The 55,536-nt window shown below is 50.5% G+C and overlaps 2 protein-coding genes across 6 annotated transcripts; one reads left to right on the top strand and one right to left on the bottom strand.

The window, feature by feature from the left end:
- Positions 1–13,511: 13,511 nt before the first annotated feature.
- LOC135974920 (killer cell lectin-like receptor subfamily F member 1) lies at positions 13,512–30,168 on the top strand. The gene is made up of 6 exons (XM_065564211.1): positions 13,512–15,767; positions 17,830–17,928; positions 20,070–20,240; positions 24,081–24,235; positions 24,886–24,998; positions 26,244–30,168. The coding sequence occupies exons 1-6, from the start codon at positions 15,683–15,685 to the stop codon at positions 26,365–26,367; spliced, it is 747 nt and encodes a 248-aa protein (XP_065420283.1). The 5' UTR covers positions 13,512–15,682; the 3' UTR covers positions 26,368–30,168.
- LOC103306901 (C-type lectin domain family 2 member D-like) lies at positions 27,148–52,644 on the bottom strand. 5 transcript variants are annotated; one of them, XM_065564208.1, is made up of 6 exons: positions 52,504–52,644; positions 49,381–49,572; positions 41,304–41,402; positions 39,173–39,345; positions 37,403–37,509; positions 27,148–33,853 (listed from the first exon to the last, which is right to left on the bottom strand). In XM_065564208.1, exons 2-6 carry the CDS (start codon positions 49,457–49,459, stop codon positions 33,703–33,705), a joined length of 609 nt encoding a protein of 202 aa, XP_065420280.1. In that variant the 5' UTR covers positions 49,460–49,572; positions 52,504–52,644; the 3' UTR covers positions 27,148–33,702. The 5 variants fall into 5 exon arrangements, 4 of the variants coding, with proteins under 4 accessions (XP_065420280.1, XP_065420282.1, XP_065420281.1 ...); XR_010591983.1 differs by lacking the exons at positions 49,381–49,572; positions 52,504–52,644 and adding exons at positions 35,733–35,950; positions 44,320–44,759 and having other exon boundaries at positions 33,718–33,853; XM_065564210.1 differs by lacking the exon at positions 41,304–41,402.
- Positions 52,645–55,536: the final 2,892 nt, after the last annotated feature.

Here is a 55,536-nt window from a genome sequence, read left to right as displayed (position 1 = left end):
ATGTAGGAAAATGGGATTGTAAATAGAGCTGGTCGAAAATTTTCTTTTTTATTAAAAATTTCAAAAATATAAAAACTATCTGTTTTCACACTAGACATATTTTGTTTTATACATTTTTCCTGGGTTTTGAAAACCACAGAGCCTCTTGTGTGAGACACAACAGGAGAGTATCAAGAATTGACCAGCACATTCATTGTATCAAGGAGTCAGATTAAAAACACCTTGTGCCAACTTATTACAACCTGCGCCAATCAAAATCTACACAGTGGATTTTGACCAGCTTTAATTGTAAATGGTCTGACGGTCAAGAGAACCCAGTAGCAGTGATACTTTTAGCTTGTTTTTCTGTTTTTAAATTGACTAGATTTAACGGTGATGGTCTCTTTAAGGACCCTAATCAGGAAACCACTGAAGCACATCCTTAATTTTAAAAGCGAACATATGTGTTTACCTGAACTGGGGCCTGTCCATTTCCTGCTCAGGGGCCTTTTCTTCCTGACGTTACTAATGCTGTGGTATCTGAGTATAGGACAGCAGTTCTCAAACTGTAACCCATGATGAACCAGAGAGCACTTGTTGGTAGTAAAAGCTGGCCACATAGCTATTTGCGTAGCTGAAGTCCAAGTATCTTAGTTCAATTTATCTGGCCGTCCTCACGGTGGCAAGTCGATCGCCGCGGCTCCCCCGTCGACTCTGCTTACTCCTCCTGCCGAGGTGGAGTACGGGCGTCGATTCGGGGATCGATTTATCGCGTCTAGATGAGACGTGATAAATCGATCCCCGATAGATTGATTACTACCCGCCAATCTGGCGGGTAGTGTAGACGTGGCCAATGTAAACTAACTGTCTCGCGGCCCACCAGCAGATTACCCTGATGGGCCGCGTATGGCCCGTGGGCTGCAGGTTGCCCACCACTGGTCCACGCTGTGGTGCACAGCTACATGTGTCAGGGAACGGTTCTGGCCGGGAGAGGCAGTGAGGTGAGGCTCGGTAACAGGGAATTGCCAGAGACTTTCCCCACTGCTGGAGTCTTTCCCTGCAACGGGTAAAGGCTCCACTGCAGGGAGCTGCTGGAGCCTTTCACCGCTGACTTCCCATTGCCAGAGTCTTTCCTCACTTCTGAAGCTTCCCCTTTGGCGGGGAAAGACTCTGGCAGTGGGACACTACACTGTAAAACAGAAGTGTAGCTGGGAGAGACACTGCTTGGGTGAGTAGAGAGCTGTGTAGGGTGCATACCTGAGTACGTACCCACAGTGTTCAGTGTATCTTAACCCTATTCACGTAAGCAGGGCCTCACCATCTACACTGCCATTTACACCCAAGTTGGGGGGGACATATGGTGTATGTGCTCTGCACACTGCCAAAAAGAGTGTGCAATGTAGATGGATCTTCACAGGCGGACTGTGCAATGGAAAAAATTGAGAATCCCGGTCAATAAATAGAAAATAGCTAAGCTGAATTCCTAAGGCATAAGAAATTTCACCACCTGCGTATTTACAAAACAGACGGGATCCAGACACTTACCCAGGATAGTCAGAATGATCACGGCTACTGTCAGAATGATGCAAACAGCTCCCAAAATCCCTAGCGTGAGTTTACAGCGCTGGGAACTCAAAGGAGAATCTGTAAAACATGCAAAGTTTGGTGAGACGCCTTCAACCTTACCTTTGCCTTTTAAAATCTGTTCTCATGTTATGTCATTAGGCATTGTTAGATAATATCCATAATGCAATACAAACTGAACTTTCTTATCCATCCCTACATGTGGTAATTTACAGTAAAGTTGCATGGGGGGAGGGATAGCTCAGTGGTTAGAGCATTGGCCTGCTAAACCCAGGATCGTGAGCTCAATCCATGAGGGGGCCATTTAGGGATCTGGGGCAAAAATCTATCTGGGGATTGGTCCTGCTTTGAGTAGGGGATTGGACTAGATGACCTCCTGAGGTCCTTCTGACTCTATGATTAAATCTATGATAGCCAGTCTTGGCTTGATTTTTTTTTTTTTTAAGCCTCAATGAAATCTACTAAAGTCAAGTGAAGAAAATGCTGCAGCAATTTTTCAAGTTATGGGTGAAGATTTTCAAAAGTGGCAAGTGATTCTGGGTGCTTAAATGTAGAGACCTTAAAGGGGCCAGGTTTTCAGCAAGCACTGAGCTCCCGCCCGCTGAACCCTCTGCAGTTTATCAAGATCCTTCTTGAATTATAGATACCAGAACAGTATTCTAGCAGCAGTCACATCAATGCCACATACAGAGGTAAAAAACCCCACTCTACTCCTACTCAATATTCTCCTGTTTATGGCTCCAAGAATCACATTAGCGTTCGGTTGCAGCCCCACACTGGGAGCTCACGTTCAGCTGGTCGGGAATTTGTCAACAAAACTGTTTTTGTTGGAAAATGCCGATTCATCAAAACTTCTCATGGAAGCGTATCAGTTCCAGCAAAGTTTGCTCAGGTTCAGGGGTGGTTATGGCATTTCCCCTGGGATGTAGGGGAGCCAGGCTCACGTCCCTGCTATATCCAAGGATCTTATTTTTGTTCTGCTGCAGAATTAAAACAAATGTCGAGACTGCTACATTTTTCACAAAATGGAATTCCTGTTTCCAGCCAGCCCTAAAAATAAGATTTTAAAAAGGGACAGGTGATTCTGGGTGCTCAAATGTAGAGACCTTTGAAAACAGAGCCTATGGGAATTGAAGGTCCAAATCCCATTGATTTTGATTCCATCTGGGTGTCCACATCTCTTAGGCAGCGTTGAAAATCTCAACCGTAAAGTGCAAATATCCATTTCTGAACAGGAACAGGGAAGGTCTGGTCACGGGGTCAAAGAAAAGCCTGTCTGACACACATCAGAATAATGGCGCTCTGCACTTGTGCTCTTCACTCATTCTCTCCCTGCGACATGCTCATGAAGCAAAACTTTCTAACGTCCATACCTTGGATCCTCCCAGGTGACGGGCAGGTGGTGGTTTTCTCCTGGCGTCGGAAGTTTAATACCGTGTAACCTTCTTCATCCTCCATCTTCCAGGCTTGCCCAGAAAACGATGAGAAGAGAAGAAACAAACGACCCTCCACAGACTCACCCTGTCTGACTGCGGGCTCAAGGCTGCAGAGGAAGCGCTGGCCCCACCTCGAGCTGTCAAACCACAGAGGTGACTCAGATGCAAGAGGCCGGCCAACCTGCTAGCGAGCTGCAGGCCCTGGCACTGTGAAAGGGCAAGAGGATTAGAGCCTGGGTCAGAACATAACGCTATGTGGGGGAGCATGTAAAGGGAGCAATCACAGGGCAAAACTGAACCTCCTGCCCTGAAATAAGTCGCAGGGAAGTTGCAAGCTGCAGGCAGGATCGAGAACAGCCAAGGCACTGGGGGGTTATTCTTGAGTCCGTCCCCACGCCCTGCTGCGCCTCTCAGCGATAAGAAACACATCTCTAAACATGCAATAAACAACGTCACGGGCCCAGTCCCCTGGTGGTGGAAATTGGTATAGCTCTTCTGAAGTCAACGAAGCTTCACTGATTCACCCCAGCTGGATCTGTCCCCATTGAGTCCAACGCAGCTACGGACAGTTGACACCAGCTGGGGGATCTTACACAGAAAGCAACAGAAGAGGGCGGGGAGAGGAAAGAAAAAAGGTAAGGAAGGAAAAGGGCACAGGGGGAAAAGGGGATGACAAAGTCTTGTATCCCAGGTGGTATTCAGGATTTAGCCAGAGCTGGTGGAGGTTGTCATGTCCCCTGGCTCCCTCTCTCTGCGGGCGAGGGGAAGGAGCGGGGATGGGGTGTGATCGGGGGAGGGGCGGATCTGGATGGGAAGAGGCGAGTGTTGGGATTTGGGGGAAGGGGTGGAGTGGGGGCAGGGCCTGGGGCGGAAACAGGCAGGGTGGGGTCTTCAGGGAAGGGGTGGAGTGGGGGCAGGGTCTGGGGAGGGGGTCAAGCATCCCCTAGGTAGAGGGGAAGTCTGTGTCTATGCCTTGAATTATATCAGGAGGCCTTTTTGTTTGGACTAATTTAGGCTTTCTTTTCCCCTTGTGTACCTTTACCCATCATTTGTTGTTACAGGTTATTGTGACATTTTATAAACTTTTTACAGCTGTGGATAAATTAGGCTAAATGTGTGGTCCCAGTTATTACAACTTCTACTTTTAGTGCCCTAGCTTGATTGATGCTAGCTCAGGTATGTCTACTTGAACTGGATTTACACGTCCAGCTGTAGTGTAGACATACCCTGAGAGAAAGATTTCCACACCCCTTCAGAACGTTCCTGCACTGCTACTAAAAACACCATGAAGTGGGTTGAAATTAGTCCTTAGGGCAGTGGTTGTCCCCCACATTTTCCAGGGTTGCACCCTCCCCTTACCCCTGTCTGTGCCCCACCCCTCCCCCCGAGCGGGGCTGCAGCTCCTGGGGTGGGGGAGACACAGACGGGGATAAGGGGTCTGAGGCTGGGGCCACATCTGGGGGCAGGTCTGGGGCTGGGAACAGAGCCGTGGCTAAGGGCCGAGGCTAGGGGCGGGGCTGGAGCCAAGGGCATGGCCGGGCTGCGGTTCAAGGGCTGAGGCTGGGCGCAGGGCCAGGCATGTGGCTGGGGGCAGGGCCGGAGCAGAGGCGGGAGTGGAGCAGGGGTGGGTGCTGCTCCCTCTCTGCCCCCTGTTGGTGCTGGCCTAGGCCCTGCCACCACCCCCCGGAACGTTCCTCCCCACCTCCCTAGGGGGCCTTGCCCCACAGTTTGGGGACCTCTGCCCTAGGGTCTCACCTTGAGACAGGTGTTTTGGGTTCTTCCTCATCCATCAGAAATTCATCACCATGAATCGTTCTTCATCCTGCACCATCCAAAGCTCACCCAGAGTCTTTTCTTTTCTTTTCTTTTCTTTTCTTTTCTTTTCTAAAAGATTTAAGAACAGGAAAAGCGAACAGCTCCGACTGGTCACATGCCTGGTTCGGTTTAGGGCTGGAGCCCACAGAGCTCCTCAAAGGTTCTGACTGAAACCACACAGGAAGCTCAAAGGATGGCCACACACGTAGGGTGACAGAAAGAGCGAGAGCTACTGCTGTTAAACTGGACCTCTCAGCTCTGTAAAATGGAGTAGAGTTGGTTTTGTGAGGTGGAAGACAAAAATGAATTGAAAGATTGACTGCAGGACAAAAATGACCCTAAAACCAGGGCTTAATTTGTGCCAGGGCTGAGCCCTGGCATCTCTGGGCCTGGCAGTTCATAGCCCTGGCACCTCTGGGCCTGGCAGTTCAGAGCCCCAGCACCTCTGGGCCTGGCAGTCCATAGCCCCGGCGCCTCTGGGCTTGGCAGTTCGGAGCCCGGCACCTCTGGGCCTGGCAGTTCAGAGCCCCGGCACCTCTGGGCCAAGCAGTTCATAGCCCGGCACCTCTAGGCTCGGCAGTCCATAGCCCCGGCGCCTCTGGGCTTGGCAGTTCGGAGCCCAGCACCTCTGGGCCTGGCAGTTCATAGCCCCGGCACCTCTGGGCTTGGCAGTTCGGAGCCCGGCACCTCTGGGCTTGGCAGTCCATAGCCCCGGCGCCTCTGGGCTTGGCAGTTCGGAGCCCGGCACCTCTGGGCCTGGCAGTTCAGAGCCCCGGCACCTCTGGGCCTGGCAGTTCAGAGCCCGGCACCTCTAGGCTCGGCAGTTCAGAGCCCCGGCACCTCTGGGCTTGGCAGTCCATAGCCCCGGCGCCTCTGGGCTTGGCAGTTCGGAGCCCGGCACCTCTGGGCCTGGCAGGTCAGAGCCCCGGCACCTCTGGGCCAAGCAGTTCATAGCCCTGGCATCTCTGGGCCAAGCAGTTCATAGCCCCGGCATCTCTGGGCCAAGCAGTTCATAGCCCTGGCATCTCTGGGCTTGCTGCATCAGTTATGGATGTAAAAAAATTGCTTGAGCCCCGGCACCTCTTTCATTACAAATTAAGCCCTGCCTAGATCTTTATTAAGTGGGTGGAATTTTCAAGAAGCACCTAAGTGACCTAGGAATAGAGCTGGGGGAATAACTGAGTTTTGGGTTCTGGGACAGTTCCAAATAATAATAATAATGAAAAGAATTGTTTTGATTCTGAACTATTTTAAGGGGGTTTTACATTATTTTTATAACACTGAGACATTTTTAAACAAAAAGTCATTTCAAATCGAAATATCAAAATGAGCACCCCCAGTCCTGGAGCACAAGGTGGTCCGCGAGGCCCCAGCCCTGGGCAGGTGGTGCGATTCCAGACCCAGCCCCCCTAGCCCCACAGCGCCGGGCAGGTGGCGCAGTCCCGGAGCACCAGGAGGGCGGTACGCCCCAGCACAGAGTGCCAGGAGGGTGATGCAGCCCCCATCGCCAGGGGATGCGAGCACCAGCACCAGCCGCCCAGAGTCCTGACTGCAGGCCAGTCTGCCCCAGCTCTGCCCCCAGCCCTGGTCTGGCCACGGGGGAAGAGCGGGAACTAGAAGCAGGGAAAATGGGGCCAGGGGGTGGAGCATGGGCAGGGCCTCGTGTGCTGGTTGGGGAAGCTCAGCCTCCCCCGGCCTGTGATGCCCGCCGCCCCTGCTAATGTGTAACGCACTAACTGATCTGTGTAGGCCCGGCTGGTGCATTAAAGGTTCCCTAGTGTGCTTTAATGTAGTCAACACAACCTTAAAACACACCACAGAAACTAGCGTGCACCTGCAGGGCCTACGTGGACTAGTTAGCGATTTAGTGAGCTTCAGAAGTCACACCCCCGTAAGCGCGTATCATCTCACTGTGTAAACAAGCCCTGAGAGCAACTTCCCTTAATCTTCCAGCCCTGTTGCCTGTCTTTAATCAAAGCAAACGCTGCCAGTTGAGAGTCTGGACTCCTGCTTTGGGCGAGATGAACGCGGCGACTTTATTAACGAATCGTAACCAATCTCCTGAGATTGTTTTAGTGTCTGACTCAGGATTTTTGGACGTTTGAGGTTGGCAGTACTGAGTCAGACCTCCTGGAGAATAACACCTCACTCTTCTCTAGTGCGTTGCAGCAGCAGAGCTCAAAGCACTTTACAAACGCAGGCAGTATCCTTATTTTACAGATGAAGAAACTGAGGCACAGAGAGGTGTGACGTGCCCAAGGTCACCCAGCAGGCCAGTGGCAGAGCAGGGAATGGAACCCAGGTCTCCTGAGTCCCAGTCCTGTGCTTGACCCACTAGGCTCCACTGCCAGAGATTTGTTATTATTATTTAGCATCATCGTAGGGATATGTCCCAGGACATGTTGCACTAAACTCTGTACAAATGAAGAGTGAAAAGACAGTCCCTGCCCCCAAAAGCTGACAATCCAAGTCTAAGCCATCCGGCTTGGATGGAATAGACACAACAAATCCTGCAGCTTTCTTTGCAGGAGGTTAGACTGGTTCAGTGGGTCTCAACTAGGGTGTAGCGGGGTGGTCACCCACTCCTACCTGGAAGGGTTAACAACAGCCCTTGGAGAGGACTGGGGCTGGGAGCCTTAGGCTGGGCTGATTGGGGAGGCAGCCTCAGCTGTGGCCATACCGCAACCGGACCCAGCTGGCCCTATAAAGGCCAGGGAAGCCACAAACAGACATACAGTTTCTTTCTGGTTTCAGAAAGAGAGAGAGAGAGGGGCCTGGGCCTGGACCGGGGCCGGGGCCTGGGCCTGGCTGCTGGGAAGCTCAGGGTACCTAGAGTAAGGCAGGGCTGGGGAAAGGCCAGAGGGGCTGGAGAGCTCCAGGCTGGCAACTCCCCAGGCTGCAGGGCCTTGTCCAAGGCCCCACAGAAGTACTGGGTTGTGGAGAAAGGCAGCAGATCCAAACGCCCCTTGCCTGTGATGAGTGGCTTATACTGCAGTCTGCCCCAGGGCGCGGGGGCTAGTTGGTGACTGGCAGTAGCCTACCACTGAGGTGGGGTGGGGATAGGGGGTGGGGGTTCCCTGGGGAGGGGAGACCTTGAGACTGAGGGGTGTATGGCAGAGAGCAACACCCCAGATAACGGGGCACCGGAGTCCAGGAAGGGACATGGGGGGCCAAGCAGCAGGGAGTCACCGGCCTGCAGAGGGCGCTCCAAGGCTGGCAGAGCTAATTCCTGGAAGAGACCAGCAGGAGGTGCTGCAGGGGTGAGTTCTGCATTGCTACATAGGGGTACACGTACCCCTGGGGGTACGCAGAGGTCTTCCAGGGGGCACATCAACTCCTCTAGATATTTGCCTACTTTTACAACAGGCTACCTAAAAAGCACTAGCAACGTCAGTACAAACGAAAATTTCACACCATGACTTGTTTATACTGCTCTATAGGCTACACATTGAAATGTCTGTACAATATTTATATTCCAATCGATTTATTTTATCATTCTACATGGTAAAAATGAGAACGGCAGCAATTTTTCAGTCACAGTGGCTGTGACACTTTTTTGTATTGTTTTGGCTGGGTTTGTAAGCAAGTTGTTTTTGAGTGAGGTGAAACTTGGGGGCACACAAGACAAATCAGTCTCCGGACAGGGGGTACAGTAGTCGGGAAAGGTTGAGAGCCGCTGGACTAGATAATCCTTGGGGTCCCTTCTGATTCGAAGACAAGCGATAAGAGGGGGGATACAGACAGATTGGGGGAGGGGGGAGGTTTACAAGAAAATGAGACAATATTAGTTAGTATGACAGGCAGCGGTAGCAGTAGTGATACACCCACTGCTTCCTGCATCTAGCCTATATTCAAATGCTGATACAATTTACAGGCTGCCTGTAGTGCTAATATTAACACTGCCCACGTACCACAGGGCTTCGAGATCAAAGGGAATTTCCTACTCCAACCTGCCGCTCAATCCCTTAATGATGATGCTTCAAAAATGTAAAGCCATGCGGGTAGGAACAGAGATCAGGCCATGCCGATAGGCTGGGGGCTCTATCCTGGAACTCTGAAAAAGTCCTGGGGAGCTGAATGCGAGCTCCCGCTGTGATGCCTGGATGCGTAAACAGGGGAATCGTGAGTAGGAGTAGAAGAGGGTTTTACCTCTGGATTCGGCACTGGTGCTGTTGCTGCTGGAATCCTGTGTCCAGTGCTGGCGGCCACAATTCCCGAAGGGCGTTGATACCTTGCAGAGGGGTCAGAGAAGGTTCAGAAGAATGATGAAAGGATTAGAAAACCTGCCTGAGAGTGACAGAGACAAGCTGGGTGAGCTAATATTTTTTTATTGGAACAACTTCTGGTGTGGGAGAGACAAGCTTTTGAGGCACCCCTTCTTCAGGGCTAGGAGAGATTCTCCCAGCAAAACGCACGGTGCAGCAGATTAAGAACGTAAGAGTGGCCATACTAGGTCAAACTAAAGGTCCATCTAGCTCAGTATCCTGTCTTCTGACAGTGGTCAATGCCAGGTTGCTTCAGAGGGAATGAACAGAACAGGCAATCATCAAGTGATCCATTCCCAGTTTCTGGCAAAAAGAGGCTAGCAACACTTCAGAGCATGGTTTTGCATCCCTGCCTATCCAGGCTAATAGCCATTGATGGACCCATCCTCCATGAACTTATCTAGTTCCTTTTTGAACCCTGTTATAGTCTGGGCCTTCACAAGTGGCGTAGCCAGCTTCTCAGTGCAGGGGGAGCAACCATAAAAAAGGCACCCCCCCCCTTGGATCCTCCTCTGGCCACGCCCCCCTTGGCGCCTCCTCCGGCCACTCCGCGCCCCCCCCTCTTGGCTCCTCCAGCCATACTGCGGCCATGCTGCGCCCCCCCTCGGAGGGGCTCGTGGGGGGGGGGCAGGCGCTGCTCGCTTCTCCCTGGAGCTGGGGGGAGCGGAGCAGTGGGGCAGGCAGCAGCTGGCGGGCATATCCCCTCTCCCTGGCAGCTTCCTAGTTCCCTCACCCGGGCAGCCCAGCATTTCTTTTCAAAAGCGGAGCCTGCCGGGCCACTGCTGGGCTCCTGCAGGCAAGGGTGGGGGGCAGCACTGCTGGACTCCGGAGGAGCCATTTGGGGGGGTGGCGTGCGTGGCCAGAGGAGCGAAGCGGCCGGTCTCCTCAGCCATCGCGCCCCACGCTCAGCGCAGCCGCCTCCTGCGGCGGCTCAGGGCTCGACGGCCGAGCGCTCCGCAGCTGGCGGGCAGATCCTCTCTCCACGGCAGGTTCCTGCTTCCGGGCCGAGGTGGCCGCGGCGGCGATGTTAGGGCCGTGCTGAGCGTGGGGCGCGATGGCCGAGGAGCCGGCCCCTTCGCTCCTCTGGCGGCGCCCGCCCCCCCCCAATGGCTCCTCCGGAGTCCGACTGTGCTGCCCCCCACCCTTGCCTGCAGGAGCCCAGCGGTGGCCCGGCAGGCACCGCTTTTGAAAAATGTACTGAGGGGAAGCGGCTGCTTCCCCTGAACCCCCCTAGCTACGCTACTGGCCTTCACAACATCTTCTGGCAAAGACTAACACAGGTCAAATGTGTGTTGTGTGAAGAAATATTTCCTTTTGTTTGTTTTAAGCCTGCTGCCTATTAATTTCATTTGGTGACCCCTAGTTCTTGTGTTATGAGAAGGAGCATATAAAACTTCCTTATTTACTTTCTCCACCAGTCATGATTTTATAGACTTTTATCATATCCTCTCTTAGTCGTCTCCATGCGCCTGATAATTTTTGCTGCCCTTTTCTGAACCTTTTCCAATTCCAGTATATCTTTTTGAGATGGGGTGACCAGATCTGCACAGTATTCAAGATATGGGCATACCATGGATTTATATAGAGGCAATGTGATATTTTCTGTCTTATTCTCTATTTCTTTCCTAAGGATTCCAAACATTCTGTTAGCTTTTTTGATGGTCGCTGCACATTGAGTGGCTGTTTTCAGAGACCTATCCACAATGACTCCAAGATCTTTCTTGAGTGGTAACAGCTCATTTAGAACCCATAATTTTGTATGTATAGTTGGGATTATGTTTCCCAATAGGCATTACTTTGCATTTACCAACATTGAATTTCATCTGCCATTTTGTTGCTTGTAAGGAGCATAACTAGTTAGCACACATTGAAAGGGACCATTCAAGGTGGAATGGCCCATTAACACCTCTGCGGTCACAGGACAAAAAAGCAGTTGGGGGGTTAGCGGGTTACCGATTGTTGTAATAAATCATAAATCCGCTGTCTCTGTTCAGTCCAGGATTTTTAGCGTCTAGGCTATGTCTACACTACAGCCGGATCGACGCTTTGGTGATCGATGCACCAGGGGTCGAGTTAGCAGGTCTAGTGAAGACCCGCCAAATCAACCGCAGATCGCTCTACAGTTGACCCCAGTACTCCACCCCGAATGAGAAGAATAAGGTAAATCAACGAGAGAACGTCTCCCGTCTACCCAGTGTGGTGTAGACACCACAGTAAGTCAACCTAAGCTACGTCGACTCCAGCTACATTATTCACATAGCTGGAGTAGCATAATTTAGGTCAACTTACTGCGGTAGTGTAGACCTAGCCTAGCAGAGCAATGAATTTAAGATCCCAGGCTCATTTTTTTGAAGGTGTTATGCAGGATTCCTTTGAGGAGGAGCACTGAGAGGTCAGATATGGAGTGATTCCTCTGTGAAAAGTGTTCATTCACAGGTGACAGGGTGTTTTGTTTTTTATCATTTTTCCTGTGTGAGTTCATTGAAGAACGTAGTGATTGTCTGTCTGGTTTCATCCACATAGTTGCAACTGGGTCATATTAAGGAGGTCAATCTATTTAGCTTAACAAATAGAAGGTTGTGAGTATCTACCTGGGGGAAAATATTTGATGATGGGCTTTTCAATCTAGCAGGCAAAAAGATCTAACAAGATCCCATGGTTGGAAGTTGAAGCTAGACAAATTCAGACTGGAAATAAGGTGCAAGATATTTAACAGTGAGTGTAATTAATCATTGGAACAATTTACCAAGGACTGTGGTGGATTCTCCATCACTACCAATTTTTAAATCAAGATTGGATGTTTTTCTAAGGGCTTGTCTACACTACAGGTTATGTCAGTATAATTTATGTTGCTCAGGGCTGTGAATAAGCCACCCCCCCGCCCTGAACAATGTAAATTACACCAGCCCTAAGCACCCGTGTATGACAGTGCTTCTCCCACGGCATAGCTACTGCCTCTCGCGGAGGTGGTTTTATTATGCCGACGGGAGAGCATACATACAGCTGCACTGCTGTAGCGCTTCTCGTGTAGACTAGTCCTAAAAGACCTGTTCTAGTTCAGATCAGAATGATTTTGGGGAAGTTCCATGGTGTTTGCTATACCTGAGGTATAGATGATCACAGTGGTCCCTTCTGGTTTTGCAATCGATGAATTATGGGGAACTACAGGCCCCTCAAGGCACTGCAGTGACATTTGGGACTCTCTTAAATATTTCGGGGTTTGATTTTTTTTTTTCACCAACCTGACGTTTCCACAGAGGAAAAAGAAAACCATTTTCCAGCACCAGTCTTCACCCCTAGGGGCGGCTGTCAAGTGCGGACACTGAGTAACAACATTCTGAGGCGGGTCCACATATCAAGAGGGTGCAAGACAGGGGGCTGCCATCACAAGCTAGATCTGAGAGACAACATCTTTCATCACCTATGGCAAGCGGAAGAATGGTGCGCAGAGCCCACACAGGAGTTAAAAAAGCAAACCCATAAGGTCATTTGTGGGTTAGCCGGGGTTGATCGCTGTTGTGCAACATGTGTGGTAAGGTAATTTCCAGTCAGGTTGCAGCTCTCACTGACCAATACCTGCATAGAAACAGGCCTTGAAGCGGAGAGTCTGTTCTAAAAATACTGCCTGATTTTAGCACTAGGTAAATGACTAGTATGGAGGCACGTTGCCAGGCCAAAGGTGCAAGAACAGACTCAGTCCCTCCTCACTGTACTATCTGAGCCCCTCAGATAGACTGATGATAATCCCTAGCTCCTAGCTAGCACTTTTCATCCATAGAGCACCAAGCGCTTCACAAAGGAACGCCAGTGTTGTTATCCATATTTTACAGATGGGGAAACTGAGTCACAGAGCGGCGCCCAACGTCACCCAGCTGGCAGAACTGAGGCCTCCTGATTCCCTCTCCAGTAGCCACCAGGCCACACTTTCTCTCAACAGGAGGACCAGTCTACAGAAGGGAAACTGAGGCACGAAGGTTGTGGGTTTTTTTCTGATGCTGCCAGAGTCAACCCATGGAACTCCTTGCCAGAGGATGTTGAGAAGGCCAAGTCTATAACAAGTTCAAAAAAGAACTAGATAAGTTCATGGAGGATAGGCCCATCAAAGGGCAGGGATGCTGTCCCTAGCCTCTGTTTGCCAGAAGCTGGAAATGGGCGACAGGGGATGGATCACTTGATTACCTGTTCTGTTCATTCCCTCTGGGGCACCTGGCATTGGCCACTGTCGGAAGACAGGATACTGGGCCAGATGGACCTTTGGTTTGATCCAGATGGTCGTTCTTATGTTCTTAAAGGGAAACAGCCCACTTTAAGTGTCTCACCCAAGGGCACAAAGAGAGCCTGTGGCAGAGATGGGTACCTTGATCCCTTGTGTCCTGGATCAGCGCCTTTCCTCCCATGGAAAGCAGAATGAGTTTTGGCTGATAAGCGAGAGAATCAGGGCTGTCGATGCCACAGTTCCTGTTGGCCAGTGACTGGCAGTGCTGCCTCTGAAAGAATCTGCATTTTATTCTTAAAATGTTCATGTGAGTGAATTCACTCAGGGCCTGAGTAGAGCCAAGTCTAGGGAGCTGGCAGATGCCACGCTAGCTTCTCCCATACCAATGTAGCTTTGCCACGCCCAGCAATCCCAATGCACAGGGTCCCCGATGCCTCAGCCTTGGGTCATCTCACCCACATTTCTGCCAGTGCGCCTCAGTCCGGTCCTGCCACTGGGAGAGCTGGTGACGCCATTCATGTTCTGCGCGTAGTTTTCTTTCCCAGGGAGTTACCTACCCCTGTGGAACGAACGCGGTCTGCACGGATTGAGGAGCTTGTGCTGCGCCCCAGAGTTCTTCTTCTTCCGGGACACTCCCATTTCTGGGGCACCCACTTCCCAAGCACGCTTGTCACAAACTGGGGCTCCCCTGCAGGCTGGAAACAGAACAGCAGATCACCAATGAGTCTGGAGTCTTCTTTGCTCTCTCTCCTTCCTGCCTTTCCATCCTTCTTGTCTTTTCTTGCTCATTTCGTCCACACTCCCCTCTCCTCGAGAGCTGTGGAGGGGTCTCCAGCAGCACCCGGGTGCGGGCAGGTCCAGGAGCTGAGCAGAGAAGGGGTTTGCCGAGGCCCGTAGCTGTGAACATGAGCCGCTCCCACAGCAGGGTAAATTTGGGACACTGAGTTAGCAGGGAGGTGAGTGGCCCCAAATATACCATCTCCCATGCTGCCCCTTATGCCTGGGGCATGGTTGCCAAACCCTGTCACTAGGTCGCCACCCATGCCTCATTCTAAGCCTTCCTAACAGCTCACTGGGCTGTCATCTGCATAAGCAACGACCTTCACACATACACTGAACAACCGTGAGAACCTGTTAGTGTTACCCTCATCCTTCCTCTTGCCTGGGCCTGTGGGCGACCCTCACTTGGTGTCTCAGAGCTGAGCGTACGAGGCCAGTGCTGGGAGGCAGGGGCCTGGCTCGTTTCTGGGGAGCGCCAAGTGCCAGGGCTCGGGGGGGAAATGAAATAACTATTGTTCTTCCCACAGGACGGGCCCAGTCGTTGGCCTCTTCACTTCCAAGCCACACTTTGGCCCAGCGGCAGCAGAGCGGTGGCTGGGTTGGGTGTAACAGAAACTTAACTTGAACTTCCACCCCCGCTGTTTTTGGGTGGCCATCGAGTCGCCTGTCACAATGCTGACATGAGCGGGGACGGCTGCAGGGCCCTCGGGGGCGTATAAAGGCGAGAAGGACCCCTCAAAACTCAGCCCCCGCTGCTTGTGGGAACCCGGTGACTTAACACCTGCTTCTACACGGCTGTGACTCACACTCAAGTTCACTTCGCTGCAGCAGAGCAACCGCTCCCGTGAAAGGGGGATTCACGCCCAGCGTCCATCGACCGCACCAGTTGTGTAGACGTGGGAGCATCAACGCATGGGCCTGGCCATGCCAAACTCCTTGGGAAAGAAAGTATCAGAGGGGTAGCCGTGTTAGTCTGAATCTGTAAAAAGCAACAGAGGGTCCTGTGGCACCTTTGAGACTAACAGAAGTATTGGGAGCATAAGCTTTCGTGGGTAAGAACCTCACTTCTTCAGATGCAAGTAATGGAAATCTCCAGAGGCAGGTATAAATCAGTATGGAGATAACGAGATTAGTTCAATCAGGGAGGGTGAGGTGCTCTGCTAGCAGTTGAGGTGTGAACACCAAGGGAGGAGAAACTGCTTCTGTAGTTGGATAAGAAAGAAAGGGCCACGTGTCTGGATTCAAGATGGCCGACTCCAGCAGGAAACCGCCACTGAACCGTTGAACGCTTTATTGTCCCGGCCATTTTGAAGGCAGAATTTCTCATGTCAGGGGCTCGCTGCCCAACAGGACAGCTTTCTGTCAGCGCCCCAGAGGTGCTTGGACTGCCCCTGCCTCTGGTGTCAATTGCTCTTGGGTAAGGATGTGAGACCTGCTAATGAAGGAAAACCCCAGCGCTGAGATAGGAAGGAAATTCCCCAGCCCCTGACAGGTGCTACTTCCTGATTTTGGAGGCACCGCTCGCTTTGGATTGCACGTACATCTCAGCGGCTGCCCTTCCACACAGCGTCCCTTGCTGGGTGCTGCCTTCTTTTGCTGTCTGGACCATGACTGAGGAAATTATCTACGCTGATATAAACGTTCTGGAAGACGGGTCCCCCACCAGCCAACCCTCTCCCCTTAAGCACCACGGTAAGTGTATTTGATTTTATTCTCCCCCTAATTTTGGGATTCCGCTTTCCACCCATGTATTTGTTAAAGTTTAGCTGGCAGAGTTCAGCGAACAATTCTCTAGCTACCAGGCGCTGCTCAGCGCCCTAGGAAAAGCTTGTCCCGGTATCTGCCAGTCTTTGCTTAACACAGAACACTTGGTTTCTCTTTACAGCCCCATGAGTGTATAAATATTACTGGAATCTTTGCAGCTGGGAACAACCTTTACACTCACATGCCAGGGCAGTAAAATGTAATAGCAGCTTTTATCCATCTTCTGGGGGATTTCAGTAAGTTTATAGTGATACCACCGCTGGGGATCTGGCCCACTGACTCCCATGGAGCTCTGGCTGATTCACATTAGCTGGGAGTGAGAAAAGAAGGAAGGGGTAAGTTCGGGGTGGCAATAGAGCACGAACACCCTGGGAGAATCAGTGAGCAGCATTTGATTATTGGATTTGGAGGGAGGAGCCCAGTTCCTGATGTTGGTGAACCCAGTGTAAACCCGGTGACCCCACTGCAGTTTTTGGACTCAGGCCCAGGTTCTGCTCTCACTTCTCGTTCTGGATTCTGGGAGTGCCGGAGATGAGAATCAGAAGTCAGAACAAGGTGATGCAGGGCGAGCGCAGCAGAGACAGGCTTTGGGGCTGCAAATGAAACTAGCTAGGGAGGCCGACGGGGGGCGGGGATGGATGGAAGTTGTGTAGAAGGGTGGAAGGGACAGAAGGACAAAGTGAGGTTATCCCAGTGGCTGCCATTAGATGTGCTCACAGCTGAACCGGCTGACGAGAAATGTTTCTCTTCCCTTTTACTAGCAAGTGAAATGTCACTGGATTTAGAAACTGTTTAGGTCTCCCAGCTCAAAGGCTCAAAGAAAATCCGGAGCGCGTTAATTATAGGGCAAACAATGGGCCAAATTCATCACTGTTGGTGCAGGGAATTCTAAAGTGTATCTCTCCCTGCCAGCTAAGCCCATTGTGTGTGTGTGTGTGTGTGTGTGTGTGTGTGTGTGTGTGTGTGTGTGTGTGTGTGTGTGTACATACACATACTCAACCCTTCGCATTGGTGGGGGAGGATGTTTTGTGCAGCTGCCACCTGTTCCCACAGCAGAATTTCCATCAGGGTTCACACCACCAGAAACTGTCAAAACCTCACAACGAATTTACCCCGATGACTGTGTAGGAGGCGCAGCCCGAGGGGTACCTATCATACTTGCCAGCACAGATCTCACCTCTGAACCAAGTGATGTTCAACATCACCAGCGTTCGCAAGTCACGCCAGCACATAGCAAAGAGAAGGACACGCCAGGGGTCTGAACAGATGTTGAAGGGTTCTGCTTCGTGGCCCAGCGCTGAAAGCGGGGGCTAAGCCAACAAGCAGGACGCTGAGCACAAGACAGGAACAGTATGTTTAGATACAATTCAAATGACCCATTATATGTCCATTTGGTCTATAGCACCCAATCACTCCTGGGGCTGGCGGCTTTTCTCATGGGCTGATTGGACAGGACTGCAGCGGGGACAGAAAGATTAAAATCACTGCTCAAATCTGATCTACTTTTTCAATAGTTTCACATTGCTCCGGAAATAACAGCCGAACACTCTGGCCAGCCAATCAATGGGGAGCTCCTAAGGCTAGTGTATCCCTGTCTGACAGCTTTACAACTGGCCCCAGTAGCACACTGCCTTTTAATGTCAGGAGTATGTCTACACTGCAAAGAAACACCACTGGCACTGAGTGTCAGAGCCCAGACCAAGTGATTCAGGCTGCAGGTCTAAAAATTGCAGTGTAGACGTCCAGATTTGGACTGGACCCCAGGCTCTGAAATCCTGTGAGGGTCTCAGAGCCTGAGTTCCAGCCAGAGCATCTACACTGTTGTTTTTGATCCCGCAGCCCAAGCCCCATGACCCCGAATCAATCGATTCAGACTCTGCGATTGGGCACTGCGTGTTTGTTTGCAGTGTAGATAAGCACATATGCCTCTTTGTTTAACACGTCCTGAAGTAGCTACAGAAAGTGCTTCACTAAATATTGCATCTCACAGATCTCCGGGGATTTGCACGCCGGCACGGGTCCATTCTGTGGATTGCTTTGGCTGGCAACGTGATCCTGGCTACAGCGGTAATTGCACTGGGCATTCAGGGTGAGTAGCTCAAGACCTGCTATTCGTTGGAACGGGTCCCTAGTGACTGCAGCTGGTTGGGAAATTTTCAACGGGACGGTTTTCCATTGGAAAATGCAGTTTCATCAGAAAGAAAGTTTCGGGGGAATGTGTCACTGTCTATAAAATTGTCACCAGAAAAACATCCAAACAAATCTTCAAATTTTCTCATTGAGTTTCGATAACGTTAAAATGTTTTGTTTTGATGAGGTAAACGTGTTTCGTTTTGACTTATTTTGTTTCAGTAAGGTCAAAATGTTTCATTTTGACAAGGTACAAAGTTTTGTTTTGACTTTCCCATTTTGATTCATTTTGTTTCTGCATTTATAGTCTATAAAAAGCAAAATGTTAATGATATATTTATAATTCTGAATGTTACACATTTAACATCACATTGAATATGATATGAAAATGTTTTGACTTGTCGTAACGAAATGCCTTTTTACCTTATCACAGTGAAACCTTTTGACATTATCGAAACAACTGGTTCAATGTTTCTGAACAGAATTTTTTTTTCTAGAGTTTTCATTTTGCGGGAAAGGTCAAAATTTCGACTTTTCATTCCAATTCAGAATGAAAATAAATGTCTAAATGTTGGAAATGGAGAATCCGTTCGCTAACTAACTCTTCAGTGACGTAGCCCCAATTCTCCTGTCCCGGCATAGTTCCCTTGAAATTTTGCTCCACTTGGCAGCAGATGACTGGATGCATCATCATGGCCAGGGCAAAGTGTTGTCCAGTCTGAGTTGGTTCCTGAAACTCAGGTCATCCAGTTGGGCGGAAACGTCATCTTTGTCAAATATCATTGCCCCTTTGGTCCGAATGGTTCGCTGCTGTTCATGGCCTTACAGGGCTGTTGCCATTCGGAGAAATCAGTATGAGTCAGGTCTGTTCTTAGTGTCATCTTGTTTATTTACAAAAAACATGCACAAAGTCCTGTTTCTCTGATCACAGGAGAAACAAACAGCAGGAAGTCTCCTTGCTCAGAAATCCCCAAGCCTGCCTCTCCACTGAGTGCTGTGCCCAAGAAGTTCTGTCCCTGTGCTTCCTCTCAGAGGTCATGCTCACAACTGCTTCTCCTGGCTTCTTCCCTCCGACACATACAGGCTACAACCAATAACCTAGCCCCTGTGTTTCCAACCAGGAAACCTCTCCACTCACCTGGCTTAGCTCTGATCTGCCACGTGGCCTGTTGCAGTGGGTGGTAACCTCCGCTGTCTGCAGCTGTCTCTGCCATATAAGGGGTCTTAATTGCTCCTTTTGTTGAGGTTAAAGGAGGTTGCTTGGCTCCCACTGGCTTTCATTAGGCAGTGATTGTCCTTGGGTCAAACACCCCCTGGATGAGAACTTTCAACATCACAATATGAAGGAAAACATGGAATGGATTAGAATATTCATCATGGACAAAGCTCTTCCTTCCTTCCTGCCACACTCCATCACCTCTGTCCCTACCAGGGTCAACCGATGCTCCTTGGTGATTTTTCACATCATCACATTCTCACTGTTCAGATCCCTAAATAGTGATGATCATTCCAATTCCTTACCCCTTTGCTGGCCGCTGGCAGATTTCAGGGTCTGGCAGGTCAGTTGCCTGTGTGGAGAAGAGATTGGTAATGCAGATCCCAGGGTATTTTCTAGTGCAATTTGTTTATTTACTAGATGATAGATAGGGTGGATGGGGATAGATAGATAAGGGAGGGAGGGTGTGCGTGGGGATAGATAGATGGGTAGGGAGGGTGTGCATGGGGATACTGTAGATAGATATCTTGGTTCCTGGTCATAAACTGCTCCCTGGCAACACCCCCTTGCAGAAGCCCCAGTGGCAGTCACCAAGAAGCAGGTATCCTCTGTCTCTTGCACTCTCACCCTGTTCCTTGTTCCTGCTTCGGCCCTGGGGAAACCCCCATAGTCCAAGCCGCTCCCCTAGGACTGTATGGTCTGGACAGGTGCCCTGGCCATTAGCCCTCCTTAGGGGCAGCTGCTGTGCAGCACAAAGGACCTTGGGAAAGCCCTGGGACCCCAGGGGACCCTGTGGGCTTGTACATCAGTGACCCCTAAAGTGCACAACCCGAGCTCCTGAAGCCATAACAGTAACAACCACTCACTTGTCTGCTGCTTGGAAGTTTTCCAGGGCCGCTCCCTTCAGACGGACACTGGCGCAGTCTCATCGGTCCCTGAGAGCAGTGGTGTCGCCCAGAGACACTCCCCCGGCAGAGAATGCAACAGGAGTCTGGAGGACTTGGTGTCTCGCCTGAAGCAGGGTCTGTGTCACTCAGCCCAGAGCCCCTCAGCAGGTAACCGCATCTCGCTGTGGCTCTGAGCCCCTCGGCATGTTCCATGCACCGCACAGGCGGAGGGGGGCCTGTTTGAAGGAGGCAGGCCATGGGCAGATCAGCCTGCTAGCCTCTTTCCTCCTCCCATTCCAGTCCTCGGGGGGGCCCTGGAAATTTTCTCTCACTCAGTGAGGCCAGAGGGGGGGCATTGTGGATGGGGGAGGCAAGAAGGGGATCTTCTGCCATATTTCCTCCAAGGATAACAAATACATTAAGGACCGTTATAAAGACAACGGGGATCAGTTGTTCTCCATGGCCACTGAAGGCAGGACGAGAAGTAACGGGCTTCATCTGCAGCAATGGAGATTCAAGTTAGATATTGGGAAGAACTTTCTAATTCTGAGGGTAACTGAGCTCTGGAACAGGCTTCCAAGGAAGATTGTGGAATCCCCGTCATTGGAGGTTTTTAAGATCAGTTTGGACAAACACCTGTCAGGCACGGTTTAGGTTTACTTGGTCCTGCCTCAGCGAAGGGGGCTGGGCTTTATGACCTCTCAAGGTCCCGTCCAGTCCGACATTTCTATGAGTCTGTGAGAAGTGGTGCTGCTGGGAGAGAGTCTCCTTCCTCCAACCTCAGGCTAGGAGAAGATGAGCCTGGGGCATCTTTCCCCATTCCCACCAATGGGAGGGAGGCCAGAGGTGGATCATGGAGGTGGAGCAGAAACATGGATATTAGCATCTGGCACCAGATCCCAGTAGAGGCCAGGCCATCAGAGAAAGCCCTGGCCAGGAGTAGGAGACACGGCCATATCCGACCTGCCCCATCCAAGTGGGCTCAGAGGAAGGAAATTTCTTTCCAAGCCTCCCCAGTCCTAGCAGCGGCTGGAGGTAGGGCAGACATTGGGTGCCTGAATTCCTAGTCTGGTGGCATCAGGGGAAGGGAGGAAGTGCTGGCTACAGACAGACAAGCAAATACGTTTGTGATCTTATTTGGACAATATTTGCCGGCCAACTAGCACCAATGGCAGACACGTCTCCGTGGGGATTGTGGGGCACAGTGACCTCCAGTGGTCAGTCAGGGCAATTGTCAGGGTGACGGAATAGCTGAGCAAATAATTGATTTTTCGTTTCAGGGGCTGAACCAAAAAAAAGGATTAAGGGAGGCAGGGGGGAGAAAAAATACAGTTCAGTTCAAACCAAAACTGGATATTTTATTTTATTTTTGGAAAATTTTCAATGTATTGAAAAAAATGAAAAACCTTCATTGTGGTTTCATTCTGACAACCTAAAACTTCTTTTTTTTTTTTTTTTTTTTTTTTACATTTTTCAGGGGTATTTTTCCCTTTTAAAATTTATTTTTAGAAAAGCCAGACTGGAAGTTGAAATACTGTTTCAAAATGAGAATTCGAAATGACACATTTTGATATGGCTGAAATGAACCATTTTGTCTTTTTCCAGAAAAAAACCCAAAGTTGGGGCCAAAACGATTTGTGGAATTCAACCCAAAATTGTGAATAGCTTGAGTGCAAAATAATGCATTATTTGGCAAATTTACTATGTGCTGAATTCCCCCCGGGCTCTAGTGAGCAGGACAGGTTGGTCTAAGATACTAGTTCAATGAACTCCCCAAAGACCGTATTTAGTGATAGTTCAGATTTCATCAGGGTACCCCGTAGCCATCCCCCCAAAGGCACAGTCATGTTGCTACGGCACTGTCAGTAACACACTCCAGTGCTCTCTAAGGCCTTCACTCCCACCTCCAACGGGTACCAGAAAGCACTAGGCATCCAACTTCACCCACCTCTCACACAGAGACCTGAGCAGTGACCTCAGACGCTCTCTGGTAACACCGGCAGCACGTCTGCCTGTCACACGGCCTGTGCGTTTGGGAAGCAAGTGGCTCTGTTCTGTCAGGCTGAGGGCGTCATGCCGGTTTTGCTCCAGCCTGCGGGAGGAGCGGAGATTGGGGCAGCGCGGAGGTAGCCGTGTATGGCTGAGGCTGGGTGTGCAGCGCTAGTTCTGGCTGATGTCTGTGGCTGACAATGCCCGTGTGGTTCTGGGTGACGCTCGAGGGTGCAGCGATAGTGACAGTGGGTGACGCTGAGTGAGGACCCTGGGGCTAGATCCACAGAGGGACTTAGATGATTAACTGCCACTTGAGGAGCCTAAGTCCCACGTTTCGATACTGCTGGGATCCTCAGCACCCCCTCCCAGCGGCCACTTAACCCTGTAGGCGTCTAACATCAAGGACAGCTGGGGCTGCACCGAGCAGGATTCTGGCTGGTAGCGCGTCTCTATTATACCCACTATCTACAGCCCTCTGCCCAGACGTGGGAAATCCAGGCTTGAATTCTGCCTGATCTGGACCTGGGGATTGCACCCAGCTCTCACAAGGGAGTGCCCCCAACCCTGGGCTATTGAGTCCTGTAGGGGAAATCTCTCCTGTTGAAACTGTGCCACTTTGTGTCATAATTAAACAATGAAAGAGTTTGACACTGAGATCAAAGTGTCTCCTCCTTGCCATGCAGTGAAAAGAGTTTGACACAAAGTGCCAGACTGTTTCATTACAGCACAAACCGGAGACGCGTTGATCTAGAAAAGAAAAGTCGACCAGACGTTTCAAGCATAGATTCATAGATTCCAAGGCCAGAAGGGACCATGGTCGTCATCTAGTCCAGCGGTTCTCAAACTGGGGGTCCGAACCCTGAAGTGGTCGTGACACCATTGTAATGGGGTCACCAGGGCTGGCGTTAGACTTGCTGGGGCCGAAGGCCAAACCCCACCGCCCGGGGCCAAAGCCTGAGGATTTCAGCCCTCGGTGATGGGTCTCAGGCTTTGTGCCCCAACCCTCAGGGCAGTGAGGCTGGGGAGGGCTCAGGCTTCACTCCACCCTCCTGGGGTTGTGTAGTAATTTTTGTTGTCAGAAGGGGGTCGCAGTGCAATGAAGTTTGAGAACCACTGAGCTAGTCTGGCCTCCTGTAGGACACAGGCCAGAGAACTGCCCAAAATAATTCCTAGAGCAGATCTTTCCGAAAAACATCCCATCTTGATTTAAAAATTGTCAGTGATGGAGAATCCACCACAACCCTTAATAAATGGTTCCAATGGTTAATCACCCTCACTGGTAAAAATGTACACCTTATTTCTAATCTGAATTTGTCTAGCTTCAACTTCCAGCCATTGGATCACCTTATACTTCTCCGCTTGACCAAAGAGCCCATTATGAAATATTTGTTTCCCACATAGATAATTACAGACTGTGATTAAGTCACCCCGAACCTTCTCTTTGTTCAGCTAAATGGCTCTAGCGCTTTGAGTCTCTCACTGTGCAACAGGTTTTCTAATCCTTCAATCATTCTCGTGGCTCTTCTCTGAACCCTCTGCAGTTTATCAACATTGGTTTGGATCAGCACCAAGTAGCAACTGCCCTTAATGAATTATAAAATTAAATCACAGGATCTTTCAACGTATTATGACACATCACGAAACAATGTAAAAAATAACACCAATCCTATACAAATAAGAATCCATAAAATAAAATTCAAAGTGAAATTTTGAAATGTTCGGAACAGAACATTTTCCACAATAAAAAACCTTATTATTCTGGAACTTCTTTTTCTGTGAGAATGTGTCAAAATTGACAGTTTCATGAAAACATTTGTTGAAACAGCTTTTCTAGTGGAAAACAGTTTTGAGGAAAATGTTCTGACCAGGTCTCATTGTTAAACATTGAGAGAGGCTCCGGATGGGATCACCGATAGTGCCTGACTCAGTGGGATTTGTACCCTCTCTGAGCTGTTGTAAGCACGTTCCCTGGGGCTAACAATTATTACTGCTGTGTCTCGCCACATCTCTCTCCAGACGGCTCCGGCTGCAAACTCTGCCCCATGGACTGGCTGTCACACACGGGAAAGTGTTACTGGTTTTCCAAAGACAGCAAAAACTGGACGGAGAGCTGTGATGACTGCTCCGTGAAGAGCTCTCGAAAGCTAGTGATCCAAGACCAGGAGGAGATGGTAAAGTAAAACAGAGGGGGCAAGACTTCTGCTGGAGGGGGTCACTGCTTACATGGTCCCAGATGTGAAGAGGTGAAGGACATTTCTTCCTGAGGATGCTAATGCGGCATAACAGCTGGCGTAGCTCCCACATGCTTTGTTCCCCATCAACAGGGGGATGGGAGAGCCCGGAGAGCCCCGACCCCGTCTGTCCCCACTGCCTCTGCTTATTCCTCCTCCTGCCTCATGCTGATGGATGCCCCTTCCCCATCAGCATCCAAGCACGGGAACAGCATGGCGGGAGGCAGAGGTATATTAACCGCTCTGGGTGTGATTTTCAGAAGCTCAAAAGGGAGTTAGGAGCATAAGTCCCTGTCAATGGGGTGACAAGTGACTGTCACTGTTGCTTATGCTCCTAATTCCCCTAGACACTTGGCATTCCCACCCTGTGTCATCTAGCCCTGAGCCCCGTTTACATGAGCGCTCCCACTGGTGCTGCTACACAGATGGTAGAAATGCTGGGACTTTATAAGAACAAAAGAAATTCTAGTGTAGACAAGTCCTAAATACTCAAGTGCCTGTTTTGAGAACAGTCTGTCAAGTTTGCTGGCTGAAGCAAAGAATCCTAGAGCTCTAGCAGGTTGTACTCACCCTTTGTCTTCACCCCACAGGAGTTCATACAGAACGTCACACAGGGTAAATATCATGTCTGGCTCGGGCTCAGTGTTACATCTGCAGAGAAGAACTGGACCTGGGTGGACAGCTCCGTGTTAGACCAAACTCTGTGAGTGTTGCCTGGTGGTTGCTGTGTGGTTTTTGTTTTGTTTTGTTTTGTTTTGTTTTTTAAGCATATGTCATGGCCCCCTCTGGTTTAGCTATTCATAGGCCTTGATCACATGTAGCCGTGTATCTAAACAACCCAAACTGCAAGATTGCTTCATCTCCAGGGCCTGCTCTGTGAATGCAGAGACTCTAGCAACTACAACGGTGAATTTTTGTCAGTGACGAGTAAATTCATTGGAAAAAATAATGTATTTTTCGGGGCAGTGAAACTATCTGTGAAGTCATCCCAAATTAGCAAATAGTTTACTGCCAATTTTTCCCCACCAAAAAAGTTAAAATGGTTTGCTTGACTGTTTGAAATGCAGTGTTGCAACTTTTTCATTTTTAAATGATGCTTTGTTTCAAACTTTAGCTATGTGTATTAAAAAAAGATGTAAAAATTCCCAAAACAAAACAAAATATATATATATATTTGCATTTCATTTAATGTAGGGATGTTTTTTGACTCATAATGATTTTTTTTCCTGTTCAGTTTTTCATTCCAGAAAGAAAAACCTAGGGGGAAAAATCAGTTTTGGTTTGAACCAAACAATTTTTTTTGTCAGTTTAGCGCCAAAACTGGAAAAAAAATCAAGTATTTGCTTAGCTCCAGTAGCAGCTTCATAAACCTCTATCTATGGTGTAGCCACTAGATGGGGACAAAGAGCTACCCTGTGCTAGCATGTGCTACACAGAGCTCAGGAAAGAATTCAAACTGCCCATTGGATTAGAACGAAGACCCAACTACTCTAGGTTGGGTCTTAATGGCTAACAGGGGTCAGGCTGGAGACTCTTGCCTACATGCTCGGGGTTTTACTGATCACCATATTTGGGGTCGGGAAGGAATCTTCCTCCAGGGTAGATTGGCTGAGCCTCTGGAGGTTTTTCGCCTTCCTCCGCAGCATGGGGCAGGGATCACTAGCAGGAGGGTCTCTGCCAATTGAAGTCACTAAAACACAGGATTTGGGGACTTCAACGGCAGAGTCAAGGGAAGGGGTAGGGACGGTTTTGTGGCCTGCAGCATGCAGGGGGTCAGACCAGATCATAATGGTCCCTTCTGACCTTAAAGTCTGAGTCTAGGTTCCTTTCATTTAATCTAAGCACATTAAGGACAAATTTGTCCCTGATGTAATCAACTCCATTGATTTCAGCAGAGTTACTGAGGGTCTGAATTTGGCTCATTGACTTCCTTTCCCCTGTTTTACAGGTTCCCAGTAACGGGTCCTGCTGACGTGAACAGCTGCGGGGTGATAAAAGGGACTCGGATTCACTCTGAAACCTGCAGTGCTGAATTCAAATGGATTTGCCAGAAGGAAGCCGTGCCGCTATAAACAGTGGCATTAGAGACACTCATTCCTGTAACAGACCAGTACACTGCCTTGGGTTTCAGGCTTCGGGCCAGACTTCCAGGAGCGGATGTGCCTGTGGAGACGTGCGTGCATCCTCAAACTAGCTATTTGTGTCTTCAACTTGGGTAAATGCATGTGCAAATCAGGCCCAAGGGCAAAGGCACATCTCATGGATGTAAACACTGCATCACTGACTCGGGTCCAGCAAGAACACACCTCTTCCTCCCCCTGAATCCCCTTCCACCATCATTGATTCCCTGGCTCCTTCACGCCCTTCTCTTCACACACCCCCCCACCTTCTGCTTTCTGCCTCTCACGCCCAATACTTCAGTTCCCTTGTTCTCCACCTAGCTGAGTGGGAAGGACACTTTCACATCCTTGTTCTCCTGGATCTGGTCTCTCTGCCATCTCCTCTGCTCTCCCGGGTCTTCTCCTGCTTTTGTGACTATTCCTTCTTCAGCATCTCCTTGACAACCTTAGAACTCTTTTAACCCAATGTTCTTCAGATCAGGTGTTTCATGAAAGCTGACAACGGCTCTTGAACAGTTTCCGTTTTAATGAGTTGGCATTTTCTGACCAAACAAATCAGAACATTGCTAACCACGCCGACGCGGTTCTCGTATTCTTGTGACTTTTGCATCATTTGTGATTTCTAACCACTGCTCTTCATTTCCAACCACTGCTCTTCATTTCCCATTTTTAATCAATTGTCATTTTGTGCAGTTTATCATCTTTCATTTTCACAATAAGGATATTTTAATGTTTTTGGCAGCTTAGTCACATGGTGCATTTTTATTTAATTATTTCATATTTTAAAAAAAATTAGTTTACAAAAGGAAAGCGACAAACAACAAATGTTCAAGGGAAAATTCGCTAAAAATAGTGAAAGTTTAAAAAGAGATTATTCTAAATGAAAAATATTGCTGTTGAGAAAAGGGGGATTTTTCTGGTCAAAAATGCCCAAACAAACCAACTTATGTTTTCAAAAATATTGACCAAATAAAACTTTAAAAATTGATATTACTGATCTAAGAGAGCAAAAACACATTTTAACTGCCAAGCCCTTTACACATCACAAAGCAGCAAATTTGCAAATCAACTTATTTTACTGCATTTTATACATTGTAGTACCCGGCATCGCCACAAGATGTCACTGCTCTCACAAACACAACAGGACTTGCCTGTCTCTATACAAATGGGAAAATGTAATGCCATAAACTAGCATTACATGGGAAAATAAAGTCCAATTGCAACACAGCTCTGTGTTATCTACAGCTCAAAGCATGTTAACCGTTTGGGAATTAGAAAGCTCATATGTGGGTGCGTATGCAGGAGGATGGGACTGTGGTTGTGTCTCCGTGTGTCTGTGCAACTCAGCACAATGGGACCCTGATCTCAGCTGGGGCAGGGACTGTCTCACTGTGTGTCTGTGCAGCGCCCGGCACAATGGGACCCAGACCTTTACTGGGGTCTCTGGGTTTATAGTAATATACATAATAATACCTGGCAGCTGGCTGGGCTCTGGATTTTCCAGGCAGACATTGACAACGACAACAACAATACATTTAGATGGCGGAGGTCCATAGTGCTGAATGTCCATGACCACAGTGTATGGCTTTGTTCCAGGAGTCTGAGAGAGTCACAGGATGATTATTGATCTGGTGCAGCCAGATAGGACAGACTGTACCCCTATGTTCATCCTTTTTACAAGCTAACGATAATTTTTGTACAAAGTATGCCTTGTGAGGTATCATTTGAGAACTCGTAATCTGCTGAACATTATTGTCTGGGTAAAACATTTGCAGTATCATTGTTTGTATATGTATAAGATTCTACTGTATAGCATTGCTGTGACATATTCCAGAGTTAGAAAATCCAGCCCAAACCTGTTCTTCAGAGAGAAAGACACACTGGTGCCCCAGGCAGATATCAGCATAATCAAATGAACTATCATGGACTATCACCTAGTTAAGCGGCCACTCTTTGGCAGGAAGAAGGGTGTGAGCAAGAACTTTACATATTGGCAACGGAAACAGCTGGACGTCCTGTGTAAACAGACTGGCTGTTGCCTGAACCCCAGCTGCAGATAATCCTCAAAGGGAGAATTGTTTTAAAATAGAGAACGCACCCAACACAAATTACTTCTCTCCCCCCATCACAGCTACAATGTTTGAAAGACAAAGGAAGCATCATTGAACAGTGTGGGTGGTCCTGGCTGAAGCAATCCAGCCAGACTGCTGGAAGCTTATGGTGAGAGAAATGTTTTGCTTTGAAGTTCATTTAGCTTGTTGAGTTAAGTATTAGCAGGTAGTTTATCTTTTTACTTTCTTTGTAACCAATTCTGACTTTTATGCCTCAGTACTTGTAATCACTTAAAATATAGTTTTCTATAATAAACTTGTTTTATCTAAATCCAGGGATCATGCATGACATCATCACCTTTTGAACATGTGCACCAGCTCCTGAGAGTGGCTTCTCATTCTGGCACGCAGAATGGGCAGAGTTCATTTTTGTTGACGGAATTCATGAGAAGATCACTGACTCCTCGAGCTCACCACCTACTGAACTCTTCCTTTTGGGCTGAAAACTGTCATGTCTGAGCTCCTGCCTAAAGGTGAATTTTTTTTGGTGAAGTCTAAGCAAAGGCAAAAAATGGTTCAGCCCAATTATGATAATGACAGAGGTGCAGAGGCAGTCCAAGTGGAGTCAGTGTGACAGTGAAATCTGCTTTATTCACAACTGCCCAGTCCATTTTGAACAAGAGGATTAAATTGTATTTAATTTCAAAGGAGCAACTAATGGAAATACCCATGAATATACAGTGAGGCAAAGACACATGTAGGACTACAGATAAAGGATATGAACACTAACTAACATTTGCATACTAGTAAGCTTGTTACCTACTTCTTATACCTTGTAATCAAACGAGTACATAGTGCAATAAATACGTGTAAACAGGTAACAGACTCTGTCTAGAAATAGTGTACATTTCTAACTGAGGATAATTAACCATTGGAACAATTTACAAAGGGTCGTGGTGGATTCTCCATCACGGGCATTTTTTAAAATCAAGATTGGATGTTTTTCTAGAAGATCTGCTCTGGTTCGAACAGGGATTAATCCAGGGCAGTCCTACGGCTTGTGTTTTACAGGTCAGCTGAGATTCTCACAGAGATCCCTTCTGGTCTTGGAATCTACAAGTCTATGACAGTCCGAGACCCACTACTGCCAATTCCAGATGTACAAAAGTCATGAAAGAAATGAAATGTTTTTTAAAAATGTTGGGTTCTTTCTCGTTGCCTTCTGGTTTGTGAGTCTTTCAGGAGAACTTGAGTCACAATTTTAAGCTTTACGCCATGAAACTAGAGCCTAGAAACTTGCTTAAAAAAATAACAGCAGAAAGCTGAGGATCTCAGATCAGCTCATTCAAAGAACTGGGGTTTGCCGAAAAGCAACAAATACAGTGCCAAAAAATTGCAGGAGTTGCCAACCCTGGAGACTCAGCTGAGCTGGTGTATAGGCAGAGCTTGGAGATGCCTCGTTCTACACAAGTGGGCCCTGAGGATGTGATTTTCAAAAGCGTCTGTGTGGCTTTGGAGTGGAACTAGGCAGGAAACTCCTTTCCCATCCATGAGAATTTGGGAGATTTCAAAATTTTATCCCATCCCAAATCAAGATGAAGAGTCAAACTCTAGAAAATTGTCAAGAGTCAATAAACCAAACCAAAAATTCATTCTGCATCCAATGAAACCGTTGGCTTCAATAATTTCAAAATGTTTTGATTGTGACTTTTCACTTTTAACATTCCTGAAAACGTTGTTCCGGCTCAAAAGCCCCAAAATGTTCTGGTTTGAATATGTCAAAACATTTTGTTTAAAAAATATTTTTCCTCCAATAAATTTGGAGTCAAGAGATTCAGTGAAACCAACCCTGTTTTCCTAACCGTCTAATTTTTGACAACTTGGCATTTTTCAGTGAAAAACAGCTTGTCAAAAAATACCCAACTACCTCTATTTTCCAGCACAACTCAAGTAACTGTGGTGCTTTTAAAAATTCCACCGTTAAGACGTTTAATGCAGTTGTGTCGTATGGCTCTAGACAGCCAGGTTCTCTAGAGTTCAGATTTTAAGTCAGGACTAAGGTTCATAGATTGCAAGGCCAGAAGGGACCATTGTGATCAGCTTGTCTGACCTCCTGGATACATAGGCCGGAGAACGTCCCCCATCACAAGCCCTAGAGCAAATCTTTTAAAAAAACATCCAATCTTGATTTAAAAATTGTCAGTGATGGAGAATCCACCATGAGCCTTGGTACATTGCTCCATGTGCAAACTGTTGTGTGTCTGGTTTATGTTCTCTTCTAGGTCATGAGTAACAGGTCGTTCCCTGGGCCAGTCTGAGGATTCCCCGCTGCCTTGTCAATTGTCTAGGGGCATCTTAAAATGTAAGAGTCTCTTGTGACCCTTAGCAAGGCATAGTCACTGCTTCATTCTGAATGGTCTAGTGGAACGGGCATTAGACGGGGAGTAGGAAGACTTGGGTGCAATTCGCAGTTTTAGATTTCCTCTGTGATCTTAGGCAAGTCAATTAATTCACCTTGTGCTTTGTTACTGAGATTAACATGTCATAGAATTGTGGGCCTCGAAGGGACCTCAAAAGGTCATCGAGTCCCAGCCCCTGGCTCCCCACCTGCTCTGATGAGAAGATCCCTTAATGACTGGGCGGCGTTCAGCTACTAAAGCATCAGGGCCAGATGAGAACAGAGACTGAACTGGGCTTCTGGTAACTCAACTGTCTTAAAAGAAACAGGTTCTTGCCCATGGGATTCGCACCAGACTAGTCGATGTGGTGCTAGTGTGGGAATTTTGGAGGCTACCAAACCATGTGCCTTCTGGGGACTTGGAGAATTTGGGGGTGGCAGTTTCATACAGGCCTTTGGGGAGTTTCGTACTCCAGTGCCGACAGCAGTACTTGGAAAACCCTAAGCCCCATTGTCTTAGGATCACTCATCTACTTCTGCCTCAGTCAGGGCTGCTTCAAGTCCAGCTATTCCTCCATCCTTTGTGTCTGGAATTCGCTCCTTCCCGCCCCCAAGCTGTGAAATAGGCTGAAACTTGGGCTATGCTGCAAAGCCCCATCAGTGTGAGCTGGCATTGGGGGTGGAGGGGAACAGCTGCTTTAAGGGAGGTGAGGAGTGGCGGGGACCAGAGCCGCCCCGAGGATTCAGGGAGCCTGGGGCAAAGCGGGGGAGCGGACCTAAAAAAAGGCGCCACCCACTGCGGCGCTTGTACTCACCGGGCAGCGCTCCGCGTCTGCGGCAGCACTGAAGGGCCCCCCCGCAGCCAAAATGCTGCCGCAGACCTGGAGCAATTGAAGGGCCCCCTCCGCCACCGAAGTCCTGGACTGCCGCCGGGTGAGGCGCCTCTAGCCAGGAAAGAGATGCTCGCGGGTCCCCTGCGGGGCCCAGGGCAAATTGCCCCACTTGTCCCCACCCTCTGGGCGGCCCTGGCGGGGACTGATTCAATCTGTGACAGGATTTCCTGACGAGTTGCTGGATGTGGGGTGTGGGGCTGTTTTGGTTTTGTGACTGCATTCGTGTTATGTTTTTAATTACCGAGCCTGCGTTTAAATGGATTTTTAAATCAAGATCGTTCCCTTAGTCCTTTAGCTGCTCTGCTTTGTCTAATCCTCCTCACATCAGTTTCAAACTGGTGTAAAAGTAGCATCACAGCTGGGAGACATTCCTGACACTGCGACCTATGGCGTTTTCATGGTTGGGTCATTTGTCCAAGGGATTTAAGCTCTGATCAGGAGAGAACTGGCCGAGTTCAGTCAAGCCGGTTTCCCAGTTCTCTGGGCTGTATTAATAGTGTCAGAGCCCCTTGTCCGCACCCCCTTTTGGAGAAGGAGAGCAGGAGAGAAGGTTGTTTTAGTAGCAGCTAGCAGCCGACTTATCAGCTATTGAGAACTGTCATCCTAATAATAAATAAGTTAAATGAGATCAAACGAAGCAATTCCATGTGGATAATCTACCATACAGCCTAGGAGCACGCTCTTAAATGCTCCTCCCCAAGCACTGGGCAGCTCGAGCAGGGAAATTGCTCCACTGAAAAGGAGCCCCAGGGCTGGAAGGTCGGTTCAGGACATCTTGGAGATCTGCTGCTATCCAGCCGCACTGCTCGGCAAAAATCCACATGGCCCAGCCGGGTCCTGCCCCAGGAAGAAAAACTAAGGCTCAATTCATTTCTAAAAGCAGCAGGACTCGTCTTTGGCTCAGGAAGAGCCATCGGTTATTAAAGGACGAGGTCGCTGGGTAGAGGCAATTTACATAGTAACTGCCAGACTAATTCAGAGCTGTAGTGCGTTTGGGGCCCGCCCCAGCAGCTTCAGAAGACAGGTCAAGAGACATCTTAGTGGACAGTGTCGGAATAACTAACCAAATGGAGAAATTTCCTCCTGATCTTCATTACTTAGATGGTGGTTCATGCCCTGAAGGAAGGAAGGTTTGGATCCCTTCCCAAACTCCTGTCCATTTCCTCTCTTGTGTAAACAACAGTATCCAACGTCCCAGTCCTTTTAAAAATAAATCCTGCCAAGCTCTTGGCTTCAATCACACCCTGTAGCAGTGAGTTCCGCAGGCTAACTGTGCGTTGTGGGAAAACATGGTCCTTCGATCAGTTTCAAATTTGTTGATTTTTCAATTCTGTTATGCGGCCCCATTGGTCTTGTAGCAAGAGATGGATTGAATAGCAGCACCCTAATCTCCCTTGTTCACGTCCCCTTATTCTCTGACGAAAGTCCCACCTGGCCTCCCATCATTCTTCTTACCGGTGTCTGAACCTCCTCTAGTTCTGCAGTGTCCTTTTGGAGATGGGTGACCCGTACTGCACACAGTGTTCCCCATCAGGGTGTCCCTTTGATTCATATAATGACGTCAGAGCATTTTCTGTATTGTCACCTCGTGCGTTCCTTATATACCCCAACATCTCGTTTGCTTTGTCATCAGCTGCTGCACGCTCAGCCGAGGTCAGCGCTGGGTGATCTACAATGACATCCCTGGGTGAGATGCTGGCCTCACTGAATTGAACGGAAAAATGTGCATAGATTTTAATGGGGTCAGCACGTCACCCCGGCTCCTTCTCCTGAGCTGATGTGGTGATGTTAGTAGCTAGGAAGATGGCTGAGCAACCCTCAGTTGTTCCTCCACTGGACCCTCTGTGTATATGTCACACTGTTTCATTTGCCGGTGGGTGGCCTGTTCCTCTCACGTGGCCAGATCCTGCTGAAGTTCCTCCTGTTGTTTTTCAGTTTAATTAACCTAATAATTCCTTATCCTCTGCGTCGTGTTTTTCTGGCTTGTATACGCATCAGGTTTGTTGCAGACCCAGTGTCTCTCGGTGATGCACCTTGAAGCGCTGACGCCGTTGTCATTCAGGTACGCGCAGTTACCTCCTCCTCTTATCGGGAACCTGCAACAAACGATAAAGCCATCGTCAGCCAGCAGCTGGGCCTGTCCTGTTACTGCCAGTGGGAGAATGCGCCTGACGCAGGGGCTCCCAAACTCTTTGCCAGCAGGACCCCATGTTAATGAATTATTTCCTCCCAGGACCCCAGGCAGCAAGGAGGGCGCCATTGTGTAGAGCAAAATGGCGTCCTCCACCCAGCGCATAGGCACTGACTCGGTGGGTGCTCTGGGGCTGGAGCACACATGGGGGGGAAAAAAAAATAGTGGGTGCTCAGCCCCCACCAGCCACCTGCAGATCAGCACCTCGCTCTCCCCTGCAGCACCTCCTGCCCGCCGGTGCCCCGTGGATCAGCTCCAGCGCCTCCCACCCACCACGGATCAGCTGTTCATCAGCATGCAGGATGCACTGGAGGGAGGGGGAAGAGCAGTGGCAGGAAGAGGCATGGGAGGGGCTGGAATGGGGCAGCGCAGGAAGAGGTGGGCTGGGGGGAGGAGCAAGGAGTGTGCGGGGGCAGGGCCTGGGGCAGAGCAGTGGTCGAGCACCCCCGGGATCTAAGTAAGTCGGCATCTATGGCAGAGCGTTGTCTCCTGTGCACCATTTTGAGTCATGCCACACAGAGGACGCCATTTTGCTCTACAAAATGGCATCCGCCCCACAACGTGACCTCATGCCTAGGTCATGCAAAGTCATGCCGTGTGGAGGATGCTACTTTGTAGAGCAAAATGGAGTCCTCTGCGCACGGTGCCCTCACAGGAACCGTACAGGTGAGGCGGTGCCGGGTGGAGCAAAGTGGCACCCTCTGCACACTAGGGGTCACTGCAACCCCGTCTGCTGATGGCGCGACCCCCAGTTTGGGAACTGCTGATCTAACACCTCCAGTCTGGATCACTGTATCTCTCCCTCATGTGTGAGGGGGGCCAAATGAGCTCACCTCTACTATTGCAGGTGTGTGGGGGGAAGGATTTTCTAGCTAGAGCCAGGGGACGTGTTTCAGATGAAGAGTTTAGTCACCGAAAAATGCAATTTTAGGTCGCCTGAAACATTTGGGCCTAAATTAATTTTTTCTTTAGGCTAGACTGACAAGGGGACTTGTGTGCCCTTCACAAAACTGGAGAAAGAGGAGTGGTAAACCCGATAGCCACCGGGTCATTAGCCTGCTTATCTGGGATGAGGAAAGCGCAGGTTCAAGTCCCTACTCCGAATCAGACAGGGCGAGGACTTGATTTGGGATACAGGAGACCCAGGTTGAGTGCCCTAACCAGGAGCTAGGGAGTACGGGGGTCAGGGGACGGAGGACGGACACCACCATTGGGTTTGTGCCTGGTGCTTCCAAATTTCCTTTGCTTTTAATTAAAAAAAAAAAGCAGTTTAAAAATGCCTGAAACTGAAAGGAAAAATTTAATTTCGGGTTGAATAAAAGAAAATTCATTTGACGTGAAAGTTAAAACTTTGGCTCTTTGTTTTGCCCATAAAATTGAAAATGTTTAGTTTCTGGTTGATCCAGGTTCTTCTGCTCCCAGATTTTCAGTTCAGCCAGCGAATGGCAAAATCGCTCATTCTGACAGCTCTAGTTCTTACACCTTCCTCTGGGGCAGCTGGTGCTGGCCACTGGCAAAGACAGGCAATGGGTCTAGATGGACCTTGGGTCAGAACCAGCCTGGGCCTTCCTGTGCTCCTGGCTACGTGACAGGCTCATGTAGGACCTGGCCTAGCCGGGCTGCACTGAGGAACCCAATTCCTGAAGGTGGCCCCGGGTGGCAGTGAGCAGGGGAGTCAGTCTCCACTCCAGAGGGTTTCTCTGCGGCCCCTTTCATACTGACAGTTGCTGTTGTGTGAATAACTCAAACCGTGAAGTCTGTTAGCTGTGGTGGAACTGACTCACTGTGGTGCCTTTTGCTTTCCCTTGAATCTCAAAGGACTCCGCTGTCTGTGGAGACAGGTGGCCGCTGACACACATGCAAACTCTGTTCCCTCTTTTTGATGTTGTCTCAGTCTAAGACATGGGTGTCAAACGTTCAGCCCCGGACCAGGTATCACCCCTTTTCTCTAGCCTCCGACTCCCCAAAGGCATCGGGCCTGCAGCTCCCCAGGGACTGGAGTCTGAGTCAGAGGAGATGAGGTGGGTTGATTCGGCCCAGATAAGTTTGACCCCTCCTCCCCCCAAAATCACAACTTGAAATATTTAGGGTTACCATATTTTGTGCCTCCAAATGGAGGACACTCCACGGGGCCCCGGCCCCGCCCCCAGCCCCGCCCATGCCCCGCCCCAACTCTGCCCCCCCTCCCCTGCTTCCCGCGAACATTTAATTCGCGGGAAGCCTGAAGCAGGTAAGGGGGGGGGAGATGGGGGGAGGAGGTGCGGCCCAGGCTGGCCCCCCCGGCGGCTCCAGCCTGGGTCGGCTCGGGCCCTGGGGTGCCAGCCCCGGCCGACCACCCCCGGCCCGCCCAGCACTGCCGGCCGGCCCCCGGCGGCCCGGCGCACCCCCCGGCCCCGCGACCCCGGACCGGCTCCCGGACCGCACCCCCCCGGCCCCGCGGCCCGGCGCACCCCCGCGGCCCCGGCCCGGCCCTGCGACCCCGGCCCGGCCCTGCGACCCCGGCCCGGCCCGGCCCTGCGACCCCAGCCCGGCCCCGCACCGGCCCCGGCCAAAGAGGCCCCGGCCGAGCCCTCCCTCCCGATTTTCCCGGACATGTCCGGCTTTTGGGGATTTCCCCCCGGACGGGGATTTGAGCCCCCAAAAGCCGGACATGTCCGGGAAAATCCGGACGTATGGTAACCCTAAAATATTTCAATTTGGAAAAGCTGCCATGGTGCTTCGTGCTTCCCTTTTCTTCTAGAGACCAGGTTCCTCATTCAGACTACATCTCCCAGAGTGCACCATGGTCGCACTACTGGTCAAGAGGAGGCAATACATCATGGGAGATGCCGTGCAACTGCCTCATACTCCCATTCTTTGCTATAGGCCGAGCTCCATGTCCAAACTACATCTCCCCTGGTGCCCCAGATCTCGCTTGGGGAGGGGAGGTGGTGCATCATGGAGTCCCTTGGCCATGCTGCACCATGGGAGTTGTAGTCCAGTTGGGGAGCTCAGCCCATAAAGGGGGAGATTGGGAATATGAGGAAACCAAACAACAACTCCTATGAGGTATATGGGCAGCACTTTGGACTGAAATATTTCAGTTTTTGGTCGTTGTGGGTTTTTTTGGGGGGTGGGGGGAGGAGGGGATGGTTTGATTAAAAAAAGTCAAATTTTTCCATTAAAAGACATTTTATGAAAAAATCTTATCAAAACCCCAATTTTCCACCAATAAACAGTTTCAATGAAAAGTTCTCAACAACCCGAGTGTTACCATCCCCCTAGCAGCGCAACATCTCTTGCCTCACTTGATCCATGTCTCAGCAGTGGGAGTGAGCCCCAAATCCCGGAGACAATACAGATTTCCCTCACTCCCCGCCAATATTTCGGGGTTTACATGGTGAACGTTGGCTCCATCTGAATTCAGTCCCACAACCTAGTGTTCAGAACCGAAACAGAGAGAAAAAGGACTCACAAGTTGTTGAAATCAGAGCCATTCACCCATTTCCAGGGCAGTCTCTCGTGCTTTCTCCCGAGGCCGATCCAGTGCTCGGAGGCGCCTTTGTATCGCATCATGAAAACCTGTAACACAGAAAAAGGAAAGAGTTTGATTCCACGTGTGCTGCTCACAGGGCTCCGGGCAGCACAGAGTCACGTTATACAGAAATGTTCCTGAGTTAGTTAAAGCAAAGTGTGAAACTGAAACTACAGCTCCTGGGTTCCACTTTAGTGCCTTAACCTCAGACCATCCCTTCAGCCCCGCCTCAGTCACAGCGCCCCGTACAACCAGTGCAGCGAACGTGGCCGGAAGCTGCGGACCCCAGAGGAATTCATCACACAGCCCTGCCCCATTCTTTGGGCGCTGAATGAGGCAGGGGTCCTGCAGAAAACACAGCAGGGGGCCACATAACTAAAGATTGGATCATAACTGATCCACACCAAAGGGAAGGAGAAGGAAAACCAGAGTTGAGGTGGCACTTGGGAACTTTGACTTATTTCCAGTTAGAGCTGGGCAAGTTTTTGGCAACTTGTAAATTCACTGAAAAATTCTGGGCTGGAGTTCCTAGGTGCTACCACGAGAGAAATAATCAAGTGGATTTGCTGAAACTTTCAGGAAAAAACCTCCCCTTGAGAGAGTAAAGTTCAGAGAAAACCCCCTGCAAAGAACACAAAAGGAAAACCCGGGGCACAGTTATAAGCAACTGAAAAATGGAAATGCTCAGACCAGTGGTGCCCAAACTTTTCCTGTCGTGTCCCCACTTACCAGTAGCGGAATCGGTCAGAAGAGGAGCTTGAGCGGAAGGCGGAGCTGGGGATGGGGGAGGAGCTGGCCTGAGGGAGGGGGAGGCAGTGCTGCGGCTGGGGGGCCAGAGCTAGGTTGGTAGATGGAGAGGAGCTGCAGCTAGGGCCAGAGCTGGGCTGTGGCTCCCTCCCTGCCCCCTATGGGGGCTGGCTCGGGCCCTGCCAGACCTGCCCCCCCCCCAAACATTCCTCTGCGCCTCCCTGGGGGAGACCACACCCCATAGTTTGGGGACCAGTGGCGTAGGCAATTTTAACAATATGCATCATCGCATGTGCCTACACTATTCTACGTGGGGTCTTACCCCATCACCCTTGTAGTTGAGCATCTTCCACTCATGAATTAAGTGACGTGATTAGCCCGTTACATGTGATTCGTTCTCTCTCCCAAGAGAGAGAGTCGTGTGTGTGTAGTGGAGCAGTTTGTTTTGGTAGGGTTTTGTTATTTGAAGTGCATACGCTACATGTTTATGTGAAGGCGGCCATCTTGGCTGACACACTAGGAACCTCCATAATGAAAAAGCCCAAGTCACGCCAGCTGGAGCTAACGGAGCAACCCTCTCCAGTCAGCACAGATCCTCTGTGGACGAGCACAGAGTGTAACCAGTGACACGCTCGCCAGTGGGTTACATGGATATCCGAGAAGACTGCTCAAAGTGCACCTCGCTCTCGGAGCAGAAGGTGGTGAGGTTCTGGATGGTCCTTAGTTCCTGGGGCAGTCCATTCCCCAAGCGAGGACCAGTCACCAAGGAAACTCCATCTCCCTCACTGAGAAGTTTTGCCCTTAAATGGTGCCAGAGGAGCAGAGATGTCAACCAAGGTCTTCATCCTGGAGCTTTAGGCTCTTATAGACACCCTGGGCCTAGGCCACGGAGCGCCTTGAAGACCTTGACCATAACTCTGGCATAGCCCATCACCCCCAGAATGGGTCTGTTTTCCTTCTCACCAGGTCCTGCTCGCTGTCAATCACAGCCAGGGAAGCGCCAAGTGCAGAGCAGTTGCTCCGGCTGTTGTTCCAGTTCTCTTCAGCCTCAGAGAAATAGTAGCATTTCCCTCGGTATCCGACCCAGCTGTCCGGGCACCAGGCCATGCACTGGGGCTGTGCTTTAAGTACCAGCACTGAAATTGAGAGAGCAACAAAAGGGTAAGAGCCCATCCTTTCCCTCCCCTGCTCCCCCAGATGCAAATACCCACCAGACAGAAATGAGGAAAGGCTCCAAAGTGCAACCTTAACCCTGGTTTCCTGCTCCTTCCTTTTTATGTGTATCAGTTATGATTAGGGCCCTACCAAATTCACAATTCATTTCCCTAAATTTCATGGTCACAGCATTTTAAAAATCTTGAATTTCACGGTTTCAGATATTTAAATCTTATATTTCACGGTGTTGCAACAAAACATGAATATGTATTTAAAAATGGCAAAATATAAACACGTAAAGCCCTTAAGACTCAGCGTTTCACAAACTGGGGTTCCCAACTGGGGCCGGCTCCAGGCACCAGCGCAGGAAGCAGGTGCTTGGGACGGCCAATGGGAAGGGGCAGCACGTCCGGGTCTTCGGCGGCAGGTCCCTCAGTTCCTCTCGGAGAGAAGGACCGGCCGTCGAATTGCCACCAAAGAATGAAGCGGTGCGGTAGAGCTGCCGCCGATCGCGGCTTTTTTTGTGTGTGGCTTTTTTCTTCACTGCTTGGAGCGGCAAAAAAGCTGGAGCCGGCCTTGGTCCCGACCCAAAAGGGGTTAACAAGGCTATTGTAGGGAGATTATGGTATTGGCCACCCTTACTTCTGCGCTGCCTTCAGAGCTGGGTGGCCGGAGATCAGCGGCTGCTGCCCGGGTGCCCAGCTCTGAAGGCAGGGCTGCCGCCAGCAGCAGCACAGAAGTAAGGGTGGCAATTCCGTGACCCCCCCCCCCCACAATAGGCTTACAACCTCCTTTTGGCTTGGGACCCCCAGTTTGAAAAACGCTGTGTTCTTCTGTATACTTTTACCATATAGTATAGGGTACTTTTATAGCATAGAGTAAAAGTACACAAAAGACCAGATTTCACAGTCCGTGACGTGTTTTTCACAACGGTGAATTTGGCAGAAATACAGCTCCTCTGGATAACAGCTACTAACTATTATGATGTGGTTGTACAATGTTTAGTAATATCTACAGAGCCACATTTCCGTATGCATTAAAACTTATAAGAGCTTTGGCCACATCCACCTAACAGTCTCCATAAGGCCACTTTATTCACTGTTTCTCTTTCTCCTGCCCTCGGTAACAGTTTGTTTCGTCTACTGCGGGTTGGTCTATGCTTAAGAGATAGGTCAGGGGTATGAAAAAATACACACACACACACCCGAGTGACATAGCCAAACCGACATAACCTCTAGTGTAGACGCAGCTATCCTGGCGGAAGAAGGCTGGTGTTGACGTGGGTACCATTGCTCAGGGAGGCGGTGTTCCAACACCGAAGGAAAAATCTTTGTCCGCGTAGGCTGAGTCTATACTATGGTGTTATGCCGGCATAGCCAGAGTGACGCAGCTATGTCAGTGTAGTCTCCGTAGCGCAGACATCCCCGAGACTGTACGCTCTTTGGAGGAGAAATTCCTTTCCTGTTGGTATTATCTCAGGAACTGACGTTTATCCCTTTCATTGCAATGATACACACTTACCCAGGAAGACAGTTTAAAGGGCCAGTTTTGTCATCGCAAACAAGACTCCAGGAGGGAGAGTCTGAAGATGCGTTCCTGGCCCCCATGGCTGATGCCCGAGAGGAGACAGCCCGTGACTCTGGGTATGTCTGCACGACAATGGCACTGCTATGCTGCTGCAGCCATTCCACAGTAGTGCCGGAGCGTAGAAACTTCCTACATCAACAGAAGGGTTTTTCCCATCGCGGTAGTTAATCCACCTCTCCGAGAGGCGGTAGCTAGGTCGACGGAAGGACCCTTCTGTCGATCCAGCCGTGTCTACACCGGGGGTTGGGTTGACCTAACTGTGGTGCTCCGGGCATGGAATTTTTCACAGCCCTGAGCAGCGTGGCCAGCTCCATGTAAATGGAACACACAGACACTGGGATCAGCCACTCACCTGCCAGAACAACAACAGCAACAATCAGAATGACAAGTACAACGCTCACTGCGACTGTACATGCAGCATGTTTCCTGAGCCTGCAGCTAGAGACGTTCCCTGAAAGAGAAAAATCCCTTAATTCTCCTGAGAGTGGGGTACCCAGAGTCAGTAGCTGCATCAGGGTCTTAGCTGCGTTGGTGCAAGAAGCATTGTGCTGAATGGCTGCCGTTATCTCTCTATGGAATAGGACCCCAGCAGTGTCAGTCAGTCTGTGTCGCTCTGGAGCCTACAATGTCTGCAGAGTCACTGGGGAGCAATGGAAGTAGCTACTAACATGGCCGAAAGCTCTTTTTGTTCGGAATATCACCAGGTTCATTCACCACTGACATCCCCGGCCTGTTACCGCCCAATTTTTAAGTTCTCAGCAATTCAGACTTTACAGATTACACTCGTGCAGTGTGCAGCTACAGTAAGGGATAGATCTGTGCCATGCCCAGAGCCTAGACCAGCGGTTCTCAACCAGTGGTACGGGGCCCCCTGGGGGCGCAAGCAGGTTTCAGGGGTCCGCCAAGCACGGCCAGTGTTACACTTGCTGGGACCCAGGGCAGAAAGCCAAAACGCCGCTGTGCAGGGCTGAGGCCTGTGGCCCTGAGCCCTGCCACCTGGGGCTGAAGCTGAAACCTGAGCAACGTGGCCTAGGGGACCCCTGTGGTTTGGAGCCTGGGCAGCCACCCTGCTTGCTACCCTCTAACGCCAGTCCTGGCTTTAACACTGGTGGGCCATGGAGTTTTTATAGCATGTTGGGGAGGCCTCAGGGCATGTCTACACTGCCCGTGTTAGAGCACGGCCGCGGTACCGCTGCAATGTGGGCAGTGTAATCACACTTTATCGCCGGGGGCGAGCTCTCCTGGCGATAAAAAATAACCACCCCGAATGAGGCGTGGCTCCTAACAATAAAGCGCTGTCTATACTGGCACTTTTCAGCACTAAAACTTTTGTTGCTCAGGGTTTGTTTGTTTTTTCCACATCCCTGAACGACTGAAGTTTTAGCGCTGAAAGGGGCAGTGTAGACACAGCCTCGGAAAGAAAAAGGTCGCGAACCCCTGGCCTAGACTATTGTGATGTCAGAGGTAACTCAACCAATCACCATCCTTACTGTATTCTCAATTTGCATGGAACAGTTTCACTGGTTGCATGAGGGATGACTGCAGAGATGGTGGCTTACTTAACCCAGCTGCCAGACCTGTGCCACATGATGAATGGGGTGTTAATTCCACTCTTTGCTCCTTACCAGACTCTCCCAGAGCTGACACACAGAATGTCCCAAGGGCGACTGGCTCCAAGCTAACATGGAAGAAGGGATAGGAGTGTGGGACTCACCCTCACTTGGCAGTCTGTGCCCCCTGCCCAGCCTGTGCCCTCTCCCAGACACTAAGCTTGCATGCCTAGCTATGCCCAAGAGGCTGGGCTACTCTAGAGACAGTAATGAGTATTTTTCTTCACACAAGAAACCTATCTTAGGCTGGCGAGCTGATGCCAATTCCTTTTTGTGATAGTTTTCTCAGTTTGGAAATTAGTTCTCATATGTTTTAGTTCAAACCACAAATTTTTCAAAAGTGCCTTTTTCTGTGTACGTCCACACTGCAGAGAAAAAGGGATGTTCTGAAGTTGGGTTGGCTACCCTGTATTAAAATGGCAGCAAAGACCTTTAAGACAACTGGGGTTAGTCCCCCACCCAGTTCAACCCGAGACTCCATTTCAGGCTTTAATGTGAGCTGCTAGCCCGAGTTGCTGTGTCTTCGCTGCTATTTTCACCCAAGTGAGCTAATGCGGGTCACCCACCCCAGTTGAGAACACACCTTTTCCCGCAGTGTAGACATATGCTCCTCTCTCTCTTCAGAAGTGACCAGAGAGCTGTGGACCTCAGAAACCTTCCCATCAAAATCGATACAACTGTGCAAAACATTTTAGCTTCAATGAAGCTACATATTTTGATGGAAAATGTTCCCACCAGCTTTACTCATTTCCTCTGAAGGATTTTTGAATCTTTGCTCACTGATGATTCATGATGATCTCAGATATGAAGGAATGAACCCAGGCAGCCCCTGGGGGAGAGGAGGCCTGAGGTCTGGGGGAAGTAGATCAGCCCCCAACATAAAAAAAAATCTCCTGTCCTATCTAGGTAAGATCTTCTCTGGCCCCCATCTCCACAATATGTGAACACCTCACAGACTGTTAATGAATTTACCCGCCCAGCAGCCTTGTGAGAGAGGGAATTACTGGTCTGACCATTGTACAGATGGGAAACTGAGGCAGAGAGAGATTAACACTTGCCCAGGGTCACACAGGGACTCAAAGCCAGATCTTCCAACGCCTGGCCTAGCCCCCAAACCACTAGACCACCCTTCCCCCAGCAGTCAGTGCCGGGGTGAATGGGAAAAATCCCCCCAGTCAATGTGACTCACAGCGACAAAGACTCAGGTGTGTGCACTGAGCTGAGGGAGCTGCAGTCCCACCCAGCAGCTGGGCAGGACGGTGGGGATCACACAGCGGGGTTCGTAACACGTGGGAACAGGAAACATGCGGCAGGATCGTCTGTGTCCACACACACGTACGGGGAAAAACTGGCCCCAAAGAACAGCAGGAAAAAGGAACATGAGGTGGTGAAGGGAGAGAGAAGGGGCAGATCCTCAAATGGGGGTGCAGTATGAGGCCCCCCAGGATATATCCCCCACACACACACCCCAGTCAGAATCCCAGCTGGCGGTTCAGGCCTGGCCGGAGAAGCCCATTGGGGTGGATGCACCTGTGAAAACCTCACCAATAGAAGGAAGAGGACAGGGAAGGCAGGAGAATAAACGGAGACAAGGGGCTATTGCCATTTCCCAGGACACGGCCTTGATCCCGGATGCAGGCACAGGATACAGCAGCTGCGAGTGCAAACCGGCTGCCCTGCTCATAACCGTGATCAGCTCCCTGCTGCTCCCCCACAGGGCCTGGCCATTTACAGCCAACACTGAAAATACAACCCCACCTGTGCAAGCCGCAGCCTCTCTCCAGCCAGGGACGCTCCAGCGAGCCGGTTCCCCTGCCCTGCCTGGCTCTCCAGGGCGGTCAAGGGGCTGCTGTATCTCAGCTCTTCCCCGCTTTCCCAGGCTGTCCGAGTGACACAGCCCCAGAGCCCAGCTAACCGCCGCCTGCGCCGACACCCACACAGGGACCGAGATGCTGCAAATACTGAGTCGGAAGCGAGGAACTGCTCCAACGCTCCTGTAGGACATCGGCCCCGGGGACCGTGTGACATCCTGTGATCACTTTACATACCAGTCACGCTGCTCAGGGGTTTCCAGTCTGCGTCACTCAGAGGTTTAGAGGTCACACAGCCGCCCGCCATGGAAAGACTTAATGCCAAAAGGAAGCAGCCGGCATCGCTACTGTTCTTACCACATCCCCTTCCTGGCTGCTCACGGTCTGAATCCTCCTCCACTGAGCACTGCAGCCCCCTGCTTCCCCCACAGCCACAGCCCACTCCCCACCACTGCGGCTCCATCATCCCCCCCCCATTGCTGGCCCCTTCCCCTCCCATACACCCTTCCCCATTACTGCTGGTTTCCTGTCTCACCCCGCTGCTTCCTCCCCTCCCTTCCCACCGCTGCTGCTTCCTGCCCTCCATTTCTCCCACCCACAGCTGACCCCTTCCCGTCCTAATCACGGCTCATCCTCTGGCTGCTGACCCCTTCCCCCACCTGCCGCTGCATCCTCCCTGCCCTCCATCCCTCCCGCTGCTCAGTCACCCTCCTCCAGCGTCAGCCGGAACTCGGCGTGGAGGGGACCAGGTGACGTCTACACTGCAGTCGGCAGCTGTGACTGCAGCTCGGGTGGACGTGCCCGAGCCAGCCTGGATCTAGCGAGCGTCACTAAAAACTGGCAGCGAAGCAGCGTCAGTGCAGGGTTTGGTACATACGTGGGGGGTCGGAGGGGCTCACACCGCCCAGGCTGAAAGCCGGGCCACTGCCCCGCTGCTGTTTTTAGTGCCACTCACTAAAGCAAAGCTGGCTCAGGTCTGCAAACACACCCCCGGCTGCAGCATGGACAGTCCCTTAAACAGAAGCTGGGGCATTTGCAGAGTCGGGGACTGGTCGACACGCACACTTGCACCCACGTGGCTTTCAGTTCCCCCCTCGTGTTGTGTTGGCTCCCTGCCAAGTCTGGGTGGTGACCATCCTAGTTTACATGTTAAGAGCAGTGACCTGTTTTGATTTAGCAAATTAATCACTTAAAAAAACCCAATTAAAAACCCCAAACACTGATTACCGTCAGTCAGAATAGGGCACTTACAGTACATTTGCAATCAGTGGGCAGCTAATAAATTCCCCTCCTCTCTCCTCTTAAACTACTATTCAAATCATTCAAATTAGTTTTATTTGGCAACTGTCACGAGTTAGAAACTTTAAAAAAAAAAAAAATTAAAAAAACCCAGATTCCGACTTGACAGTGAGATGGTGAAAGTTTGGTTTTGGCTTCATCTGCTAGATGGTGAAATACAGGGCAGCTCCCTGCTTGGCTGCCCCCCATTAGAGCCCCTTTCCAGCCCCTGCACCCCACTTCTGCAGCCCTGCTCAGGGGCACACAGATGTTTGCTCTTCTGGAGGGATCTGCAGAGGAGAGCATGGAATTGAGGGGGCGGATGGAGTGGAGCAGGAAAAAAGCGGTCAGAGGGGGAGGGGAATGGAGAAGGGAATTACAGGTAGGGGGCACAATAGAGGAAATCTAGCTCTCTGGCAGGCCTTTAAAATCTCAGCATGTCACCCCACCTGCAACCTGCTGCCTCCAGAAGCCACGTCTCTGGACAGAGACCCTCTGCGCCGTGTCCACTGGCTCCCAGGACACCAGTGAGGAGCAACGGACGCTGTCCTGGGTACTTTTCTCGGTGCCCCCCTCTGAATCCCTGATTTTCAATCTGTGACCCTCACTCCCATCCCTGTTTTTTCATTTGTTGTCCCCCCACTGGCTAGCTGAAAGCCTGGGTTCAGTGCTCCTCCCCTTAGGCTGTGGGCACCGGCCCATCCCCCGTGCTTCACTAGGGGCAACCTGCTTAAGTCGGCTCACTGCCCTGGGATACTGGGGGCCTGGGTTCTGTTCTCAGCTCTGCTACTGCCTGACTTTGGGCAAGTCATGTCCCCTCTCTGGGACTCAGTTTCCCTCTCTAACACAGGGAGAGCGATACCAGCTTCCCCTGGTAAAGTGCTCTGAGATCTCCTGATGACAAGTGCTATCAGAGCTGGGGATTATCACCATGAACAGCCTCTGTTTCAGTGGCTCCTGCCTCTAGGAGAGAGTGAAAAAGACCCCAATGGATTGGAGGCCTCTGGAACATGGCGTATTAGCTTGGAATTTGGAGGAGGGGCTTGAAGTCACTTAGCCCAAGTCCCGCTAAGCATGCTGGGAAAACTGAAAGGCTGTTGACATATTTCAGGCTCCCCGAGGTGGTTGAATTTTCGAGTTAAGACGATTGGGCTAAAAGAGCCTGGAAAACTCTGCCAAGTCCAGTAACCGGGCGTGGGCTGAGAGTACAAGTCACAAAAGGGTCCAGAGGGGCGGTGCTGGGCTTTGCTTTTTGGTGGCTTGCAGTGTCTGTCTCTTCTCACAGAATAATAGGACTGGAAGGGACCTCAAGAGGTCATCTAGTCCAGCCCCCTGCACTCATGGCAGGACTAAGCAATATAGACCATCCCTGACAGGTGTTTGTCTAACCTGCTCTTAAAAATCTCCAGTGGCGGAGATTCTACAACCTCCCCAGGCAATTGTCTTAGGTTCTTTTTATTTCTTTCCCAAATTCCAGTCCTAATGAGCATCAGGCCCCTTCATCGTGCTTCAGATCATCCCTTAGGTGGCTCTGGTCTTTGCCTGCTCATCTAAAGCCAACTAGGAGCGCAGAGGGCAGATTTTGTCTGACACCCAGAAGTCTCCTCCAATCCGGTTTTACCCCACTCTTCCTACCCAAGGAGACAGCCACAAACTTCAGACCACCGGTCGCCATCCACTGGAGTAAAAAGGCTTGTCTATATGGGAAAGTGATCCCAGTATAAGCCCAGGTGGAAATTTAAACCAAGGAGTTAAAGCTAAACCAAAAAAGCCACTTACTGCAGAATAGGAATGTCCACGTGGGAAGTTATTCCCTGTATGTTTCCCATGCAGCCCAGCCCTAAAAAACACCTTAGTCTCCTTGCCGCCTACCCTGGTTTCCTAACTGTTTGTGTGCCACTGGAAAACATGACTCGTGCGAGCTTGAGCTAGTGAAGTGGGAAATATGGTGACTGTTTCAGTCATTTTAGGTTAAAAAAACAGCTTAACTGACAATTTCCACACCTATTCTCAGAGCAAAACAGGATGTTTTCAAATTTACACCTTAGATCCTAGAAACCATGGACCACGACTCTGGGTGTGGTACGAAATCCCCAACAGAAAAACCACAACAACAAAAACCCAACCCTATCCCTACAGCACACACCCCTCCACAAACCTGAGCGGGTTCCCTGGAGTGCTGTATAGAGAGGGGAGACTGTGGACTAGATCTGACACAGGTTATTTTCCATTGCAACGTTGTCTCCAACCATAATAAGTCTCATTGAAAAGCATCAAGGAAAAACAAAGGCTGACCTTGGAGACATCGTACAGAGTGACCTGCCACCGGAACAGGAATGACAGCAACGGTAACGGAGTACAGGGGCTCAACCCATGTGACCCCATCCTGGGTGGGGCATACCCGCCTCTGACAGACACCTGGGGGCGGGCTTCTTCTAACACCTTGGCAACACGGGCCTGGCTTGTGCTGTGACAACCATCACTAACAAGCAGCCTTGGTAGGCTCAGCAGACTCCCAAAGAGACTTTATCGTGTTGTAGGTGGTTGTTGTGTTGTTGTTGAAGCTGCTGGGTGTAACCACCACCCTTCCTTTACAATAATTCTTTCTTATAGCTAAGCTCCTTTATGAAACTACAAAGCCCCTATCCGAACACAGAGGCACATGTGGGCTACTCGGGAGTTTGAGCTATGTAGGAGAGGGGCTTGCCTGGGTATTGTTTGTGAGTAGATGTGTGTGTGTACGTGTGCACAAGACAGAAAAAAAAAATACCAGAGAAGCTGAGGGAGCAGGCAGCCAGAAAGCCAGACACAGAAGCACTGGCAATGGGATCCTGAGAAGAAAACTTGAGAGCGCTTTTGGGCACAGTGCTGGCTGAAAGAGGCTGGGAATTATGAGCAAGGAAACTGTCTCCCATCATTTGACTCCTCCCGTCTTTGGGGTAACAACTTTGTACTTTGTAAATAAGCCAGACTATATGAAAGGGGACCAGACCCCACTGTCTGTTTCTCCTCGTAACTGCAAGACACCACATTTTTGGCAAGTCTCTCAAGTCGAAAGGGATAAGAGAGGGTTTGATGAGCATCTAGCTGTAGCTTGCTGGAGGCAGACCAGCTTCTTAAGGCTTGCAATGGGGCGGGTGGATGCAAGGTCTCACATCTGACACCAGGGACCCTGCTCTCCCTGTGCCCCTAACCCCACATGCACACACACACTCCTCAACAACCTCCTGATTTGGGGGGAGCTGGATGGCCTGGCATCCGGGCAAACTGCTTACCCAGAGGGAATAAACCCAGGGCACCAGGCCCTCTGGGGCTGAGAGAACAGTTTCTGTCTCCCCACATGTCCTTAGCCAGCATTTTCCAGAGTCGTGTTTAAGGCAAAGCAGATGGCCCAGCAATTTCCCCCACCCCCACAGGTGTTAAGAGTCACAGGAACTGAAAGGTGAGACTCCTCCTACACTCGCTCTTTGGTATTTGCAGAGCTCCATCTGTACAGAGCCAAAGGTTTGCACTTTTTTTTTTTTTTAAACAAGCGCTAACTTCCCCCCAGCAGGTGTGGGCTGGAAGCAGGGGGCAGTGGGTGAGATTCAATGGCCTGTGCTGTGCAGCAGTGGGGATGGGGTGGGCAGAGGGTGGGTGTCAGAACAGGTGATCACACTGGTCCCTTTTGGCTTTACAAACGATGACACTAGAGACACCATTTAAGTGGTCAGAACCAGGCTTCAGTTACCTGGCTCCGCTCCGCTCTCGTGGTTTCCAGGGATATCAGGATAATCCTCTGACCGCAGTTTCTTCCCAGCGGGATCCATTCCTTTCTCTCGTCTCGACGGGACACGTGGGCACACACCGGACTCCTCGCTTTCTCGCTACCGGATTCAGTCCTGGTGGGCTGGAGAGATTCCTGGCTCCCAACGTGGCTGTTCTGCAATACAAGAGGGAACAGCCGGAACATGCAGTTTCTGTGGATCCACTAGGTGGGTCGTGGAGTCATCGCTGCTATAGACCTGGGACATGGGGCATGGGAAGTTCCCATTGGTAGATTACTAGACCTGACTTTCCCCTCTCTTTAAAAGGTTCTGAGGCCACATGCTAGGTTGAAACTGCTCCCCAAGACACGGCTGCCTCTGACGCACTGGTAGGGGAAACTGAGGCAGGAGCATATGGGGGCTTTAACTGGGCTCCCCAGGTGCAGATTCTCCCTTTGCATAGTATCCCAGCACTTTCTCCAAGCACAGCCCTTCTCCCCACCAGGCCTGCCCTAGCCCCCTCATATTCCCTCCCCTCATGCCCTCACACAGCCAGTTCTCTCCTTCCCCCCACACTCACACTTCTGGTGGGAAAGGGAAGGGAGGCTGTGGGGGGAGCTTTGGGGCTAGGAGGATTGTTTTGGGGAGACCTGGTGCCCAGAAAGGGGCACAGCAGGGAAGGACACCAGACCCAAAGCACCAGGCTTTCCTTGCACTCCTGCCACAGTTTCCCCATCAGTGCTGCCTCAGTGTGTCATGTAGCCTTTAAGCATGCCTCCGCGTAGTGGGACTAAGCTCCCCACTTCGGACCCTTGCCCTGTGCACAGCCCTATTCTCTTCAACACGGGAGCCCCCTTCACACAACCCCCGCCCCCCCATGCATTCCCAGCCCCCTCCCCCCCACACACACATTGCCTTCAACAATGCTACTGAGTCTTCTCATCTCATGCCCCGCTCCCATCCACTAACTAGCTATTAAGTTCTTCTACACAGCTGCAATTCCCAGGACTGGAAAGGAAATATGTGGCCAGATTCTAAAAAGAGAACTTTCTATGAGCAGTAACAATCTTTTGCTTTAACGTGGCTGTGTAGTCGTGGCACCAACCCTGGCAGAGACGTGTCCCAGTGCTATATATAAAAAAAAAAACCACCCCACTTCCACGAGGGGAATAGCATCCATCGGGGAGGTGCGTTTTCACAGAAAGTTGCAGCGCTGTAAGTGCCAGTGTAGACAAGGGAGCAAATAAACTGGAAAGAGGCCACACATGCAGTGACTTCTCTTAACTCCTTACTGGCTTACTCAAAAGCTGCTTTCAAAATGCACAACCCCCCTCACCCCCACCCCCCGACAGCCCTTCCCTTAGGGCAAGGAGCGCTCCCCCAGGAAAACACAACCCAGAGACGACAGCTGCAGAGACGACTTCCCTCAATGCACAGCCCACTGGCCCAAACACCCACTCCAGTAGAACGGCTTGACATATTTTTGATCACTGTGTTTCCCAGCCAAAAAATGATCGAAATGGTCCAAAATTAATGTATTTTTGTTTTTTGGGGGGGTTTGGGGTAGGAAAGTGTCATTTTTACAAAACTTTCCAGAAGGAAATTTGCAATTATAAATTTTAGTTTGGGATTAAAAAATCACCACCACTTTGTATTATTATTGTTAAATAAGATCTCTTCCCCCCCCCCCGCCCCCGTCTGTTGCCACTGAATGCAATAGAACAAACAGCCTCTTCGGAGTCTCATACACGTGGTTGAAATATAAGACAGCTGGATACGGCCAACGAGAGCCAGGGTCTGGCGCTGGAGGGTGCACTGCGTGCGGTCATATTTCTTATCCCATGAGACAGGAGAATTGGCAGGAGGTTCACGGCCAGAAGTTGGCTGGATCCTGCTATGGGGCTGTTGCTTTTTGTGATGTTCTGCGCCCTTCCCTCTCACCTGCCCCCTTTCTGATGGTCTCAGACCAGCACAACACTTGTTCTCTATTAACATGATAGCGTCAGGGAGGGGGAGGGGGAGGGGGGGATATCTGGACCCAGCAGTGTCCATGTGCTGGATGAGGGTTTATACAGGATTTTTGTGCCAAGGGGCAGACTATTCCTGCGGGACGAGGAGAAGATTCCCTTGTTGTCTGTCCTGACAATAGATTGGGGGCCAAAGCTTGTCTGGGACACTTTTTATTGAAACCACTTTGTGGTTTCCCTGCAGACCCCAGGCCATGACTCACAGTCTCACCAACTCACCCCCCCCAAAAAACCCGATTCCCCGGGGCTACCCCAGAGCATCCGCACTATGACTCAGTAGGTCCCCACCACCTCCTGGGGGGCCCCCTTAAGAACAGCCACTTGCCAAGTCGATGCTCTCCCATCCCCCACACCGTCCCTCATGGCACCCCTGCAACCCACCACACTGCACAGGGACCCCAGCCTCAGAGCTGAGAGCCCTCGTGATCTCCCCACCCCACCCGCCCAGGGGCACTGAGAGCAATTGAACCAAACAGCAAACCCTGGCTGGGATAAAAACAACAAGGAGTCTGGTAAAAAGCAACAGAGGGTCTTGTGGCACCTTTAAGACTAACAGATGTATTGGAGCATAAGCTTTCCTGGGTAAAAACCTTTTTACACACGAAAGCTTATGCCCAAATAAATCTGTTAGTCTTAAAGGTGCCACAAGACCCTCTGTTGCTTTTTACCAGACTCCTTGTTGTTTTTGTAGATACAGACTAACACGGCTACCCCCTGATACCTGGCTGGGATGGGAACCACTTCAAGGGCGGGGGGGCAGCGGCGCCCCCAGTTCCAGCCCGAATGCATCCGCCACCCACTCTCCAGTCTGCATCTACACGGGGCTCCCTCGCAGCATCCGGGCCAAATCGCTCCCTCCCCCCACCCCCAAACACACACACCAGCCCCCCACCTGCGGGCGCCCGGTGCAGCAGAAGGAAGGAGAATCCCCCCGTGTCCCGGGAGCTCTGCTTGTCTGCGGGCTCCATGAGACCCGACCCCAGCCCGGCGCGGTCCGGGCCCAGCTCCCACCCCAGCCTGAGCAGCCCGGTTATGGCTCAGACCCCCGCCAACCTGGGCACTCTCCCCCGGCCCTCTCACCTGGCCCGCGGCTCTCGCAACGTGGCTGGAGAAGAGACGCTCCGGTGCTGCCTGACCGTGAACACGCTCTCAGCGGCAGCGAAGGGAAAGTCGGGGGGCGGAGCGAGCTCTCCTCCAATCAGAGTGCGGGGGGCGGGGAAACACGAATTCTCTCTGCTCCCCCAGCTCCCTTAGCGGGTGAGCTCCCGGGATACGGGCGCGGTGCCGGGCGGCCGCGGGGGCGTTTTGCTAAAATCCCCGGAACTGTCGCTCCAGCCGTAGCCGCTCCTGCCTGCAGCTCTGCCAGGCCCCAGTTCACTCCTGGGCGCGCCCGGTCACCCCCCTGCGCTTCTCCAATGCCGCTGTCCCGTCCCCGCCCCGCCCCGCCCCGCTCCCAGAGACCCGGGGCCCGCCACTTGCGGGGCCGGACACAGACGCCCGCACCGCGGCTCGCGGCCCCGCGCTTCCGAGCGATGCTCCCGCTGCAGCGATCGGGCTGTCAGAGCCCCGTGTGCGCCCCTCGGCTGGGGAAACGCGTTCACACGGGGCGAGGCGGGGCGCGGGGGGACGATGCCCCAGGGCAGACCCGAGTCTCACGGCCACTGATCGGAAAGCCCTGGGGGCGGGACTGTGGTTTTGTTCTGGGTTCGGGACGTGCCTAGGAGGGTTCACACAGATGAGATGTTGGCAGCAAGTCCCGTTACAATGAGACACTAGAGCTGGCTGCAAGGTATTTACCTGCCAGAAACGCTAAACATCCGTGCGCCCCTTCGTGCTTCGGGTTAACCCCAAAGATAATAACCCCAAAGATAATGAGCCTCTAGCTATTATCTTTGGAAAGTCATGGGAGACGGGAGAGATTCCAGAAGACTGGAAAAGGGCAAATATAGTGCCCATCTATAAAAAGGGAAATAAAAACAACCCAGGAAACTACAGACCAGTTAGTTTAACTTCTGTGCCAGGGAAGATAATGGAGCAAGTAATTAAGGAAATCATCTGCAAACACTTGGAAGGTGGTAAGGTGATAGAGAACAGCCAGCATGGATTTGTGAAGAACAAATCATGTCAAACCAATCTGATAGCTTTCTTTGATAGGATAACGAGCCTTGTGGATAAGGGTGAAGCTGTGGATGTGGTATACCTAGACTATAGAAAGGCATTTGATACGGTCTCGCATGATATTCTTATCGATAAACTAGGCAAATACAATTTAGATGGGGCTACTATGAGGTGGGTGCATAACTGGCTGGATAACCGTACTCAGAGAGTTGTTATAAATGGTTCCCAATCCTGCTGGAAAGGCGTAACGAGTGGGGTACCGCAGGGGTCTGTTTTGGGACCAGCTCTGTTCAATATCTTCATCAACGACTTAGATATTGGCATAGAAAGTACGCTTATTAAGTTTGCGGATGATACCAAACTGGGAGGGATTGCAACTACTTTGGAAGACAGGGTCATAATTCAAAATGATCTGGACAAATTGGAGAAATGGTCTGAGTTAAACAGGATGAAGTTTAACAAAGACAAATGCAAAGTGCTCCATTTAGGAAGGAAAAATCAATTTCACACATACAGAATGGGAAAAGACTGTCTAGGAAGGAGTACGTCAGAAAGGGATCTAGGGGTTATAGTGGACCACAAGCTAAATATGAGTCAACAGTGTGATGCTGTTGCAAAAAAAGCAAACATGATTCTGGGATGTATTAACAGGTGTGTTGTGAGCAAGACACAAGAAGTCATTCTTCCGCTCTACTCTGCTCTGGTTAGGCCTCAGCTGGAGTATTGTGTCCAGTTCTGGGCGCCGCATTTTAAAAAAGATGTGGAGAAATTGGAAAGGGTCCAAAGAAGAGCAACAAGAATGATTAAAGGTCTTGAGAACATGACCTATGAAGGAAGGCTGAAAGAATTGGGTTTGTTTAGTTTGGAAAAGAGAAGACTGAGAGGGGACATGATAGCAGTTTTCAGGTATCTAAAAGGGTGTCATAAGGAGGAGGGAGAGAACTTGTTCACCTTAGCCTCTAAGGATAGAACCAGAAACAATGGGTTTAAACTGCAGCAAGGGAGGTCTAGGTTGGACATTAGGAAAAAGTTCCTAACTGTCAGGGTGGTTAAACACTGGAACAAATTGCCTAGGGAGGTTGTGGAATCTCCGTCTCTGGAGATATTTAAGAGTAGGTTAGATAAATGTCTATCAGGGATGGTCTAGACAGTATTTGGTCCTGCCATGAGGGCAGGGGACTGGACTATGACCTCTCGAGGTCCCTTCCAGTCCTAGAATCTATGAATCTATGAATCTATGAATAAAACCCCCGCTCGGTTTCTTTCGCAGCTCAGCTCGAGTGAAAGGAATTTAACCCAAACCGGCTTTAGAATCCCTTTGAAATTGCCTCTGTGTGCAGATAGTAACGCGTATCCGGATTCACGCTCAACTAATCATGTGACCCAGCTCCGAGGTGGGTTGGGAATAAGAGAACAATTGTTGCCGATGTGACAAGCAGGGAAAATCTGTCTCCCTAAGGCGGTGTGGGCGGCTCGATCCTAAATTTGTCACTGGGACCCATCCACGCGGTAGTGACTAGGCTGGGGGAGGAAAGGGGAGTGCATGTGCCGATCTCTAACAACTGACATCATAAATCCCGCGCGCTGCCCTCGCTCCTTTCAACAGAAAAGCCCCGTCCAAAAAATCCAGGCTCCTTTAATTCTAATTTCAGATTCTTGCTTTGTTTCTATGTAACCCTTCCGCCAGGTGGCGCTCTCAGCTCACATCCGCCCAGCCCCTGCCCAGCAATTAATCCTACCCACCAACCTACAAATCAACCCGCTCCTCCCAGCCCCCCATCAGTTCTGCCCCGAGATCAGTGCAGCTCCCTCGCCCCCAACATTTGCCCTGCCCCCAAATCAATGCTGCTCCCCACATCCACCCTGCCCCTTCAGCTCCTCGATCAGCGCTGCCCCCTCATCTGCCCTGCTCTCCAAGATCTGCCCTGCCCCCTAGATCAGTGCTGCCTCCCCTGCATATGCCCTGCCCCCACGGCCCCTAGATTAGTGCTGCCT

Source organism: Chrysemys picta, chromosome 12 (assembly GCF_011386835.1).
Source record: "Chrysemys picta bellii isolate R12L10 chromosome 12, ASM1138683v2, whole genome shotgun sequence".
Classification (NCBI taxonomy): domain Eukaryota; kingdom Metazoa; phylum Chordata; order Testudines; family Emydidae; genus Chrysemys; species Chrysemys picta.
This window is presented reverse-complemented; position numbering and strand designations above follow the sequence as displayed.

Bases quoted from the DNA above. Each gene is read 5' to 3' on its own strand.
- LOC135974920 (XM_065564211.1), top strand. From the start codon at position 15,683: ATGACTGAGGAAATTATCTACGCTGATATAAACGTTCTGGAAGACGGG. The intron at 15,768-17,829 runs GTAAGTGTATTT...TGCATCTCACAG, and splicing joins CTCTCCCCTTAAGCACCACG to ATCTCCGGGGATTTGCACGC. The intron at 20,241-24,080 runs GTAACCGCATCT...ATCTCTCTCCAG, and splicing joins AGCCCAGAGCCCCTCAGCAG to ACGGCTCCGGCTGCAAACTC.
- LOC103306901 (XM_065564207.1), bottom strand. From the start codon at position 44,566: ATGTCCTACAGGAGCGTTGGAGCAGTTCCTCGCTTCCGACTCAGTATT. The intron at 39,346-41,303 runs GTGAGTGGCTGA...TCTCAATTTCAG, and splicing joins TGCTGTTGTTGTTCTGGCAG to TGCTGGTACTTAAAGCACAG. The intron at 37,510-39,172 runs GTGAGAAGGAAA...TCTGTGTTACAG, and splicing joins TTGACAGCGAGCAGGACCTG to GTTTTCATGATGCGATACAA.